The 72,089-nt window shown below is 37.6% G+C and overlaps 1 protein-coding gene across 2 annotated transcripts; it reads left to right on the forward strand.

Annotated features, from left to right (window-relative positions):
• The first annotated feature begins 6,587 nt into the window (after positions 1–6,587).
• Positions 6,588–44,283, forward strand: LOC149554892 (rab GTPase-activating protein 22-like). 2 transcript variants are annotated; one of them, XM_089828903.1, is made up of 5 exons: positions 6,588–7,006; positions 36,266–36,401; positions 42,039–42,088; positions 42,368–42,421; positions 42,710–44,283. In XM_089828903.1, the coding sequence occupies exons 1-5, from the start codon at positions 6,789–6,791 to the stop codon at positions 44,004–44,006; spliced, it is 1,755 nt and encodes a 584-aa protein (XP_089685029.1). In that variant the 5' UTR covers positions 6,588–6,788; the 3' UTR covers positions 44,007–44,283. The 2 variants fall into 2 exon arrangements, with proteins under 2 accessions (XP_089685029.1, XP_089685030.1); XM_089828904.1 differs by lacking the exon at positions 6,588–7,006 and adding an exon at positions 35,996–36,186.
• Positions 44,284–72,089: the final 27,806 nt, after the last annotated feature.

Genomic DNA, 72,089 nt, shown 5'->3' on the forward strand with positions numbered 1-72,089 from the left:
AGTTGAAAATGAAAGCTTAGTAAACTGAAAATCACCTCTAAAAGATGCCCTTGTTTGAACCTTGGGCATGAATTGCAACAATTTTGGTTTGAAAACCAAGATGTAGAGATGGAGTTGCCAAGTACTTGAATATGAGCCTCTTGAAGGCTAAAATGCTAAGAGAAGCACTATCCTCTTAGCATAGAAGTTGAAGTCCTTAAATTGAGACTAACAAACTAGTAGACTTCTTAATAAGCTTGAATGTGCTCCCACTAAGCGTGCCAAAACTATGGTATGATTGATGGAGGTTCTAGAAACTAATTTGAGGCTTTGAATGTTAGTCCCATCGGGTGTGCCAAAACTATTGACACAAAATTTTGCACCCCTACAAATGACTTTGTGTAACATGGAAACAATCTTAAAAGTGTGAGAATTTTTAATTAGAGATTGAATCTCTAGAGAAGGCTAACTTCCTCACAATCTAGGGTGCACCTAACTAAGGCTTAGAAAGAAAAGGGAGAGGGATTACATAAAGTAAATTGCTAAAGGGAAAGGGGGGATGATGCACCAAGATTGATTGTGGTTATAACTCTGCCCACATTTGCACAAAACATGAATGCAAAGCCCAAATACACAAATCTCATCTCTTTCTATCTCTCAAAACTCACACACAAGTTGGGACTAATGAATTGATACAAGGAAAATGACTTTCACAATGTAGCATTCATGAGAAAATTGACACAACATGTAAACTAGGAAGATAAAGGGAGATCATTCAACATAAGGAAAAATATTTGCACACACGAATGAATATGAGAAGAGGTAAGCTAAAATTCTTATTCATGAAAAGGAAAAAGAGATTACGAATAATAGAGCAAAAGGCTTCTATGATGAACCAACAAAGACAGAGAGGAACCTCCAAAACATATTTACAATTGTCTTTTTAAAGAGTTTATGCATGACTCAAAATTAACCATGGAGTTCAAACCTCGACCAGGTGGAATTAAGTTGTAGAGGAAAGCAATAACTAAAAATCAAAAGAAAATCTTATCATGAAGTGCAATCACTGCTAGGAGTGATAGGAAGAGAAAAATGATGCATCCAGTGATAAGAGGTCAAATCCCCAAGGACTTGATCATTTCATGCATTAAAGAAGCATGGAGTGCATTGCCAGCATGGAAACAAGGCCCAAGAAGTTGTTGGGCATTAAAGAATTGGCCTTGATGGCATGCTATGGACAAACAAAATCACGAGGAAGGATATTATGATGTGTTATCTGCCCACAAAATTGAAGAGTTGACTGTAGGGGGAATTTGATCTCCCCAAAATTGAATGCTGGTCGTCGATATAGATCCTCCATTGAAATGAATGGCCCAAATATGGCGAGAATCTCTCCTAATGACAGATTATGTCACCATTGTCGATTTAGATCTTCCCCTAGAGATGGACAACCGAGATGTGAGAGAAACTCCCTTAACGAGAGATTACAACACAGTTGTTGATGTAAATCCTCTTTATTTCTAGCGAACAAATGAGATGTAGCTAGAATAATCCTCCCAATGAAGGAAGCAAAATGCATGAAAGGTGGGGACCTTGCCACGTGGCTTAATTTTGGGTCTTGGAGCCTCACAAAAGTACTACAAAATGAGGAAATGCTAGAAAGGCGACGTGTGGTAGCATGACACAATTTTGAGGTTAAGAGATTTAAAGAAAAAATGTAGCATGAGGAGGTGCTACAATGGAGACATCTGGAAACATCTTACATAATTTATGGTTTCAGAGTCTCGTAGAGACACTGTGGAGCAAGGGAACAACATAATGGCGACGCGTGGCAACATCTTATGTTTAGCCATTTGATAGAAAGAACAATGATCTTTTAATCTTTCATTGAATCTTCATCGTTGATCTGCATATGTGCATATTGAGTTGACTTAAACACTAGAGGTGGGACCCTTCACCATGTGGCACAATTCCAAGTTCTAGAGCCTTGAGGAAGCACTATAGCGCGGGGAAATGCTAGAATGGTGACACGTGGAAGCATCTCAAGCTTTCAGGGAGATGGGCAGATAGCTCACAAAAATATGAGAGCCATCAGATCTCGTAGCATGAGTCAACTCGAGCAAGAGAAAACCAAGCCAACTCAGTCAATGAAGGGACTGAGTTAACATGAAATATTAGCTACCAATTTTAGCATGATGTTAACCCTCTACAAGGAATCCAACCCATTGAAGATCTCTTAGGTTGGTTATCAATGAAGGGCTGAGTGGGAGGCAAAAATGGCCAACACTTCTCTCATAGGAGACTAGCACTTATCTATATAAGAAAAAATAACTACTAAATTATCAAACAAAGAGAATAGGTGGATTACATTATTAAATGCTAATAAGTTGGAGTAAAAACATCCATAAAGTGAGGAACATGAATTGATTCAATGAACATGAATAACACATCTAACTCCCACTGCTTCCTATATTTTCTCAGTTTTAAGGACATTCCCTTTGACTTAGCTTCAACTTAGTTGTCACCAACTTTCACTCTCAAACTGGTTCTATGACTATTCTTTTAGCCGCAAAATTGGGTCTTCATGAATAACTACTTGGGCACTTGCTTGGTCATTCCTTCTTTAATGAATTTATCTACAGCATGAATGTTTAAGAAGAACAAAGAACAACACGTATATTCATTCTCCACATGATTAAATATCTATTGAACACAATTATAGATTATCACATGTAAGCAAATTGCATAATATTATAAAAGATATTAATGTTCAACCATAAGTATTCAAACATGAAATTCTAACACATAAGACCAATAGCCCATCAAACTAGAGTATATGTAGGTTCATGCCACCAACCCAACTAAGCAATAAGAAAAGTCTTTGGAACATACAACAGGTAACAATGAAACAAGGTTACAAAGCATATCAAGAACTGAGCTAAACACAAAAAATACTATAAAATAACATGGGCATATAATTATCCAATTAGGATGAACTTGGTATTCCTACTTCCTTCCTTAAACCATTGAATTCAAGAATTATATTTCTAAAATACATTCTCATGTTTCAAAAGTCTCTACCTCTCAATTCTTAATCATTTTTTTTTTGTGGAAACTTCCAAGTCAAAATTTTCCTCCATTCTCTCTTAGATATCTTTGAGATCTTTAAGCACAATTTTTTTAAAAAATGTTTGAATGACATTACTAGTTACATTCATTTCCATCCTTTCACATTCTTCCTAACCAACTTTAATTGCTTAAAAATAAAAGATATAAGGTTGTCTTGTAAGTATTTTCACCATCTAGCCATAATCTCCTTGAAATTAGAGTGAGATCTCACATGATTTCATACATAAAGGGAAAATGGCCTATACTCTCATCATCTAACCAATTTAGTATAATAGGCTTCCATATATAGCTTAGACAGGATATTCCAATCATTATAAAGGATAAATTATCTTACTTTACAGAGATGAGATCACTTACTTGCCTTCTATTAGACAAGATGATCCTTGAAGTCAATATATCAAGCCAACATAAAGAGGAAGTCAATAGAGTTAACTATGCTTTTGGAATAATCCTCCGATACCCAAAATTTGTTTAGGGAAAGAAAAGATTGTTGAAGGCAACCCCAACATCCATTCCTCCTTATTTGTACCTTATTTCATTACTAAAATGATAATCCTCAATAATACTCTTTAATCCCTATATCTTCCATGGTTCTAAGAGTAGCAATGCCCCTCAAAGAACCATCAATGAGACTAAAACAACATTCAACATAAGGCAACACATTTTTGGCATTTGAGCAGAACGAGATTGCACCATTTTTTATTTCTTGAATCAAAAGCATATTTTCCTTATTTTTCATAATATAACTTTTCATAGGATATTGATTATAGGGACTTTTAAGCTGATATAGGAGCATCTTGGGTTTGCTTGCAATCCTACATGTTTGGAGGGATTTTTGTTAAGTGTTATGGAGCATTAGGCTTGGATTTTGGTGGAGTTATGCTTTTCATGGTTAGGGATGTGTTGGAGACACATTGGAGAACCTTTTCTCATGATTGCATAGAGATGGGATGGATTGAGTTGAAGTTTGAGCTATTTGTACCTTGCTGCTGGAACTACGTTTTTTTGGTTTCTGGGTGCTTGTTTTTCACTATTGTAGCTATTGGGGATGGTAGGGGTTTGGTACCAAAATCACACAAAGTTAAGGATACTTCAATACCTCTAATAACCTCTTCTATTTCCTAGGAATGTTTAGAATTCAAATCCCTCAAACTATTTTCAAGGTTTTTCTTACTTGAATGAGAAGTACAACCTTCTTATACTCCTTGAATATCACTTTTTGCCACCCCTTCCTTGAGACCCTAATAAATGGGATCTATTTAAAATCTCTCATCTCCTCCATTATGGTATGTTTCTTCTCAAGAACGTATCCAATCCTTGATCCTTCTAAAGTGCATTTACTAACTTCTCAATCCTTCCTAGAGTATTTATTTAGTTGTTCCTTATTATCTACCAATTATTTTCTATTTACCATATCTTCCAAATGCTCAATAAAAATAGATCTTGTTTAGTTGCCAAAGGAGATTCCTTCTCCTCCAACCTTTCTACTAGATTGATCTCTTCCATTGGCAACACAATAGCGAGCTAATGTGAGGCTGTGACTTATTAACATTCTTATATTTCAAACTATCCTCTTTCCTACATTCATCACTTGAATTTCCATATCTATCGTAATTTGGATTAACAAAAGCATTTTCATACTCTATAGATTGCAACTAGTTCAATAAATTAAGACTTTAGTGTTATGTGAGTAGGAAAGGCTATGTTCATAACTACATTAATAGTCATACTAACAAATAGAAGGATAGATCTACATTTGGTAAATGTATCCATAATAATCAAACAAATAAAGGATTCAACAATACCTTAAAAAATCCTATAGTTTGAGAATTCCATTGAAAGATTTGATAACATAATCCATGTTGGGACCATTGAATGAAGATTCGTAGATGGATCAAAGTTAGGTTTCTAACTATAAAAGAAGAGAACATTTGTTCTAAATATCTATCAAAAACATAAGGGCCACTAATTAAAACTTTAATGCTATATTTTTTATTATCAAAATAAAACAAAAATAATAGAGTCATAATAACACTAATAGTAATAATACCTTTCAAGATCCATACAACAATCACCTATTACAAGAGCTAATCTACTTTCATTCTAAAGGCAATGAACTTGCCAACAAAAGAGATCCATTCCATCAATCACGTTTTCCAACAACTCATTAGCAACAAATACTGTAACATAGTTGATCGATCGAGTACAAAAAGGGATATATCACATACTAAGCTTTGGAGATCTAGATTGATGAAATGTTTTAATATAAGAGAGAATGCCCTCCTTCACAAAAAAAGAATCAACCCCATCATAAAAAGAAACGACCACCTTATTTTTGCCCAAGCATTAACGCGACTCCTAATGCTAGAATATATAGAGCCACATGTTTGCTTGTAATATTGAAACAATTTTTAAATCTGCCAAGTAGAACCCCCTTGAAAGGTCCATTAACCACAAAACACCAAGAAGATTTTAAAAAACTTAAATTATAGATCAAATTCAAGAGAAATGTTTTTGGTAGACAAAATAGATAAAAACAATTTATTATAGAAGAATCCATGACATTTCATAAAATAAACACAAAGAAAATACGAATTTGACTCATTAACTTCTTTCCAGATAGTATTGCCTTCTTCTTGGAGTTCTAAAACTTTTGTATTTTTTTTAATATCCCCCCAAAGATTGGATTTAAGTCTAATCATCACCTTACACGTCTAAAGTTTGTTTGATGTTTTCTTGTATTTGACACCTCCAATATTTTCTACATCTTTGTCCTTTTATTTCTTAATTTTTCTTGGACCATATACCAACTTTTGCCAAATCAAACCTTTGAATATTTTTTATATTGGTTTGGTATCCAATCATCCACACTATAAAAATGAACCATGCCTTTTAAATTTCTTATCCAAAAATCATGTTTGCTACGTTTTACATATATTCAATATCTAAAAAGCACAACTCATGATTAAAAATGATATTTCGGTCAAACATTTTAAGATTTATATTTGAACACATAAATTTAAAATAAAAAATTAAGTTTTAATAGTAATAAACAAATAGTCATTACATACATTAAATAAAAGTGAACACAATTATTATTTTTATTATGCTATTGTTCAAATATTAGTTTTAGAAAATAGAATTCTAGTGTTTTTAAAAAGAAACAAACACATTACCTTAAACTCTCTACTATAATGTAGACTGATTAAATTGATTTGAATATCAGAATTTGTTATAGATAAAAGACTTTGTATGACCCACAAAAGATGGATATACAAATTTTAATATTGCACAATTATTATATTTGTGAGGTGTATGTCACCCTTGACATCAAACCCTAGTGGGTCACCTGCGAAGTCAAATGTTCTAAACCCTCTCGGTGAAGAAAGCATTATGAAAGGTCCCTCGTAGTCTACCGATTTTCATTCTAAAAATATAAAAAATATATAAACAAATTTGGAAGATACGTAAGATCTGACCTTTTATGATAAAAATACAAAAAAGAAAAAGAAGAGCAAACGCTCGCAGGTGCATGAAAGTGGCAGAACTCGCAACAATAAATAACCTCACAGAAACCTAAACGTTCCCCTTCCATTAAAAGTCAAGAAGTTACGTGTTCGACTCCAATCACCGCACAACAATCCCCGATTGTGCGGATACATTTTCCAACGTATTCTGTGATGGTGGAACCCAAATTCGTTCAGAATTTGGCACTCCGCGGGTTAGAGTTGATGCAGACGGTCATGGCTGCGTCCTCAAATCCTTCATTTAATGGCATCAAGAATATCATGTACGGCAGGAGCGGTAGCACCGCAAATGGCTTCAACGTTGTGATTACGGCTGTGGTAGGAGTTGCGCTGGCCGCTGCCCTCGGCGGAGCTGTCATTTACTCCAAAAGGTGAGTGCTTTTTCGCTCAATCCCGAAGATCAGATCGTTATGCATAATCATGTGAGAATTGCACACTAGATCATGTATAATGTAGATAATTGCAGTCATTACCTAGTACATTGAAATCTGAGGTCGAGCATATTGATTAGAGGGGGAAGATTTTGTAGGCAACATCATATGCGTTTTTGGATTCATAACCTAGCAAGTGGAATTCTAAGACAGTAGAACAAAGATTGGGGAATTTCTGGAGCTCACTTTCGTCATTTCAGAATCAATTGCTCAGATATTTGTGGTGATAAGCAAGTACACAGATTGCAAAATGAGGCGTGAAGCAAAGCTTGGAGAACTTGTTGGCATTAATAGTTACAATTATCAATATGGAGCTGTATCCTAGTAATGAAATCTTAATTCAAGACATTTGAATAAATTTTGGAGAAATTCGTATAACTATGGTTGTGGCGCACCTTACTTCTGGGTTGAAAGAGCGCTGATTTACTGAATCAGCGTGAAAAATGAAATCTTCAAATTACAGGATCATGATGTATGGTTTGATTACATGTATATTGGCAGTTAGAGTCTAGTGCATGAAACTTGAATTCAAGATAGTTGAACCAAAAATTGAAGAATTTATTGTGATTAAACTAAGATATTGGGCACAATCACACACGTCTATAAAGTCATAACCTAACACATGAAATCTTTAGTTAAGATAGTTGAATAAAATTGTCACAATGTATTTTATCTACTTTTGTGGCGGGCCTTGTGATTCTTTGCATTGTCATAGTAGGAGCTGGGTTAGTATATTTGTAAATGGTGAGACTTTTATATCAGATAAATTACAGAGGCATATTCAGGGATGGTCTACTGCTTGTAATATTATGTCAGCACTATTGACCAGTGTTTGGAGAGTTCATCATAACTGCAATTATGTAGTGTCTTGTACTTGTCATTGACATATGTAGAGTTCCAATCTACTATGTTTTGAAGAAACAAAACTTTCTAGGAAATAGGATCATAACAGTAGTCATAATTGCACAGTATTTCTATGATAAGGTAGTATATTTGCAGTATGAGGCACCATAATAGCAGAAACCAGCAATAATTTCTGCGTGGACCTGCCGGTTGTTCAATCTGAATTGGATTACCGGTTTCTATTCCCTTGCCAGCTCAATTCCCGGTTATTCAATCTGAATTGGATTACTGGTTTCTATTTCCTTGCCAGCTCAAGTCGAGAGGGCGATGTTTTTGAGAATGAATTGTTTTTTTTTGTATATTCACAGAAAAATCAATTTATACCGGTTGGTTGTAGAATACTTGATTTTTTGATAGAAGCCTCATCTTTACATTGCAGATCTCAACTTTTTTGGAGCAGGTTTATTATCCCCTCAGTAATGCTTCGATGAGTGATTGCACAAGTGTTTCCAGTCTTAACCTTGTACAATTAAACAAGAATTTGGAGAATATTTTACAACATCTGTTTTATTAGTTGTAATCATACACATAGACATGCACATGCACATGTACATACTCATGGACATGGACATGCACACAAACACCCATGCCCACACTCACACACACACCCACATGCACACACACCCACCCACACATACACACATGCACAGACAGGCGCGCACACACACACCCACACGCACACACCCACCCACACATACACACATGCACGGACAGGCGCGCACACAAGTACAGGTGTGCACATACACATGTACAAGCGCACACACAAACATGTACTGGTGCACACGCACACACACGTATAGGTGCGCACAAATGTGTACACAGACATTAGTCAATCTTAGAGATGTGTATGTGTGTGCGTGCGCACGCGCCTGTACATGTCTTTGTGCATGTCCATGTCCATGTGTATGTCATAATTATTCAAAATGAGATGTCTTGCAGTATGTATAAATATAAAAAGGTCATCAGTCTGCAAACATCTCTATGCTTGAAGGGTTTCACATACACATACACATACACATGCACATGCACATACATGTGCATAGACATGTACAAGAACACACGCGATAGAGAAATCTGTTGGTAAATAAATAAGTTTCTTAGTAAATTGGATCATGATATTAGGCTTATTTGCACAGTATCTGCGATCATAACCTGATACATGAAGTCCCCAATCAAGGGAATTATCCTAGCTTGGAAATTTCATTGCGCTTATGGTTGAACTTGTGGTGGTCCTTGCTCTGGGTGATGCCATAGTTAGAGTTCTGATTGCCTACATTTTTGAAGAAGCAAAGCCCTTTTAAATGATGACCTTTTTATATTTAGATATTTGCAGCTGTAAACTAGTATTTGAAACCTTAAAGTAAATACCGAAATATGATGTACATTCTTGAAAATTAGATGATTTTACTTAGTTGCCTTTTCCTAGCACATAATATAATTCAAGCTTTTCTTCCCCAGTACACCTCAAATAGAGGCAAGACATCCCTCAAATATTTTTAGTAACTGAGCAGTTAACTAACAAATAAATCTCTCAAATTAAAGCAGTAATCTGGTAGGTTAGAGGTAAGCACATCTGCATACTTGATCTAATTAGGTATTTGCAGTCGTAAATCAGTACTTGATGTAATACTGCTTAAACATTCCCTCATGCAGAACTGGGCACTACTGATGTTCAAAATGTCAGCCTGAATGCCATTCTGTTGGTCAAGGGTTTTCATTCTTAAGAAGACCATCTCTATGCTTGAAGGGTTTCATTTACAATACCGAAACACAATGTATATCCTAGGAAAAGATGATCTTTTCTTGTTACCTTTTTCTAGCACATTATTGAACTCAAGCTTTTCTTTCCCAGTACATCTTACTTAGGGACAAGACATCCCTTAAATGCTGATAATAACTGGGCAGTTAACTGACTAATCAATCTCTCAAATTAAGGTGGTAATCTGGTAGGTTAGAGTTTAATAGAACTGCGTACTTGATTTAACCAGATGTTTGCAGTCGTAAGTTAGTCCTTGAAACACTAAAACAAGATAATGGATTTATTTTAAACAATTAACTGCAAATTACACTTATGTTTGACTTACATTGGGAAGTTCAATAGATGATGCTCATTTACACAGATATATGCTAATAAACCGTAACCTAATGCTTGGTTTAAGTTCAATGCCATAGGCGGAGCTTTGATTAATTCTAGAAGATAACTGCATTTGTAAACTAATGAAATCCACATAAGGCATGATTACAGGGGTTTATTGGTATGATTGCATGGGTATATGTATTCATAAGAATATTGGATGAAGGAAACTAAAGGAGAAATACAATAATATTTCAAGGGGTTATAATTTGCAAAGGAAAAATATTCAGATTGTAATGCTCCTTTCTGCAATCTTAACTTAAATAGACCACTATCTTTACAACACATGTACTTCAAGAAGAATATCGTTCATCTAGATCATTATCATTTTTGAAAAAATACGAAAAGGAGAACTGTCAAACAAATAAATCTGTTCTAGACTTACTGGAGCAATTCAAGTTTTGAGGTGAGCAATTCCCACGTGATGAGGATAAACAATCTTCAGGATAAATTGCTACAGCATTCTGAGTATCTGATTTCCAACTCCCCAAAATGGTCATTCTGAATCCTTTATAATGGGAGAGGGTTTAAGAGAGAAAACGAGTCTGCTTGTATATATATCTTTTCTTATAATCCAATCACATTCCTGTATTACGAATATCTGAAGCTCCAACTGCATGCTATCTATTTGCTATTTTAACCAAGTTTCCAACTAAACTTCTAACCAAGGTTACCAGGAGACTGGGGTACTTGGAGACCTTGGAGACTGGTACTGGTACTGGTAAGACTAATTGTAAAAAGTAGGAGACGAGGGTACTTGGAGACGTTAATTGTTGTTTAATATAATTTAATAATTTCTAGAAAATATCATGACATAGAACTTTGAAAACAAGAATAGTGGTATTATAACGTTAAGTTTAGATAAACAAAAGTCAAAAAGTCATTGTGTTGAAGGGTGAAAGAATTCAAAACTCAATATATATTTTATATTAGATGCCAAAGGATATGGGATGTGTGACTATGAGAAATTTTGTATTGTTCTTCTGAAAATGGAGAAGGTTGGCATGGATTTGTCCCTGTAAGATACTTGAGAAGTTTGGAGATAGCCAATGGCTTCCATTATTTCCAACTATTGAGTTGATGTTATGCAAATATCTCTTATTACCATTTATGTGATCTCTTTAAATGAAGAGTTGTTAGTAGATCATAACACTACAAGAAAAGGAAATAATTATACATCATTGACAATTCTTTCTAGAGGCAATTAAGCAAATTGTTTGGAAAACTATAGTGGCTATCATTATCATTACTAACATACAAGTAGTAACGATTTTTAAGGGGTGATGATAGAGGATACAATTTAGGAGTTTTTATGATGCCTTATGCTCAATATTTTTGGTGGGAGGCATAAATTGTTGGTTGGGGGACTTTGGAGATGGCAACCAAAACCTCGTGCATCCAAACATGTTTGGGGACATCTCTAGTACCTAGAGACGTGTCTCCGGTACTGGGGGTCTCCGAGATGCGTCACAAGGTGTAGGAGACGGTTCTCCCGGTAACTATGCTTCTAACATATAGTTTCTTGTCAATTCTTTTGTCTGAAGTAGACTTATTTCCCTGCCATCTATTCACTTTCTATTTGTATCCTATGAGAAAATCCTAATCCTTTAATATATTTATTTTTCTATTTTACTTCCCTAATTTTGAGCTTATTAGTTATTACAAATGCATGTTAGCTTACATGTCCACCCTTAATTTTGCCCCCAATTGAGAAAATAGGGGTGGATCTGAAGTATATCGCGCTCCTCCCGTTATGTGTTTTTTGTAGGTAGCTCCTTATACTATGTTTGATATTCTATTAGAACTCTATTCCTTAATGTGTGTTATCTTGTGGCCCGGATAAGCTTTGGTAGCAACATCAATTTTTTTCCTACATTAAGGGGGAGGCAATAAGGTAAAATTATCAAATCTTGGCAATTGCATACTTTTGATAAATTAGATACTTGGGGAAGGGTTTGTATAGCAATGCACTCATAGTTGATTCCAAGAAATAAGCTATTTGCCTAACATGTTTGTTGATGCCCATATAATGCTAAATGTTTGTATTAATTGATGCTTTTTTTTTTCATGATTACATTATCATTTGCATGTCAAGTCAAGGGGAGTGAATGCATGTTTATAATTTCATAAAGTAAATTGACATTATATCACATTTACTCAATCTTTGTATTGGCAAAACCTGTCTTTCTAAAGGATAGCTTTATAAGCAATTTAGTTCTTTATTTCATGAAATTGTGTGTTCATTCATTTGAGCTCCTTCCTGTTAGTATTAATTTATTGGTCTTTGATTTAGCTTGTAGTAAGCATTCATTCATTTTCTTTCAATCTTTGTCTCCAGTTGAATATTTGTCTTTGTTTTATTAGTGGAAAGTTGAATTTATTCATCTATGCTTGATAGTTTATCCTTTCTAATATCTAAAACTTGCATTGCAGATATTGACTGTTAATAGGCAAGGCAAAAACATAGGCAATAAGGAACAGGCATATATGTGAAACCCTTTGTATAGCTTGAATTTTAGTCTAGGGTTTAGTTTCTACCATGTGTATTGTTTTGTTTTGTGTTGTCTCATGAGTGATGAATTTAAATATTAACAACATTGAAGAATCTTGAATGGTTTGTAGTACTTTGAAGATAGTTTTTGAAATGTATTCCTCCTAAATGTAGTCTGTTTATAAGGTTTAATCTAAGGAAAATGTGATCTCAAACTGCAAGTTTCCATTCTTAGTATCCCTGATTGGCTTGTGATCTCATTCTATTTTAACATCCTAAGATTGTCTCAGAGAGCTGACAAAAGGTGTTGGCTCTCAGAAATGAAATGCTGTACCGAAGGCACCTTAATACCTTGGATACTCTAATCTATTAATGGGGGTGGACTATATCCGGACAAAGTTGGAAATGTGGGGATGCCAACTGATACATGATGGGTTGTGTTATACTAATTATCAGCCAAATGTAGCTACTGAAGCCATGCAACATGTAGGTCGGTCAAATAATTTCACAGGTAGCTCTCCAAGCTCATGTTCACGTTCTTCCTCTGCCTGCTTGTTTTAAAATGAAATTTACTAGTAAAGGACAGAGTTGTATCAGTCAACAAGAAGAATCCTCATAAAAATTTGCTTGAGAATTTGGATCCCTCTCACTCACATTGGTCTGTGGTAGTCAGTTGACCCATAACTATTTTCCATGAAACCAGAGCAAGTCGATGTGCTGTATAATTAATTTTACTAGCCATAAAGCAAACATATTTAGTTAATTGGTCAACAGCCACTAATATGCAGTCCTTACCATTGACTTTAGGAAAACTTGCGATGAAATCCAAGTAAACAGATAGCACTTTTTACTGGGGATGGGAGATGGCTGAATCGATTGGGTACCCCTAACAACTCACAACTTATTGCTTTCGCATTGTTTAAAAGCTGCCACAAAATTTTGGACATTATTCTTTAAGACATTTCCATTTGTAGGATTTTCTAGTTGTTATGTAAGTTTGAAATAACCCGCCATGGTCATCTGATGGAGAAGAGTGATTTTCAATCACTACTTTAATCTGCTTTAATCTGTTCTTACCACTTTGAAGGTAGGAAGTCTAGACAAGGCATTGGCTAACATATTTTTGTCTCCCTTGCAATGGCGAATTTCAAAGTCGACTGTAATTTGTCTGTATGTAAAAATATTATGTTTTATCCTAATTGTAGATTGCCACAAACTCTATATTGTTTGAAGTTGGACAATGTTCACATGATTGCTACCATCTCTTTATCATAGACAGGTGCACCTGATTGTTATCATCTCTTTATGATAGACAGATAAGAACCTTTTTTTCTTATCTAACTTGTGGATTTCAATGTAATAACCTCTGCTAATAACATACAGAAAATAATTCAGAAAAATAATTGTAACCAAAATACAAACCCATAACTATTCTATTGAATATACATTTTTATATTATTTGTATATGTATTGAATTTGAAAGCCACCAGCCTGTCTGTCTTGCAATAGTGAATCTCAAAGCCACCTGTAATTTACTCAACTGATTTGATGGCCTGTATCTAAAAATGTTATGTTTTATCCTAATTGTAGATTGCCACAAACTCTATATTGTTTGAAGTTGGACATTGTTCACATGATTGTTACCATCTCTTTATCATAGACATGTTCACATGATTGTTACCCTTAGTTACTGGATATGTGCCCTAGAGGACGGATCTGGATTCGGATCTGATCCGGATCCGGATTCGTGCACGGATTTGGTCCGATCCGGATCCAGATTCGTGCCCGGATTAGGTCCAATCCAGATCTGGATTTGTGTCTGGATTCTTCCAGAAATTTCTTTTTCTGGTTATTTTCTTATAACCATAATGGCTTTGATTCATAGATTCATACCAAAATCATAGATTCATACAATGAAATGATTTAATTTTAGAATAGTATATTTCTCTTTTTTTTTTGTATATATAACGCTATATATATATAGATACATACATACATATATATACACACATGCATACACGAATCCTCCACGAATCATAATTTAGAAAAAGATATCATGAATCCACGGATCTGATTCACATGCCTGAATCGGATTCGTTTCACGAATAAGTAGCTAAGTTGTTACCAGATAGTTAAGAACCTTTTTTTCTCATCTAACTTGTGGCTTTCAATGTATAAACCTCTACTAATAACATACAGAAAATAATTCAGAAAAATAATTGTAACCAAAATACAAACCCGTAACTATTCTAATGAACATATATTCTTTTATATTATTTATATATGTATTGAAAAGTATACAAATTGTACTTTATCAAACTAATACAACTTTCTAAACATTCCCTTATGCAGAACTGGGCATCACTAGTATTTGAAATGTAAGTCTGGATGCCAGTTGGCTGCTTAAGGATTTTCATCCTCAAGAAGATTGGTCTTTATGCTTGAAGGGTTTCATTTGCAAGCTACAGCTACTGAAACATGTTGTCCATACTAGAAATAGGAATCATTTATTCTAGTTGCCTTTTCCTAGTGTATTATATAACTCAAGCTTCTTCCCAGTACACCTCAATTAGAGGCAAGAAAAATCCCTCAAATGTTAATGGTAACTGGGCAGTTAATTGACAAATCAATCTTCAAAGTAATCTGGTTGACTTGGTCTAACACCTAGTAAGTATCAGAAGAAGCTTTTTACTGACAGTTATGGACAGGTGTGATATCAACTCAAAAACAGCTTCTTTAATTGAAAGATTAAATCCTAATAAATTACCAACTAAGTTTCAGTGCTGTGGATTAAAAAGGCAATTCCAGAAGTTTTTCTTGCTTGAATTTGCTTTCCCTCAAGCAAGACAAGGCTGGGTTATCTAGGATACCAGTTAACTACCAAGCCCTCTTCACTGCACTAAGAACTCAATCCATCATATTTTCATAATTGCTTCTCTATCTGTTCATGCATTGACAGTAACCGTCCCACTTTCTTTTATTAGGGGGAACTTACAGCTCATACATCTAACTATTCTATAATGGCCATAAAGGTAGATTTGAATTTTCAGGTACACTTTTTTCCTTGTAAGATTGTAACTGAGGGAAACAATGTCTCCTACCTCAAAATGCCTCTGTGTTTGATGCTCATCAACATAAATCATTTGCTGATTTATTGCATGTTGAAGCTGAATGCATAAATGTATCTTTATCAAAGCTTGTCTACACTGCTCAATGAAGTCTTGTATTCTGGCTACTCGTGTCTCTGGAAGCATTGTTTCAGTGAAGGTTGGAGCCTCATATCCATAGAATGCTATAAAAGAGGACTTTTGGATTGACATGGTAGTAGAATTGTAGCAATACTCCCCTAGGTTCAACCCTGTACCCAAATAGGCAGATGATCAGTCACACAAATCCTCGCATATCTCTTGATCCATTCGTTCTCAACCTCTATTTGTCCGTCTGTTTGGGGTTGATACCTAATGCTAGGGTTCAGCTCTGTTCCCATGAGTTTGAATAACTCTTGCCAAAGAACAACCCAAAGAAAATATTTACTTCTTGATTCTTGAACTCATTGGGAATGGAGATGAAGTGTGCAAATGATCAACAACCACAAAGATACAGTTCTTTTCCCTTCTCAAGGCAAGCTTGTAATGAAGTCTAATAACATAGGTTCCTATATTTGCTTGACATTCTTAAAACTAAATAATTGTATTAACCAAATAAACAAATATCGAGAGTTTACTTAAGTTTTTAACAAATAAGCAAAGTCATCTAAATATAGATGAATAAAGATAAACTAGTTAAGACATTTGAAAAATAGAACCTAAATGACCATTAACTAAGACTCTAAAATAATGAGCTAAAAATAGCAAGAACCTCCTTTAATGGACGTTCTATCAACTACACCAAGCTACCTCTTTAACTTGACAAACGTTTCAATGTCACAGATCCATCTTTGACAAGTGGGCGGATTTAGTGACAATGAAGGTCAACATGCTTTGTTAATTCATGGAAGACTAGATTTTTGGCTAACCCTGGGACTCCCTGATTATCACAGATCAGGGGAGTAGGTTGTGCTTGAGGCATGTGCATGTCTACAAGCATTCGTCTCAGCTAAATTGCCTTACAAGCTGCTTTAACAGGACCCTGATATTTAGCTTTGTTAGAGGAGATTGATACCACCTGCTGCTTCTTACTTGTCCATATGACTCCACTTGTGCCCAAACTGAAAACATACCTAGAGGTAGAGTTTTTGTTGTCAATAGAACCTGCCCAATATGAGTTTGTAAAACCAATGAACCGTGGATATGTGCTTTTGCCCTAGAAAATCACAATATTAGGAGTGCCCTTTACATATCTCAGCAAATGCTTCGCTATAACCCAATTTTCAACTTTTGGGGCTATCATGAGGCGAGAAATGTAGCTCATGACATAGCTGGTGTCTGTAATGTTCCCGTCATAAAATAAGTGTATTTAATTAAACTTTGTAATAGGCCAATTGATTTAATTTATCTCGGTCCCATTTTTTTTTTTGTGTCGAAGTTTGTGTTGTCGTTGGCTATCTTTGTACACCTTCGGAATGGTTTTTCGATGGGTATTTAAGCATGGCTTGTAGGAAGTCTTGGGTATGCTTTGGATTATATTTCTTTGTACTGCGGATTCCTGTTGGAGTTCGGAATTGTTTGCCATTTTGTAAGTGAAAGATCTTCCCTATTTGGTCTGTGCGGTTTCGGTGGGATTCAACCCTCACCCTATTCCGTTTGTATACTTCTCAATTTAGTCTGGCAAATCGAAGCTCTATCATTTGCAAATTGATTCTCTTGTGATTGAATGAATAAGGTATTTCACCAAAATGTTGTGTTTTCCTTGCACTTCACTTTTCATTCTATTGTCTGCAAATTCCATCTTCATTCCACATTCTCTCTTTGCCTGTGCAACTTTCATTAATCGTACTGCTCTCCTTGTTCCACCGTACGGTCTTCTTGTATGGCTTCCCATTTTCACTGTAACACCATACGGCCATACGGCCCTTAAGGCATCACCTCCGTACACTCCTCTTCCAAACATACTCGTACGGCATCTCCTGATAGTCTACTGTATGTCCTAGCCATTGCCATCGTACGAACTCCAGTAGTCACTGTACGGGCTACCAGTTGCCACCGTACGGATTTCTGTGCAACGTTGTGAAACACCTCATCTTCCACCATACAAAGATATCCATATACCGTACTGTCTCTTCCCATTCCTGTACGGACTTTGCTGTTGGATTGTATCGTATAGCTAGCCCTTCATACGGACAGTAAATCTCACACCGTACGCCATCTCCCTGTCTATTGTGCAATAAGCCATATGGCCGGTCTTCTGGCCCTCCTGTGCACTGTACATCCTTATTCAAGCAATCTCCTGGGGAATTCCATGTTTTGAAACTAGAGAGACATTGGATCATTATAGTGGTATCAGAGCGCTTCGATCTTGCCAGCCTATGGACAGTGAATGAGAGTTTATAGCCGGAAAAGGACACATTCCGTTGATAGAATGGCGGACGAACGGGAACCGACCACTGTCAAACTTGTGGCTCTTCTGAGGGAACTTGCCAGGAATCAGGGATAGATCACTGATACCCAACGACTCATGGAAGAAACTCTCAAGAAGTTGGCGGAGACCAAAATAGCTAGAGAACAAAATGGTCATAGCGCGGACTTGGTGACGGGTAAATCAAACCCTCAGCCAGCGCGCTCTTGGCCTTCCATGCCGGCTTTTCCACCACAGACGGAGACACAACACGAAGGGAGACAACCAAACTTCGAAGAGATGAGAGAAGAGTGGAAGAATGCAAACCTTGAAGAAGATATATCATACAAAGACTACGCAGATATGAGAATGAGATATTCGGGAGGCGAAAACAGAGGATACTTTAACGATGATCTTAGGAGAAAGTTGAGTAAGGTGAATTTGTCTCCATTTGACGAATTGGGTTCTATATCAGCACAAGCGTGGGTGATGAAAGTCGATACCTACTTCCAGCTGAATTCTATGCTAGAAGAAGCAATCAAATTTGCCACGTTGCACTTGGAGGGAGTTGCGCACGAATGGTGGCCCCATGACACCATCACATTAGGACATGATCAAATGAAGACATGCGGAATTTATGGAGAGATTGATAGAACGATTTGATGGGAAAGATCCCGAGCTCAATCTCAAAGATTTGGCGCAACTGACGCAAACTGGATCGGTAGATCAGTTCATTGCAGAGTTTCAAAAACTTTCTGTTTTGGTCACAGACATTTCCAAAAGGTGGTGGGTCAAGCTCTTCATGGACGGACTGGCAGAACCGCTGAAAGGTTGGGTGAAGGGATTCATCTGTCTACCCTGTCGAAAGCAATCAAGGCACAAAGTATAGCATCGTCGTTGGCATCATCCTGATCCTCCCGAAGTCACACACATTCGAAACCGCTGACGTTTTCGAGGGACAAACCTCCGCCCTAGAAGCCGTTGTTGGATGAAGCTACCCGACAGGAACTCCAAAGGAAGAAATTGTGTTTCAATTGCAAGGGACCATGGGAGCTTGGTCACCGATGCCTCGGGAAAGGGAAGATTCACCACATTGAGGTCGTATCCGATGATGAGGACGAACATGAACAAGAAGAAATGTCGGCTGAAGATAACCAACCCTACCATGACACCAACATCAATCTGAACCGTACGAAGAGAATTGCCTCTCTGGTACAGCACAGAGGAGCCATTACATTGGTTGACAGCCCGAGGTGCATAGTTTTTCGTGTACGGGGTACCCTGTAGGGACAAAGGGTTAGTGGTGATGTTGGATAGTGACGCAACTCTAAATTTCATCAACTCATCCTTGGTAAGACAAAGAAGTCTCCCTACAGAGGTGCACGCAGGCTTTTAGGTCAAGGTAGTCGAAGGGACTTTCCTGCCCTGCATGCATCTTGTTCCTCAACTAAGCATCACAATGGCAAATCACATAGTAACTGAGGACTTCTTCATAGTGGACTTGGCAGACATGGAAGTTATTCTTGGCATACAGTAGATGGAGACCTTTGATGAATACACCCAGAGTTTCAAAAGAATGGACTTCACTTTTGTGGTTGACGGAAAGAAGGTCGTCCTCTGAGGAATGGCGAATGAAGGTCCGAAGGAAGTTTTTGCACATTGGATGGAGGCAATCTTTTGGCACGATGATGCTGTGTGGGTTGCGCATTGTTTCATCCCGGCGAAACCTATAAAAGGGCAAAGAACGCCTCCATAGGATGATGAGGTCCAAGATATTTTGAGTAGACATGAAAAGGTTTTCATGGATATTCCTCCTGGCATACCACCGCACCGAGGGTTTGAACACACTATCGAGTTGGAATCAGGGGCAAAGCCAGTCATAACCACACTGTACTGCCACCCCAAGAAATTCAAAAATGAGATCAAAAGGACAATTTAGGAATTGCTAGAGAAAGGATGGATCCGTCCTAGTTCCAGCGCATTCGCATCATTTGTAGTGTTGGTCAAAAAGGAGGACGGGATGATGCGCATGTGTGTGAACTACTGCGCATTGAACAAGAAAACAATAAAGAATAGGTATCCCATTCCAAGGATAGATGAGCTGCTAGATGAACTGCATGGAGCGGTCTATTTTTCAAAAATAGATCTCTGTTCCGGATACTATCAGATCCAAATGAGAGAAGAAGATGTGGAGAAAACGACTTTCCGCTGCCACTACAAACATTATGAGTTCCTGGTCAAGCCGTTTGGATTGACCAACAAACCTGCTACATTTCAATCATGCATGAACCGCATCTTCAACAAACAACTGCGTAAGTATCTATTGGTATTCTTTGATGACCTTATTTATAGCTAGACATGGGAGGAGCATCTAAAGCAACTGAATGAAGTTCTGGGTATCATGGAGGAACAGTCCCTATTTGCCAAGTAGTCCAAATGTGAGTTTGGGATGACAGAGATATTGTACTTGGGGCATGTTGTCAGTAAATACGAGGTTCAAGTGCATCAGGAGAAGATTCAGGCTATTCTTGACTGGCCTCTCCCAAAATCACTTATGGACCTACGAGGATTCTTTGAACTGTGCAGTTACTACAGGAGGTTTGTTAAAGGATTCTCTCAGCTTAGCACACTTTTAACAGATTTGACGAAGAAGGGGTCATTCTAGTGGAACGAAGAGACATAACTCATCTTTGAAAAGCTATAAAGGGCCATGAGCACTTGTCTCGTACTTGCACTACCTAACTTCACTCGGCCGTTCATTCTGGAGTGCGACGCATCTGGGGAAGGCATTGGAGTAGTACAGATGCAAGACAGACACCCCATTGCTTATGAGAGCAAAAAGCTTACACCAACAGAACGCTTGTATTCCATCTACGACAAAGAAATGTTGGCCATCGTGCATGCACTAACCAAGTTCCGACAGTATCTGGTAGGCGCCAAGTTTGTTGTTTGTATGGATCACAACAGTCTGAGATATTTCCTAGAGCAATGAGACTTGAATGAAAAACAACAAAAATGGGTAAGAAAAGTTCAGTCTTTTGATTTTGACATTGAATATGTAAAAGGAAAGAACAATGTTGTTGCAAATGTCTTGTCCAAAAAATCCACCATCTGCTCGTTAGTCCAGATTTCAGTTGACTGGAAGGCACAACTGTTAGTGAAATATTCCAAGAATACAACTGCTTGTGAAATAATGGATGATCGGTACTGAGTGGTGGATGATATCATATACTATAAAGATTGGATATACTTGGTGTTAGAGTCCAAACTAAAGCAAAAGATCTTGAAGGAAGTACACGACTCACCTCTGGCTGGACACCTCGGTTTCCTTAAAACTTATAGAAGTCTTCAGGAGAGGTTTTCATGGAAGGGACTAAAAGGGGATGTGTTGCAGCATGTAAGAGAATGTACGGTCTGCCAACAGAATAAGTCTGAACACACTTTGCTTGCCGGGCTGCCACAACCTTTGCCGATTCCTGAACATAAGTGGGAAAGTATATCAATGGACTTCATAATAGGTCTTCCCAAGGTGAACAGAAAGGACTATATCTTTGTGGTGGTTGACAAGTTGACAAAGTATGCACATTTCTTCGCCATCCCCTCAGACCTTCAGGTTGTTCAAGTTGCCGATTTGTTTTTTAGAGAAGTCTTTCGCCTGCACGGGTTGCCGCGAAACATCGTCAGCAATCGGGATGAACGATTCGTTAGTATCTTCTGGACATAATTGTTTCGGATGGCAACGATAGAATTATCACCAAGCACGAGTTACCACCCGTAGACGGACGGAGAAATTGAGATTGTGGAAAAATGGCTTGAAGGCTACCTTCGGAACTACGTCTCGGCACAACGAGTGTGGGTAAAATGGATCCATTTGGGGGAATATTGCTACAATACCATGTATCACATGTCTATTGGGATGGTACCATTCAAGGCTCTGTACGGGTACGAACCCCTCTCCTTCATCAACACAGTTCTGGGTGACAATCGTGCTCCAAGGTAGAGGGACTAGCTTCAAGAGGGGCAGGACATACTGAGGAGTTTGAAAGAAAACCTACAGCAGGCACAAAATCAACAGAAGATGTATGCTGACAGACGCCGGAGAGAGAGGAGTTTTGAAGTAGGGGATCTGGTATATCTCCGGCTCCAGCCATATCGACAGTTTTCATTAAAAGGAACAGGGAGCGAGAAATTGAAGCCACGATTTTATGGTCCCTATTGCGTGGTCCGTTGCATTGGTGAGGTAGCGTATGAACTGGAACTTCCAGAGGGAAGCTGCATTCATAATGTCTTCCATGTTTCTTGTTTGAAGAAAGCCATAAGGCAAAACATCACAGTTGCTACCAACCTTCTGCCACTCAACGAAGAAGGAAAACTCATTCTGGAACTTGCTGAGATCCTCGAAGTATGCGAAAAGACCCTACGGAACTCCATTGTGAAGGAATACTTGGTACGCTGGTGACACCTACCGTTGGATGATGCAACGTGGGAAGGCGAGCACATTATCTAGCACCTAACACTGCAATTGCTTGAGGACAAGCAAATTTTGGGACGGGAGGACTGTAATGTTCCCATAATAAAATAAGTGTATTTAATTAAACTTTGTAATGGGCCGGTTGATTTAATTTATCTTGGTCCCATTTTTATTTTTTTTGTCAAAGTTTGTGTCGCTGTTGGCTTTCTTTGTACACCCTCGGAATGGTTTCTCGACGAGTATTTAAGCACGGCTTGTAGGAAGTCTTAGGTATGCTTTGGATTATATTTCTCTATATCGCAGATTCCTGTTGGAGTTCGGAATTGTTCGCCATTTCGGAAGTGAAAGATCTTCCCTATTTGGCCCGTGCAGTTTCGGTGGGATTCAACCCTCACCCAATTCTGTCCGTATACTTCTCGGTTCAGTTTGGCAAATCGAAGCTTTATCATTTGCAAATTGATTCTCTTGTGATTGAATGAATAAGGTATTTCACCAAAATGTTTTGTCTTTTCCTTGCACTTCACTTTCCATTCTATTGTCTACAAATTCCATCTTCATTCCACATTCTCTCTCTGCTTGTGCAACTTTCATTAACTGTATTGCTCTCCTTGTTCCACCGTATGGTCTCCTTGTACGGCTTCCCATTTTCACTGTATCACCACACAGCCGTACAGCCCTTAAGGCATCACCTCCGTACATTCCTTTTCCAAACATACCCATATGACATCTCTAGACAGTCTACCGTATGTCTTGACCATTGCTACCGTATGGACTCTAGTCATACAGCTAGCCCTTCGTACGGACAGTAAATCTCACACCATACGCCATCTCCATGTCTGCTGTGTAATAAGCCGTACGGCTAGTCTTCTGGCCTTCCTGTGCACCGTACATCCTTATTCAGGCAATCTCCTATGGAAACCCACGTTTTGAAACCAGAGAGACATTGGATCATTACAATGTCAGGTCTAGTGGCAGTGAGATAGATGAGGTTTTCCACTAGTTGCTCGAATGCTGACTCATCCACCATCAGTGGATCTCATTTGGCTGAAAGTTTCAGCCCTTTCTCCATAGGTGTAGATGCTGGTTTGGAATCATGCATCCCATAACATCAAAGATTGGTATCGTAAGAGATTGGGGGTGTGTTATTTAACCTTTTATGCACATTAGGAAAGTGAAAGAGGGACCTTCAAGCATAACCTTCAAGAGAACTCAAATTAGATTAGCACAACCCAAAGTGGATTTAGGTGCCAATGCTAAACCCAAGTTCTTTCAAATGTGTATACTAAAGGATTTCCTTCAATGGTTGTTCTTTGTCCTTAATGTTATGGACTGATTGAATATGTTTTATTAACACAAGTTGATTGACTAAATGTAATGTAAGTAAAGTAGAAGCATATTTGACAATGAAGCACATAAAGAGATCTAATTTTGATATACCAAAATAAATGCCATGAAATGACACAGAGGAAATCAAACTGACTTTGAGGGCTGGTAGAGGAAACAAATCAGATATGAAAACGGACTGTCAAACTGCAACAAATATAGAAATCGAGCCGAATCTGGAACCTACAAGCTAGAATCTGTTGACTTTGAAAATTCGGAAGCCTCAGGAACAGGTTGACTTCTGGGATTTAGGTTGTCTTGGGTACAAGTCACAGTTTACCTATACCTGTATTGCACAAAAAATTGAGAATTCAAAGTTCTGACAGAGATTGTAATCCTAAATCTGCAATTACGGATTCGGTAGATTTGAAAGTCCGCAAATCTGCTCCTACATGCAAGAAAAATGGAAATTGTTGGGGGGAAGAGGGGTTTGCCTTGTCCAAGTCCCCATTTAGGAATTAACCTTGAAATGTAAAAGCAAGACAAATGCAAATATTCACCTCCCTTGTCAAACCTCTATTGATGGATTCAAATCTGCTATCCACAAAGATGTATGAATGCTTGTATGTATGATGTAGGATGTCTTCAACAAATGCAATAGATCCCTTCCCATACCTCTATGGATGGATTCAAATCTGCTATCCACAAAGATGTACGAATGCTTGTATGTATGATGCAGGATGTCTTCACAAATGCAATAGATTTTCAAGTGCCAAATCAAAAATCCTTGGATGTAAGTATGCTTGAATGGTTGAATGCTTGAGTGCTTGTACAATGTTTATGAATGCAGATCTCCTTCCTTGATGGCCAACTCCACTATTCTTAATGAAGAAAGAAGCTAGATCTATGGAAGGAAATGTATGCTTGATTGAATGGAATGAGGGCCTTTGATGAATACTTGCTTGAACCTTTGAATGCACCTTGATAACTTGCTTGCAATTGATGGAATGTATCCTTTCTTTCAAGTTGATTGAATGAAAAAATGGATTATGAAATGAAGTGAATAAGCCTCAAAATTGAAAGGGCTAACTGCACTGGGCAGGAAAGAAATAAAAAACCCTGAAATGGGCCCGAAATCCCACAAACAAAACCCTCTGGTTATAGGTTGACCTCAGTGTATACCAGGGAGAGTTTTTGCATGGGAATCATCTTGAGGATCTCGAGAGTAGAAAAGAAATGGTCAAAAAATGAATAAAAAATTGAAGGAAAATGCAGCAAATCAAGCACAAGCACAAATGCATCCGTGCCTAAGAAGTCTTTGAGCTTTCAAATTAATGGGTGCTAATTTTTAAGACAGTATACATACAAAATTTATCCAGCAAACTTTTGGCATACTATGACAGAAATGAGGATGGAGGTTTTTGTTTGCTAAACCTTGACACCTAGTCAATAATGGAGATGTCCCAAATTGGTGCTGTCAAAAATTTGACAGAAATTTTGTTTAACGTGCTTGACCAAATGTGCTGCATTGCTAGTAATGATGAGATCATCAGTATATATGACAAGAATAAGAATCTCACCACTAGCATGCTTGACAAATAATTTAGAATCAGAAGGACTTCGCTGAAACTCTTGAAATCAAATACTTATCAATCTTGATGTACCATACTTGGGGGCCTTGTTTGAGGCCTTAAAGAACTTTTACCAATTTGCGAACCTGGTGTTCTTTACCTGCAGCCTTAAAACTTGGAGGTTGAGTCTTATAAACCTCTTCCTGCAAATCACCATTGAGAAAAACACTCTTAACATCCATTTGATGAATATGCCATCAAAACTGAGCTGAAAGGCTGAGGACAACACAAATGGTACTCATTTTGGCGATGTGAGTGAATGTCTCCTCAATGTCAATGTCCTCCTTTTATGAAAATCCTTTGGCTAATAACTGTTCTTTAAACTAATCTAGTGTGCCATCAACCTTATACACCCATTTTTGGCCAGTGGGCTTCTTCCCTAGTGGATGATTTGACAACACCCAACTGTTGTTTTTCATGAGACTTTGATGTTCATCTTTCATACTTTGTTCCAATTCTGGCATGCCCTTAGCCTTTCATTGTAAAAATTGCTAATGCAATTTTGCATAAATTGCAAAGTTGTCAATGAGCAACTTTTTGACAACTTTTGCAATTTTGCAATTCAAGCCTCCAACCTCGACCAGTTTGTTTTCAAACCTCATAAAATGAACCTAAAACACCTGAGGACCTCTTTTGAACACTTCTTGCTTCTTTTTAGGCATTTTTCCATGTTTTGCCTTATAGAGCAATTTTGAGCAATTTTTGCCTATCAGGACCTAATTGACAAAAATTGACTCACACTCCAAATCCTACCTATCCACACCTCCTAAGATTAACTTGGGACTTTATATGTAGTCCTTATTCTCTAAATGGTTGGTTAGACCATTTACAAACCAAGAATGAGTTAGGGTTTCACCTTTACCCTTAGGTGCTCTGCACCACTTTATGGGTCAATGAGTTTTTTTTTTTGAAATACATATCCACTTGAAAATGCATCCCATATGTCCACTTGGAATAATTTAACTGGATTGCATTGAATGGATGCGCCTTAGCATGCTTGTCTTATAATCCTTGTTTCAATTCCACTTTACAACCCTCTCATCATTGGAAACTTCCTCCTTGAGATGTTCTGACATTGTAGTAGTTGAATCCTTTGTATCTTCACCTTCATTTTTTAAGATTCTTTGTCATCTTTATTGTCATAGTGACCATTGACATCTTTGAATCATTTGTCTTCTGATTTTTGAGGGCAAATGCTGAATCATGCTTACCAGGATAACTTTTCTCTCAAATTGATTCATTTTCTTTGCAAAAAAGGTTTATCCTTGTGCCTTAGGTTGCGACTTGAGTAAAAGAAAAAACTGAAATTTGGCAATTCTCTCTGAAAATCACAGATTTTGGGTGAGTTTGTAGACCTGGAACTGAAACTTACTAATTTGTAGCCTCCTCCATCATTTATATTTAAACAATCTGGATCATGTACTGCATTTTTTCAGGTTGTTTGAACTTTCTTTTCTCTATCTCTGAGATCACTGCCATAGGTAGCAGACATTTTCAGACCCTTCGTTTGAAGCAATATGGTTCACTATCACTTGGTCTGCAGACAACTGTTTGTGATTTTATTTCTTTAAATTTGTAATATCATCTAACAAGGATCTGATCTTGAATCCTCAGCACTATTTGGACTCCCTGAAGCACTTGATACTTCTATTTTCCTATGTTCTCTGATTCCTGGGAAGGTATTTTCAAATTTTAGTTTGATACCCCTGCGACAATCAGAATCAGACTTAAAAGAGATTTGATTCTCGGGCCTTGAATGCCTGTGAAAATCAGAATCAGGCTTTAGGAGATTCAGTTCTCAGACTTTGAACGTTTGACCCTTCCTTCAGTATTGCTGGTGAGAACTTGCCTTCAGCCCTTGGTTGATTAATGGCCTTGCCTTAATCAACCAACTTTCTTTGCCACCTCTTGTCTTTCAGTCTTAAATCGACTTCTTGCATTGTATTTCCTTTTTTTTTGTTCAATAGCTTTCTAAAGGGTTTTGGGCTTTTTGATTTATAGGTCCACAATAAAAGATTTTTGCCTCTTTAAAGTATTTGCCACTTAGAACATTGGAGCTTGTGCAAACTGACTTTTATTTAATTCCTCTTTTAAATCTATCCTCAAACTCGCATAAGTATTCATGGTGGAGATTTCTATTCATCAAGAGTAATCTTTGTTATCATTTCTCTTGTTCCTCAGTGGAGATTCGATCTCTATAGGGACAAACTAATCCCTTAAAAATCCATTTCATTTTCTTATTTATCCATCATAGGGGAAATTCGACCCCAACAAGGGCAAAACTTTACCCTCTCTTTTGCTGGCCAAGGGGAAAACCAATCCCTATAGGGACAATCTTGATCCAAACACTTCATCTCTTCATTCACTCATCTCAATCCTCAAATGGAAAATCACTTTCTATAAGGGCAAGTGGAAATTCTATGGGTATATGGACAAGTGGAAAATCCTTGTCCGTAAGGACAGCTTGGGTCCCTTTACTGTTCAAGTGAAAATTTTGGCTTTATGGGGACAAAGAAGAAATTCTATTGTCATAGGGATTGGTGCAAATTTCATGTCTATAAGGAGTTTCCTGTTCCCCTTTGAAACTTTTCTAAGTGTCATCCCAGTGAAGAAATGACCCTTCTAGGGACAGTGAAAATTTCATGTCCATAGAGATTTTTTATGTTTATTTTTCTTTAACTTTTTGGAAGTGTTAGGCCTATGGAAAAATGACTGTCATGGGGTCTATTGCATTTTGACTTTGTTGCTCATGCCCTAGAGTAAAAAATGGGTTTTCATAGGGACAAGTGGGATTTATCAACATGATTTTCACTTGTTTCTATAGTGGAAAATTCATCCTTATATGGACTTTTGGCCTTTTGAACTTTGTTTTTACTTGTTTTTGTCCTCTAGGACTGTAAAATCGACCCCTATAGGGACTTTACACCAAGACTTGGAAAATCAATTTCTATGATGACTGTTGCTGTTGGTCCAAATGTGGTGGAAAAATGACTTCCATAACGACTTTGCACTCTTCTTGAATGATTTCATCATTTAGTACAAAATAACAATTAAAACATGGAATTTAGACACCTTGAAGACCAATTGACTAGCCAAAATTTCCCAATACTTTTTTTCACACAAAACTAGACGGTTGCATAACTTGACCCTAGGGATCGGGACCACACAATTTTTATGACTTGTCCACACCTTGCAACTCTAGAGACCTGAAAAGGTTTAAGCATTTCTCGATGTAAATTTGAAGAGTTTGGAGCTCAAATTGATGCTCTTACTGCCCAAAACTCTAAAACTAACAACCAACAAACAAAGATGTGAGTTTTGTGACCACTTCAACATGTTGGATAAAACACTTAATATTCCAAGATGAAACAACAAATAGCAAATCCTCTCTTGAATAAGGAAAGCATAGATGCTAAAGCAGCTAAACATATGATAATGTGTGATTAACTAAAACAACCTCAAGGCTCCTTCTAATCATGGACTTAAGTCAGTTTTGTGCTGTGACATGCTGGCAATCACTTAGGGACTTATGCTGTTTATTCAATGAATATCAACTTTGCAAATGCAAATGATGGCTCTTCAACTACTTCTAATGAAATATATTGCAAATGGGAATGGGATCAGAGAAATCTAACAATGTATGAGACTATTGACGGTGAGGTGAGACTCTAACTAGTCCTTGCTTTGCCAAACCAAGTATGCAAAGTAGAGTGCTTGCTTCTAGGACGTGTTGATGATTTTCATATTGTCGATACTCATTCGAATACCTAGTGAAGGCACAATTAAAAACCCAATGCACCATGCATATGGGACTAGATGCCCCTCAATTTACAAGAAACATGGCCTACCTTTTCTTTGATGCACACACAAACTCTAACGTGAGGTGCGAATGAAATATTTTCTATGAACTTTAGAATTTCTGATTTTTTTGACTAATGAGAAGCCTCTCTCTCCACAGCAATGAGATGTGATTACTGCTAGAAAAGTATAAATCGCTGCCTTGGGATGTCTGCAAAAGCTATCACTGGGAACAAAAGAGGAAATCACTCCAAAGAATATTGTAAGTGCAAGTGGTTGATTTGTTCTTTAGAGAAATTTTGGATTTCATGGGCTGCATAGGAATAATTTGATTGTCAAGTACAAGATTTATCAGCTTGTTTTGGCAAGAGATCTTCCAATTAACAAGCAGTGTCAATCTCAAGCACTATCATCCTCAAACCAATGGGCAATTGAAAATTTTGATCAAATAGATAGAAGGTTACTTTTGAGGAACTATGTTATAGGACAACAAACATCATGGTTCAAGTAGCTACACTTCGGGAAATATTGCTACAACTTTAATGTTTCCAGTTATCACAATTTTCCTAATCTGATCAAATTTTCAAAACTTCAGCTAATAGGAGTGAATGTAATCAACTGCTTTCTTCAGGGTCTGCAGTTTGGAAAGTTGGACAATAGAGTAAAACCTGTATTCTGGTTCAGGGTTTATTCATGTGCTGAAGCTCCACTCACCATAGCAGCTTTCCCATCTAAAAATCCCCGTTTATTAGAATCACGATAACCAACCATACTGAAGGCACTGTGGGTCGCATGCCAAAGCACCCAGAAATTGTATTCATCCAATAGACAGTTCTTGTGTAAAAAGATATCTGCGAGACACCTACAGATTATGAGTTTGGAGACATAAGTAGCCGATTTGCTTTAAAATTGTCCATTAAGTCTGATTTTTTTGGGTTGCATGTTTTCTGCATGATGATATGATATTATAGATTTTAATGACGTCCACGAGACTAAAGTAGTCTATGGGACCCATGCAATCACCCTCCCGAGTCAGGAGCAGAACTAGTCAGTTGTAAAGTTTTGGTTAACTTGTCTCTCCTGCTCTGAAGTTTGGTAATCAAATCTGCTGCTCTCTTTACTTGATCTTCCTCGAATAAATAGTCGAAGTCCTTGTTTTGCAGTATTTTTGTATAACCAGATCTGATGTCATTGTAAGCCAGACACTCCTTGACAAAGTGCTGCTCTTTCTCAGCAGTTCCCATATTACAAAATAAACATGTTCTGTCTGCCCACTCTTCCTTTGGAACTTGCCACCGACCAGTTTCACATCGCAGCTGATGTGAACTAGTTCTAAGTTGTGCCATCAACATTTTTGCTTTCCAGTTAATAGGTGCTCTTATATAGGCCTTTTCATCATGACTAGAAGTGGGATTAAATTCTTTAATGTAATAAGATTTTTTCCGCCCTATGTGTCTTGTCCACAGAATATTGTGGAATTTTTCATTGACAAACTTCTTTATTTCTGTAATGTTATCCGGGCAAGTTTGGATGTTGATATCCCATTTTCGCATCCATTTGTCATTTTGCTTCATCCATGTGCTTTTCCGCCTCACAAGTTTTTCCTCTATGATCAATTTGGGCCAACAATGTGTTTCCAGACCTTGGGTTTTCTTTAAATAGCTTATCATCCGGACCAAAGCAATGGCTTCTAATGGAAAGGAACCCACCTCCGCCAAAAGGATCTCATACGGAACTGTGGTTTTGACTTTAATATTGCATGTGATGAAGTGTTTTTGAATTCTTTCTACTTGCCGCCATTTTTGTTCGGACATACTACCTCCCCACACTTCACATCCGTATAGAATAACCAGAGTGACCAGCAAACCAAAAAGAGTTTTCATGGTCATCCAATCCCATAATTCTGCGTTTCTGCACTTGTTTTGTAAAGAGTATAACGCCTTCCAGCCCCCTTGGATCCTTTTTGATCTGCAAGTATCCCAATTGAGTTTGTTATGAAAATCGATTCCCAAGTATTTGTACTCTTCCACAATCTCAAGTGGGCTATTTTCAAACAGAAACTCGTCTTGTATGCCCTTATTCTTCTTCAGTGAGAAGATCATAATTTTGGTTTTGCTAGTGTTAACTTGCATTCCTACTTCATGACAAAATTTTTCTAGTGTTGTCAAGTGCTCTTTCAAACCTTTAGCTGTTCTAGCAAGAATTATGAGATCATCTGCATATAAGAGCAATCTTATCACAAAGTGGGCCAGCTGCACCCCCTCACCATTGGTCTTGTTTATCCACTCTTCTAACTTGTCAATATAGAGCCCGAATAATGTTGGAGATTGCGGACACCCTTGCTTAACCTCGATGTTGCTGTCAAAATCTTCTGATAGCCCTTCTGTCGTTCTGATTTTAGCTTTGATCTGCTCATATAATCTGTAAACCACCGACCTAAGTTCTTTAGGAACTTCCAACTCTTCCATTCTATCCCATAATTTATTACGTGGCACAGTGTCGAATGCTTTTTTAAAGTCCACGAAACAACAAAAAACCTCGTTCCCCGGAGTGTCCCAAACTTTCTCAATCAAGTGTCTAAGAGTGATGCCGTGATCTATAGTAGAGTGTTTCGGTTTAAAGCCTGCTTGCCCTTTTGCACGTCTGCCTTCTGTTTCGGCCTAGTTGCTGATTTTTTGTTCTACCAAGCTGCCAAATAACTTGCCAAATAGTGGATTGATCATGATGGTTCGGTAATTAGAGGGATTGTTTATATCTCCACTTTTGTGGAGTGGGATCACCACACTTGTCCATTTTACAGGGAATTCTTCTCTATTGACACTATTGAAAATTTTAGTGATGTGTGGTGTGAGGGTTTCAGCACGCCATTTTAAGTATTCAGCTTGAAGCCCATTTATATCTTGCGCTTTACCAATAGCTAACCTCCTTATGCCTTGAATAATATCCTTTTCACTGAATAACTCCCCTGTAGTCTCTGTTTCCATGATTCTACATTCTCCTAGATCACACTCGTAGAGAATCTTGGCATATTCCAGCCATTTGGTTCCTGTTATGTTGTTCTCTATTTGAGTTTTTCTCTGCTGAAGCTCTTTCCAAAACTTTCTGGGGCTGTTTTTACCAAGATTAATCAACTCGATTCTTCTCTTGTTTACATACTCTTCTTTCTTCTTTTTAATCAGCTGATCATACTCCTTTCTACTTTCTCTATTTATGTTCTTTTTCCAATTTCTTTTTGCTGTTTTGCATGCCTCATCAAACCACGGATTGGCCGGAAAAGTGTTCTTGGCTTCTCTTGTGGCCCTAGATCTTTTACACTCCTTGAGTGCTTTAATGATAGTAAGAACAAGATTATCCTTGTCCATGAAATGTTGTTTATTAGACTCAGGATGGTTTCTCGGAACCCTAGACAGCCGCAAAAGAGAGTTTTGGAAAGTAGCATGGTTTTCTTGTGTCATTAAAACTTTGCCAATCGGAATCATCTTCCTCTTTTGTAAAGGTTTTGGGACAATATGTTGATCTTTAAAGTGAGTGGACACCCTTATCAAGATGGGGTTATGATCAGATTTTAGCTCCATGGGGCAATCCTCTATCTCAAAGTTAATTATCTTTGCGACATATTCTTGCGAGCATATTACATAATCAACAACACTTTGTCCATTGTATCTTTTGCATGTGATTCCACCTGATTTAGGCCACTTTTCCAAACCATTACATATGACCATGTTATATAGGCAGCATAAGCCTAGTAATTCAGCACCAAAATGATTAATCTTTCCCATGCTATCCTGTGAATATCTTTCCCATTTTTGTGTCCCTTCTTCAAGCCAAACTGGGTCTTTGCTTTCATTGTAACTCTCCTTAAGATTAAGAGTTTGGTTGTTTGCTATTCTAGCATTGAAATCCCCTATTATCATTATTTCCTCTAAAGAGCTAAAGGCTGCTATGTCTTTTTTGAGTGCAGCGAATGGGTCTTCTCGATCCAATCTATGCTTTTTATACATTTTTGAGCCTTTTGGGGCGAAGTAACAGACAACCATCCTTGTAGAAATTTGATTCTCTGTTATATATACTTGCATGCACTTACATGTTCGTTTCATATACTTGAATGCACTTGTATGTTTTGTTTCAGCATGTGAAGTCTTGTGTTTTGCCGCATGAAGATTTTTCTAATGGGTTTTCATAATTTTATCCCTTCAATTTTTTTAATGGGTTTTCATAAATTTTCCCTTAAAAAATTTCTATTAGGTTTTCATAATTTTTTACCTTTAAAAATTCATGTTGAGTTTATAATTTTTCCTCGAAAATTCTTTATTGGGTTTTACCCTTTTTTCTTCGAAGATGATGCTTTGTATGTTGATTCATGTCCTGGATTCTGTTGTTTGGTTTGTTTGATTTGTCACCTCAAAAATTGCGTCTGGTTATTCCGATTGTTCTCCTAAAAAAACATTGCTTCTTGTAGTCTGTTTTGGGGCATCATGCTCATCTACAAATTTTGAGGGTTTGCCAATTTTTCGTAAAAAATCATGCTAGCTGTTCTTAGTTTTTCTCTGTCTTTAGGAAACAACAGCTCCTTTATCCAACATCAAGTTGGATATTTTTGTGATGATTTTTGGTCAGACATTTTGCTGTTTCTGGAGGGTTAGTGGTAGAGTCATCTTAGTGCTAGAGTCAACGGCAAGCTCGTCTCTTGTTGCACAGCATTCTGAAGCAGGGGACACCCTTCTTTGTTCTTTTTTGAATATATTTTGGCTACTCTTGGCCATTAACATTCGACAAATCTAGGGAGGGTCTCAACAACAATATAATGTTTTGAAGAATTTGTGACCAAAAGACTACAATTAGACAATGACCATTAAGGGAGGGTATTAGAATATGATAATGTTTCTTTAATGGTCATCTTAGTTAGTCTTTAGTTTATTAAGTAGTTTCTATAATTGCCTTTAGTTCACAATTGTTTCTTTTATAAATGTTGTCTTTGTAAATCTATATAAGGAGTTTTCTTCTCTTGTGTTTAACACAACTACAACAACATCAATTTACCATAACAGAGCATTGCACATTCCATTCTCCTCACCGTTTGTGCAGATTGTACTTGTGCATGGCCCCAGCTCCTTGAGTCAATGTTAATGAAGAAGGGAAGGCCAGTCATCTTCTTCTGAAATAACTAAGTTAGAGCACCATGGGCATCACTTGTGTTAGTGAGCAAGTACACCAGTTTATTAGTTTCCCAATAAGAGGGGGACAAACTAATATGTTGAAAATGCAGTGATAGGTTATGAAACTTGAGAAGGATACAGTTTAGCTTCCAACATGGCATGCAAACTTTTTTCATTGTTAGGATCGTGATCTGAGAGGAGTTGGAAGTTGTATTCGGTTTGCCAAATTCATTGTCTTCATTGTGCTGTTAATGGGAACAAATCTAAAAGAGGTCACAATTCGTCAATCTAAGTTTGATTTTTGAGCCCTCATCAAAGTTGAGTTTACAACTTGAGGGGTTAGGAGGGGACATAGTTGACAAAGGGAACATTAACTCCAGTTCAAAGGAAAATTTAACTCCAATTCTTGTTTTTCAATTCATTGGTAAAGTATGTACATTCTAAGATAAATTCTTGAATTCTGCTTATATTGGGGCATGAAGAATTATGGCAATAATAACTTTTTCATTTAAATATTGCTCTGTAATGGACCCCATTGTAGAAGAAACAAATTTTTAATATTTTTTTTTTGTTTTATGTTGAAATAAACTAAATACAAGCTATATTCTTCCTTTAGTGTTTAGCCAGATTAAATGTTCTCTCACACTGATGGTCTTATTCTAGTTATGTGAATGTTAGGTTAATCTTATAGCAGTATGGTACTGTAAGCTTATTAAAACCTGACCTTAATAAGTTAAAGCTGGTAAGTCATTGCTCCAAAACCAGCTTCATTCCTTCGTAAAAATTGCAAGACAGTGTCACGAGATGCTAAACACTAAGAATGTATAAATAAATTTTTGCCAATCTTTCAAATTGAAGAGGTGCTTTCAAATCTCAGATTATTTTCCTGTATTATCTCTAGGAAGGTAGTATGGTCTAATAGCTGGCTTCTCTGTGATGAAATCATAGGAGCCACAGTATTATACCTTATAGGCTTTACCCTTGGGTTGTGCTCTACTTAAGGTGAAATGTCGTCGTTTTCTCAGTAATTGATTAATAAGCTGTTTTTAGTCCTGGATGGATAAAAGGCTTGAACATTTCCCTTCCTAGAAATTGCATGTGATTGACAGATTGTCTTTAACAGAAAACATTCACACACTGCAATTACATGCTATAGTTAAACATAGTTGAATATCTACCTATAATTGTCTGGTACGGAGCTAATTCAATTTCTCTGATGTTGTTATCGACCACCTCCCTTATGATTGGTATCGCTCCTTCATCCAATAAATTTTCATTGAATATTTTATTTAATCTTTCTCATATTATATCATGAACTCTTTTAAAGGAAATACAATCATAAATAATTTTTTTGTAATTTAATTTTGGTCTTCTAGTTATCTTTTGGATGATTTTTTACGCTGATTATCTCGGACAATGTTTTGAGATGTGGGTTCTCTATTTGCCATTGAAACCAAAGAATATTTTTATTTCTGCAGGCCATTTACTTCATAAATGATGTGACAGGAGACTGAAATGTTTATATTTCAGTGTGGCTGCAAAGCTGGCCATGCTATATCTCTAGTCATGCCTAACAGGTTGCCACAATTCTACAGTCTAAAACACTTGTGTTTTTGTGACTATTCCCTCTGCTGATCAGAATTGTGGCTAAAATGCTTCACAGGATATAGAAGAGGAATATATTTGTCAGAACGTTGCCAGTCATGCACTATTATTCATTGTATGCTCATTTTACCTTGGGGATTTTATGCATGCTTTTTGGCAAGGTGCTCTTAGCTGATACCGAATCTTCTGCACAGGGGATCTTTCAGATCACGTTGGGCTCATAAAAGAAAGCGACACCCTCTTTCATGTCAGCAGTGGTCAACTGCCTTTCTACCGGATGGTCGTCTTGCTGATGGGGGACTCAAGGTCTTGAAACAAGTACGCAGTGGGGTATGTATCTTGTTTGCATGGGCTCTTTAGGTTTCCTTTTACCAAATAGTTAAGTGTTTACGCTTGAACCATGAATGACTTTTTAAGTTTATAGGGATATTTCTAAGTTTCACATAGGCTCTTTAGTATTCCTATTGCCAAATAGTTCACTGTTTACATTTGAATTATGAATGACATTCCAGAAGCATTCCTAAATCTCCTGACATTAAATATATGTATTTTCTTAATTTTCCTCCCAATATACATTTGTCATTAGTATAATTGTTTGGTCTACTCACTTTGACACCCATTTTAATTTTTTTACATTTACTAGCTCGATGAGATTTTTAAATTTTGTGCCGCTCTAATTTGTATTATACTTCATAGTATATGTCAAATGAACTTTCTACCATGTTCGTTTTTAATGATCCTTACATATGGTGTTTCTTCTTTACTGGTTGGTCAATTTGCTGGAAATAAATTTATGTGCTCAATTTTCAGTCCTGAATATCTCCTGGCCGATCTTACTTCTTTCAACTTTAAGTTTGTAGGATTAAGTTGTCTAGAGATCTTAGAGAAACAGGATACATATTTTAAACATCTTGCTTCTGCTCTCACAGTTTAGTATCAAGCTATCAAATATTTTTACATGGGGTGGTCAATATGTGGGAAATATACTAATGTGCTCAATTTCTAGTCTTGAACATAGCCTATCATATTTCTCCCTCAACTTATATATGTAGGATTAAAGTCACTATCTCTCTTTGAGAGAATACCATCATCCATTGTATGCATATTTAAACATCCTCTGTTCATGTAGCTTAATATCAGGTTATCAAATTCATTGAATTTTCAACAATAATTTATGCATTGAAGTTTTTCAGGTTTTACTGTCCAGTTATTTGGTATGGAATCTTTCCATTTGTTTCTTCTTCTTTTGATTTTCCAGAAGAGTTTGAAAGGATTTATGCATAGTTACACCGCCCTAGGAGACGGGGGGGCAAGTTTCCGAGATGGGGGGACAGAGGGACCTTGATTTGGGGACAGCGGGGGGATGGCAGCAGGGGATGGGGGGGTGGCGGAGGGAGCAGGGGTGTATACACTATACATATGATACTTAAAATGCTAGTTATGAAAAGATGTACTAAAATTATACAATATAAGATACATAGATGTAAAAAACTTAAACATTGAACATTGCACTGAAGTTTTCAACTAGAACGTCATGATTCATGATCAAATAAGTTATAACAAACAAACAATGAACATTTAACATTGAACATCAGAAAATATTCAAAATAATAAATATTAGTCTATAAGACTATATATCCGTCTTCAGATCAATAGTATGAGTATCTAGATTCTACTATCTAATAGTAATCAATGACCATATGAGTCATGACTCATGACATAAAGATGATTACAATTAAGTATCATGTACCATGAACCATGATATCAAAATAAGTATATAATGCAAACAAGAACTACAAGTCTCCAAGAGTCCAAATCAAAATGCCAAATCAATGATCAATGATCAATGATCATCCCTTGGAGGTTGAAACTCATCGCCACTGGAACTATCAGTCTGTCCAAGATCAAGAGCTGAAAAAGGAACACCAACTAGCCCTGTGGTTGGATCTAAAGCATCCTCCTCATCAATCTGCGATGGCTCCTCAGGCTCTACATCCCATCGTGATGCTAGGCTTTCCTTGTACACACTTGTGGTGCGGTCATTGATATGCAACACACTGTGTACAGCCACTAGCTTCTCTGCTCTTTGAGAGGTAAGTCTATTCCTCTTAAGAGAGTGGATGAAGCGATATGTAGACCAATTCCTCTCAGAAGCCGAGGAACTAGAAACTTGAGATGAAAAATAATTGGCTAATGTAAGACTCGGGAATTAGAAGTTGAACAATGATCATTGAACAATAAACAATGAAAAGTTAAAAGTTGGGGAACTAAGTACTTGGGACAACAAACGAATAGCTAGTGTGGTGGTTGTAGATTTCGGTCCATAAGTTGACCACCACAAAATGGGATCCTCTTGTGCCATAGTCTTGATATTCGCCTTTGCTGCTTGTCTGTAACCCCTAAGAGTAGCAAATTTGGTCCACTCAATGCGAACCTTGGCTGCTGTCTCAGGGTCATACATCCTGTCTATGCACTTGAAGAACCCTTCCTTCACCTGAAAAAATTTAAAAAGTACAAATTATTAGCAAATAGAAGAATCAAGATACTAGTAATGTAAATGATTTTAATTTATAAAATGATAAGAATCTAAGTCTTAAAGTGTTATATAATAATAATATAAATCACCTCATCATCGTGAAGTGGTGTAACTCTACCAGGCCTAGTCATGTACCACCTCGGATTCAATGCATATGCAGCCATGTGTAAGGGTGTGTTAAGTTTGTCCCATCTACGCTGAATAATAGGCCGAATGTGATCATTGTAGAAGGCTAATGTGGGGTCCTCCTCTCGCACAACGGCCCTCATTTGCCCAAGCATAGAATCAATGCACTCATACACCTCTCCAAGTGTGGGCGCATCCCCATCTCCATACCTGATCACCTCGAAGACTGGCCTAATAATAGAGACAATGTATTTTGCATCGCTCCAAAATACATCGCTCTTAACTATATCCTTCACCCTCATCCCCTGCTCTGACCTGGAACCATCCCACCTATTCCATTCATTTGTCATAACCATTAGTTGCAGTGGCTCCTGCAAATCAAGCATTCTTTCCAAGAGAATGAAATAGGATGCATATTGTGTCTCAACTAGCTTCAAGAACTCCTTGTTGGCGAAGCTCCTAAATAGTGCATGTGAGGTGTGGTGGTTGCAGATATACATCTGCACATCTCTAGCATCACTCACCACTCTCTTTATCCAACTAATCTTCCCCATGTCTTTAGAGCATTGTTCATAGCATGCACACAACAAGGAGTCCACCAAATATGCCGATATGTGGCCTCAATAAGCCTTCTTGCAGCTCTGCACACATGAGCTGCATCTGTCACTACTTGGACCACATTTTGTGGCCCAATCTCCTCAATGGCTTCCCTAAGAATCTGAAATTGAAAATCAGCATCTTTTTGATGCCCCGAACAATCAACCGCCCTAAGAAAGAATGGGCCCTCTGTACATGTGACTATGACATTGATGAGTGGACGGTGTCTAATGTATGTCTACCCATGGATGACAATGCTACACCCCGATTCCTCCCAAATAGCCCTCATGATCTCCATGGACTCACCAATCTTGGCATACTCATCATCCAAGATTTTATTCCTCAATTTGTGCTCACCTGGTGGCACATATGATGGTAATCCCGCCTTCGCTACTTTCTGAAATGCCTCCTTAAAATAAGGAGACCGAGCAATTTGAAGTGGAACGCCATTGGCAAATAACATTCTTCCAATGTATGCATCTAACTTCTCTCTCGTTTGGGCTGCAAACAATTCTGCTATAGGGTTGTTGTCACTAGACTGTGCCCTGCGTTTCCCCTTGCTCGTCTCAGCTGCTGCTACACTTATAGAGCTATAAGTAGAGGAAGGTACGGAGGCTGCCCCTAACAATGAACTAGATGAAACTCTATGTTGTGGTCTAGAAGAAGACATGCGTCGGTGTTGTTGCCCCTGTATTTGTTGCTCATGCACCTCCTGTATAGTCTGAATCTGTTGCCTACTAGCCAAAGTAGCAGGCACTGGAAGGCCCAAGTCCTCTGGAACTCCCCAAAGCTTGTTGAATTCAATTCTAATCTTCAAGTTTGTGGATTCACCCAAAAACTTACATGGTTGGACACCTTTACTTGTCCAAAAGAGGAAGTGTACATTCGCTCTAGTGATGCTACCATACCAATCTTCACCACAAATATTGCATCTCCACTTTCTTGTGCCACCTGTTCCTTGTCCGCTTGTTATTCTAGTGGAAAATTGTTTTAAAAGAGATTTTGGATCAAACTTACCCCTGGCCCACTGTGCCAAAGCTGGGGAGGGGCAATCAGTAGATGGAGTACCAGATAGTATAAAACCAGTACCCATGGAAGTGGAACTAGTTTGGGCCCCTTGCTGATTTGGCCCAACTGGAATTGCAATGTCACTCTCATGGTCACCCCTCTCAACAGTGTCTTCATCATCCTCAGCGCCAACCTCAGGCTCAGGTTCATATTCTGATTCACTGCCACTATCTGAATGAAATTCCATCTCATCATCACTATGAGTATTCATTGTGACATTGCATTTCACAAAATGAAAAAACAAAAATTAATAAAGCTAAATTATTGAAATTTATAATTTATAAATGATAATCATAATCGACGACTTCCACTCTCTTCGAACTATATTTGGGAACATTAAAAAAAAAAAAAATAAAAAAAAAATAAAAAAAAAAGTATAAAACGAAAATTGACTTCCAATGGTTCCGTAGGATTTGGGCTTTTTTGAGCCAATTTTAGTATGTACGAATTAACAAAAAAATTTAAATTTTTTTAAAACTTTTTTTGTTAATTCTTACATACTGAAATCGGCTCAGAAAATTTTTAACTTTTTTTGTTAATTCTTACATACTGAAATCGGCTCAGAAAAGCCCAAATCCTATAGAACCATTGGAAGTCAATTTTCGTTTTTTTTTTTTTTCCCAAATATAGTTCAAAGAGAGTGGAAGTCGTCGGTTTAAACAATCAAAAATAGACATTTCAAAGAGTCCAGAGATAACAGAGGTCGTCTAAACAACAAAAACATTCATAAACATGCATTTCAAAATCATACAAATACGTTAGAAACCCTATCTTTTGCTTTTTTTTCTTCCCAAATATAGTTCGAAGAGAGTGGAAGTCGTCGGTTTAAACAATCGAAAATAGACATTTCAAAGAGTCCAGAGATAACATAGGTCATCTAAACAAACAAAAACATTCATAAACATGCATTTCAAAATCATACAAATACGTTAGAAACCCTACCTTTTGCTTTAAAAACTTCAACAAGATTCGGTAAACCGGAACCCAGAACCACCCTCCTCTTCTTCTTCTTGCTCCTAAGCTCTCCTTTTTCACTTGCAAACACTCTTTTCACTCTTGGACAAACCCTTATCTCAGCTCTTCACTCTTCTTCTTCTTGCTGTTGCAAACAATGAGAAATGCAAATGTGAATCAAAATGAAGAATAGAAGGGTTTTAAACAAAGGAGGAGGAATGGATGGACCCCACAATCCAATACAATAAATAAGAAATATTAAAACATTTTAAAAATGAGTTCAACTTTTTGTTTTTTAATGTCTTTTTTGCTTGCCACGGGAGACGTCCAGGCATCCCCCCACAACGAAGGAGACTCCTTGGCATCCCCCCGCACCCGTCTTGGAGACGTCTCCCCGTCTCCGGCGGCGGTGGCACTTTGAGTGGTGCCGCCCAAAAAGCCGAGATGCTGTCCCCCCGTCCTGGGGACGTCCCCGTCTCCGAGACGGCCCAGATTTTGGGGGGGGACGTGTCCCCGTGTTACACTGGATTTATGATTCTCTATTGCTTGTAAATCACTGTGAAAATGGAATTTGTTTTCTTGCAATTGAAACAATATTACATTTTGAGTTTTTCATATCTAGCTGTGTGATTAATGTCTTGATCCTTACACAGCATTTGCAGTCTTATTTGCTTTGTTAATTTCAGGGCATTGACTCAAGTATAAGAGCGGAAGTTTGGCCATTCCTTCTTGGAGTGTAAGCATCTCTTTTCACTGTTGTTGATATATTTGACATTACACTGTTAATTATTTTGTTGATCTTATTATTTCATTCTGTTTGTTATCTGGCAACAAATTTTCTAGGCATCAAGGTAATGCTTGTCATGCTAAGAAGTTGTGTTAAATATTAGATGCAAAGGAATTGTGTCTATCAATGTATTTGCACTTTCACATGTTGCAATTATGAAGGCTTATTTCTGTACTTAAGGTGACAAGTTTACATGATGCCATTTGTGTTGTGATGCACTTTTTACAGGTATAGCTTGAACAGTTCAAAAGAAGAAAGAGATCTTGAAAGAATTCGCAAAAGGTAAGTGTAAGAATTTGGATAATATCTCAGGCAGGACAGTTGCTAAATAGGATTTTATCTAGCTGTACAGCTGATGGATTCAAGGAAGAGTAGTGCCAAAATGTATCAATGCTCGTAAGGTGGAAATATCTAATTAGACGAATTTAGTATTTATGCTTGAATCAGCATATAGGATTTCATTCTGTGTGGTATGTATTTTTTGTGTATAAGCAATTGTGAAGCATTTCCTTTTCAGTAATTGGAAGGCTGTTTTTTGAGCATGTGAGACGTATGTGTGTTCTTATTCAGAGAGGAGTATGAACAGCTGAGATTACAGTGCCAGGATTTGCCAAATGAAGAAATGAGTGAGATGATCAGCGAGGTAATCAATTGCAGAGAAGAAGAACAGGAATTTGGATCACAAGAAGATGATGCATTTTCTCATTCAGTTAAAGATACGGGCTTGATAAGTGAGCCTATTTTTAGAGAAATGGAGAGTCAAGATGAAGACTCAAAGTTGTTAGAGTCCTCTCCTGTTAATAGCCTGCAAGTGAGGTATGACACCTCATCAGACAACGAATCCATCACTGAAAATGATCCCAACTCAAGCAGAATTTCTGATAGTCACAAGAATGGAAATGGGAAAACTGAAGATTTCTCAGATAATGAATCCTCCGTTGAAGATAATTCCAATCTGGACAAATTTTCTGCTATCATAAAGGATAGGCACCAAGAGGAGAACACATCAACAGACATTGAACACAAGGTTGACAGGATAAAGAGGCTGAAGGAAACCCGTCCTCAGGCATTGGAAGATTTCAGGACATGGCAGAGGATAATTCGTCTTGATGCTGTACGTATGAATGCAGATTGGGTACCATACTCTCCTTCTCAGGCAAATGTTACAGAAGAAGAAGCATCCAGGTTAGCTTCCCTTGTGGGATTAATAAATGATGAGCACCTAGAACCATGTCAGAAGCATCACGCAGCAAGATTAGTTGGAATCCTTGAAACTTATGCTCTATATGACCCAGAGATTGGATATTGTCAAGGAATGAGTGATCTTCTCTCTCCTTTTGTGGCATTGATGGATGAAGACTATGAAGCCTTCTGGTGTTTTGTCCATTTTATGCATGTTGCCCGTGACAATTTTAGACTAGATGAAATGGGTATTCGCAAGCAACTGAACCTGGTAGCAAGAATTATCAAAACTAAAGATCCACACTTGTATAACCATTTAGAGAAACTTGAAGCTGAAGACTGTTTCTTTGTGTACAGGATGGTGGTAGTGCTTTTTAGAAGAGAGCTGTCATTTGAGCAGACTCTCTGTTTGTGGGAAGTCATCTGGGCAAATCAAGCAGCTGTTAGAGAAGGAATAAAGAAATCAGCTTGGAGGAAGGGTAAGCGAAGGGCTCCTCCCAGTAATGATTTGTTATTGTATGCAATAGCAGCATCTGTGTTGCAAAAAAGGAATCTCATTATTGAAAAGCATACTGGAATGGATGACATTCTTAGAGAGTGCAACAGCATGGCAGGTCATTTGGATGTTTGGAAACTCCTGGATGAGGCCCATGACTTAGTGGCTGCCCTTCATGATAAAATATAATTCAACAATTATTTTGGGTCATTTTTTTCCTTTATGAAATATCATCTTGTTTGAGTTGTTCCCCCGAACTCCACATACAGATGGTGCTTTCCTTCAATAGTATCAGTTTTCCCTTGGGTCTCGAATTAATGACTATCAATCACCATTTGACTGGAAAGCTTAAATCATTCTTTGACAAATTGTTGAAGACATTTAGCTTCTGGTATAGAAAATATCATGTACTATCTTCTAGCTTAACCTCTCTATGTGATAAAGTGCAGGAATCTCCAATTTGAAAGGTTGTTATGGTAAGTTTTGTTATGTATGGTATTAATCGACTTTGTAATGAATATTATAAAAACCATTGATATTGAAATAATTGTGTTCCTATGAGATTCAACATATTAAGCACAATTCAATCAATGATTTTAGCACCAGTGAGCCCTAATTGAAGTTTCTTCTTTATAGCAACAGTGATGCGAAGCACCACTCATTGCACAAAAGAATAACCAATGAAACAATCCAACCAAATGATTAGGGTGGCATCCTCATTCTTTTTAATTCTGTAAAATGTAGAATTGCCTAGATCTCTTAGTTTTCCAGCTTTGTAATTTCAGGGAAGAAGTGTCAAATAGTGTTTCTTATAGAATCCCTTTTAAAATTTGTCAAGTATTTTTGGGACTAAAGCTTTAAGGATTCTTCTGAACTTATAATTTCAACCTAGACAAATATCAATAATAAATACAAAATCAGAGCTGGGAAGCAATAGTCAATAGCTTTGGAAGTTGGAAAGCAATGATCAATAGCTTTTGAAGTTTACTGTTTATAATGGATTGCCACAGTGTAAAGGAAATCTCAAGCTGATATGTTCTCTCGAATTTTTCTTAATCCAAATTTTATTTCAGTCCAAGTTTTTAGAGGAAAACTTGGCAAGCTTGTTTTGGAAGATTTATTGGAGACCCTATGGGCCATGATATGAGATTTTGTTTTTTAATACATTGATTGCCCAACATGTTGAAGGCTATGTCAATTAAAGAGTACCTTTGGTGTACTTATCATAGAAGCGGGTTCAAATGAGGAAACCTATAAATGTTGCTAAGGTCATTGGAATTAATACAGGTTATAACCTATCTTCTCGCTTTAGTTGTCTCTTATTGCAAGCAGCAGTTGCCTATTGATCGTTTGGTTGCTTCCTGTGGTGATGAGCATTTTGTGTCACAAGTTATTAAAAACCTTTTAAATGTGTCTTTATTTATGGCATTTTCATCTCCATATCGAGGATCATGTTGGTTATACTCAAGGATGTCTAAGGGGATTTTGAGTCAATATAAGGGCCATTTTGGATAATAACCCCTAGGGCGATACTGGGGTTGACATTGCCTTTTAATGGCCCCTTACTGTCCTAAAGACTATTGATGGCATTCTCATCTCCATATCAAGAATCATGTTGGTTATACTCAAAGGATGTCTAAGGGGATTTTGAGTCAATATAAGGTCCACTGTGGATAATAACCCATAAGGAGGTACTTTGAAATATCCCCAATAGATATTGACCCAAGTTTTTCCCAAAATAATATTTAGAACATAAACATGAGGTTGCATTATAAACCAACAATATAAACCAATAAGCTTCTCATAAAATACCTTGAAATATATCACAACATCATACATCAACAATACAATAATCAACATTCGAAAGTCCAATCTTAAACACAGTTTTACAGTCATATGGAAGATTAAGAAAGAACTTGTAAACACACACGAGACACCTGATGTGACGTCTTCGGAAGTCCAATCTTAAACACAATTTTATAGTCATATTGGAAGATTAAAAAAGAACTTGTAAACACACACAAGACACCTAATGTGACATCTCCACAAACAGTGGATTTGCGTCCATAGTCTACTGGCACGAGGGTTGACGTCCTCATGCTAGATGAAAGATGAAGCTTTCCAAATAACTCTCGCAAGAGAGACTAAAATATGAAAAATAAACCAAGCATAATCCAAATGAATGAGTCCCTCTCCTTTTAATCCTCAAAGCTGTGACTCTTCAACACCCTTCTTGTCCTTTCATCTTGTCTCTCCTTGTCACTTTAGCCCACTTTATAATATTAAATTGATCTTTTATAATTTTAATTCACGCTTTCATAGTCCATTTTAATATTATATAAATATGTTTTTAAATCTTCTAATGTCCCAAAAAGGGGATGTTACAAATCTTCTGTTGAGATTGCTTGTCCTCAAGCAATCAATACCAGTGTTAGGATAAAACTACGGACAAAAATAAAAAAACTACATGCAAATATAACCAATAACAGAAAATAATAGATCACACAAAAATGAACACAAGGCATCAAGATTTAACGTGGTTCACCCAATCCTTGGGCTACGTCCACCAAACTGCAAGTCTAATATTATTACAATTCAGTGATTATAACCTGATTACAATCCGTAATCCCTTACAGCTCAATACTGCTGCAAGAACTAATTTTGTATCACAACATAATGAAAATACCTAACCCTAAACCCTTTTATACAAGTATTTTGCGCCGTTTTAGGGTTAGAACATGTCAGCCATATGTCGGCTACAACGTCGGCCACAACCCAATTTTTTTTTACAAAGAATTTATGAAGTATGTATAGTACTTTTCTGATCAGTCACCACAATCTAACAATCTCCCACTTGGGGACTGATTGAGCTCCACACTAAACAACAATCTCCTACTTGGAGTTGATTTTGTAGCAATACCACTACCACATGGGGCTCCCACTGGATCAAACCACCCTGGACTCTGCTGTTCTTTTATTCATGTTCAGTCTAGAAGACCAACCAAAGCTGAAGAGGAGTTTAACTTCTCCCTTGTTATAACCTTTGTCAACATATCTGCTGGATTGTCATTTGTATGTATCTTCTCCAACTTTAACTGTCCATCCTCCAAAACTGACCGAATGAAATGATGCCACAACTGTATGTGTTTGGTCTTAGAACGCAGAGTTGAATTCTTTGCAAGTGTAATATCCTCCCCTGATTTGAACTTTGACTGGTAGAAATTTAAGGAATATTGTCAAACACTTTGTACGCAAACTCATAAAGCTGATTTCCTCAATAAATTGCTTTCCAATGAGTATCAAAATTTGACAGAAGAAACCTGGAATTAGTTGCCGTAGTATTTTGCAGATGTAGTCGGCAACACTCCAAATTTCTAATCAGCCGGAAAAACAAGTAAACTTGATACCAACACTGTTCACGCCGTACTGTAGCAAAATATTGTTCATGCCGACTGTAGCAAAATACTGTTCATGCGGCACTATAGCAATAACTAACTTTAGATCTGCACCTCAAACCTTTGTAAATTTCTTTATGCGAATGCCCCAAATGAAACCCAGTGTATTTCCTGAAGTGAAAACACCCTTGATCCTCTTGACTGTGTCTTCCAACAGCGAAGAGAATGCTAGCAAAGAGGGATTCCGTCCTCCAAGCCCGATAATCAGATATCCAGCAACATAACATTAATCTTCATCCAAGCATACAAAAAAAAGCTCTTCCATTTCTTTTATAGTGTTCTCACAAGAGCTCAATTCGTCGTTTTCTCAATGTGGGATAAAACATAACTCCCTTTATGTACATTATGTCTCCAATGTGTTATAAAAATAAAGGGAACTCTTTTAATTTAAATATTTCCCACAAACTATAGTCTATGCATTAATAAAGTTAAATATTTAAATTTAACTTTATAAAATGGCTTTATCAATGTATAACAAATCTTATCAATGATAAATAAGTTTTCCTGTCGATTTTAAACAATTACCATGGACATACCACTGTGACTGAATGTCCGGCCATGTCCAAGATGACTTACTATAAATAGTAAGTATGCCCAAAGTTGCCCCAGAACCCCTTAGAAAGATCTGCAACTGAAACTGTCTAGGCCAAATGGCCTCTAAGCCCCTTTAATGTCCTAGTTAGCCTACAGGATTGTGGGGAAATAGGCTAACGACAACATCATGCTATGAATGCTAGAAAGGGGACATTACAGTCCGCCCTTCCCAAAATTGCTTGTCCTCAAGCAATTTCAGCTCTGGATGCTGCAATATCTGCTCATTTTCCCAAGTAGCATCCTCGACAGGTAGGTTCCTCCACTTCACTAGATACTCCCTGATAGTCCTCCTGCGAAGCACCCTCTCCCTAGAGTCATGTATGGCCTCGGGAACCAAGATAAGCTTTCCCTCATCATCAAGAGGTGGCAATAGTACTGAAGGCACCACATTGTGACCCAATGCCTTCTTAAGGCGTGACACATGGAACATATTATGCACTTTATTGTCTGCAGGCAACTCCAACTCATAAGCTACTTCGCCCACTCTTCTGATTACTTTGAACGGTCCATAGTAGCGTGGTTTCAATTTCTCTGCTCCACTCTTCTTGAGAGAGGTCTGTCTATACGGCTGTAACATGAGGTACACCATATCTCCCACCTCAAAAGACCTCTCAACCCTGTGCTGATCAACATATTGCTTCTGTTGATTTTGTGCTTTTTGCAAATTTTCCTTCAAGGATCGCATAATGTCCTGGCACTCCTGCAAAGTATCCTTGGCCTTAGGCACCCTGCTGTCCCCAAATAACAAATCCAAAAAATTAGGAGTATCATACCTGTACAGTGCCATAAAAGGGGACATTTGAATAGACATATGGAAAGAGGTATTATAGCAGTACTCCCCTAGATGTAGCCACTTCACCCAAGCCTTCTGCTCTCCTACAATGTAGTTTCGAAGATACCCCTCAACCCATTTGTTCACTATCTCTGTCTGCCCATCAGTTTGGGGGTGGTAGCTGGTACTTGGAGTGAGCTCTGTTCCACATAACCTGAACAACTCCTGCCAAACGTGGCTCATAAATCTGCTCTCTCTGTCACTGACTATGCTCCGTGGTATCCCATGTAGTCTGAATACCTCTCGAAAAAATAGTTCTGCTGTTTGTGCTGCTGAATATGTAGACAAAATTGCAAAGAAATGTGTAAATTTCGTCAATTTGTCTACTACAACAAAGATACAATCCCGACCCTGTGCCTTGGGGAGGCCTGTGATAAAATCCATGGAAATGCTATCCCACTTCTTCTCTGGTATGGGTAGGGGCTGTAGTAAACCACCCGGAAAAGAATGTTCTTGTTTGTTCTGCTGACACACAGGGCATTCCCTCACAAACTAAAGCACCTCTGATTTGAGTCATTTCCAAGTGAAGCGCTCTCTCACCTGCCGATATGTCTTAAAGAATCCGGGATGTCTTGCTATTGGTGAATCATGAAATGCCCTCAAAATCTTCTGCTTCATAGCAGACCCGGGTACTAAATAAATCCTTTCCTTGTAGATGATCAGATCATTTACGACAGTGTATCGACTATCTTGAATAGCTCCCTCAATAATGCTAGATGCCCAACTATCCTTAGCATATTCTGCCAAGATCATCTCTCTCCAATCATCCATGACTATCCCAACAGCAAGCAAATGAGGCCTTCTAGATAAAGCATTTGCAACAATATTTTTCTTCCCTTTGACATAGGCTATGTCGAAATCATAGGCCTGTAATTTACTCACCCATTTCTGTTGCCTGTCATTAAGGTCCTTCTATCCAAGGAAATGTTTCAAGCTATTATGATCTATTTTTACTGTGAACCGGCTTCCCACTAAGTACTGCCTGAACTTAGCTAGCGCGTGCATGATTGCTAGCATCTCTTTGTCGTAGATGCTGTAGGTTCTCTCCACACCTCGTAATTTTCTACTCTCATATGTGATGGGATGTTTGTCTTGCATGAGAACAACTCCTATGCCCTCTCCCGAGGCATCACACTGCAGCTCAAAGGGCCTGGTGAAATCTGGAATGGCTAAAACAGGACATGTACTCATCAGCTCCTTAAACTTGTCAAAACAATCCTGAGCCCTCTCTGACCACTTGAAACTATCTTTCCGTGTCAAATCTGTAAGTGGTGCTGCTATCTGTGAAAATCCCTTCACAAATCTGCGGTAGAACCCACGAAGCCCGAGAAATTCTTTGAGTTGTGAAGTGTTCCTCGGTGGTGGCCAATCCAGAATGGCCTTGATCTTGTCTGGGTCAACCCGAACACTTCCTGCACTAATAATATGCCCTAGATAGAGCAACTCTGTCATCCCAAACTCACATTTACTCATCTTGGCATATAATGACTCCCTCTCTAGAATACTGAGCACTGTATCAATATGCTTCAAATGTTCCTCCCAAGTACAACTGTATATCAGTATATCATAAAAAAATATCAACACAAACTTCCTCAACTGATCTCTGAACACTCTATTCATACAGGATTGGAAAGTGGCAGGGGCATTTGTCAACCCAAAGGGCATGACTAAGAACTCAAAATGTCCATAGTGCCATCTAAAAGCTGTCTTCTCCACATCCACCTCTCTAACCCGTATCTGATGGTAGCCGGATCTCAAATCAATCTTGGAGAAGTAGCATGCACCATGCAATTCATCAATAAGCTCATCGATGCGCGGGATAGGGTATCGGTTCTTGATTGTCTTCTTGTTTAGCTCCCTATAATCAATGCACATCCTCATTGTACCATCCTTCTTCTTCACCAATACTACTCAAGAAGCGAAAGGACTTTTGCTTGGCCGTATGTGCCCCATGTCAATCAACTCCTTAATTGCCTTTTCTATTTCATCCTTACATCTCTTCGGATGGTGGTAAGGTGTGATGATAACTGGCTTAGCCCCTTCCTCTAATTCAATAACATGCTCGATTCCCCTATCCGGGGGTCTCCCTGGAGGTATCTCACCAAACACCTTAGTATGTTTGGTTATTATTTTTTGTACATTAGGTGGATACTCTTGTTTATGCTGCTCTGTCATCTCAAGCATTACTCTAAACTCTGCTGCCCACTGCACCTGATCATGTCTAAAGAAACTCTGCATCCGCTTGAGTGACACCACTCGAAGTCTCCCATCTGACAAACCTCTTAGCACTATCTTCTTACCGTTTGCCTCAAACCTCATTTCCATTTTCTCAAGGTTAAATGTAAACTCTACCAGAGACTTCATCCAGTTCATCCCAAGCACCATATCCTGATCACCAATGTTGACCACAAAGAAATCTCCTGTCATGTCATAATCTCCCAAACGAAGTTGCAAGTTGGAGATTTTCTTGGTACATTCAATTTTGAAGCCATCGGCAACCATCACCTTAAATCCCCTATGCTCCTCTGTATGTAGCCCTCTGCGTGTCACAAACTTCTCATCAATGAAGTTATGTGTCGCTCCTGTATCAATGAGTGCCACAACTCTCTGTCCATCCAAGGTTCCCCTAACTCTGAAAGTGACGGCCTCCTGTATACTTGACAACTGAGCTATCATGCTATCACCGCGTACTTCCTCCTGTGAAGAACTATCATCATCTCCATCTGATTCGGATGACTGCTCTGAATCTCCATCTACTGACTCTTCGGCTGAAGAGTACTCCATCTGCTTAGCTTTTGCTTTCAATGGACACTTATGTGACAAATCTCAAGGCTCCCTGCAATGAAAACAAATCTTCTTCTTCCTGAGATCATTAAGTGTTTCATTGTCCAACCTCTTACTTTCCTCCTTAGCTGGCTGAACCTCTTTATGAAAAGGCTTCCTGTCCTTATCTTTCCTTGAAGGGAAACTCTTTGCCTGGAATTTATTTTTTGAAGATGAAGAGGAATCCATGTCACGAGCTTTCTTAATGGCTTCCTGCAAAGTGGGAGGGTTGAGAGCTTTAATCCACCCTCTCAACGGATCAGCTAACCCATCCATAAATAGAACTAGTATCCTCCGTTCAGATACATCTGTTACTAACACTGCAAGTTTCTGAAACTCTGAAATGTATGTTTCCAATGATCCCCACTGTTTAAGCTGAGCTAACTCCTTGAAATGGAGTTCTGGATCCTTCCTATCAAAACGTTCAATCAGCCTCTCTGTAAACTCCACATATGAGGTAATGTGTGCATGTCCCATAGTGACCATACCATGATGCCACCACTCATGTGCTAACCCATCTAGATGAATTGCTGCGTACTTAATAGCTTCTTCCTTGGGCATAGGGTTCAATTGAAAGTATGTGTCAAGCTTTTGAACCCAAGCTCTTGCTGTAGACTTTCCTGAGCCATCATAATATGGTAACTCAAGTCTCCCTACTTTCTTCCGTAGCTCATAGCTTTGGTTCCTGTCATGTCCACGTGGCATATGTTTCATCCGCACATCCATATACTCCCTAAAGGTAATTGCAGCAGTAAAATCTGGCCCTCCGGCTTCCCAATCTCTCCTCAACTGGTCCTGTATATCAGTAATCTGGGGCTCTGGTATGAGCTGCTCTGGAGCTCTAGGAGGAAATGTAGGAATCATGGGCCTTGAACTCACTGTCCTAGCTTGCTGGGGTGCATGACCGAAATTGTTCCCAACTTGTTCATCTCCATTATGTGTCCCATCTTGATCATTTCCATTCTGATTGTTACATTCTGATTATTTCCTCCACCCATGTTAGTATTCAACCCCATTTGACGAGCCATCATCTGCATCATAAGATCCAATCTCTGATTCTGTTCCTGTGCCCTTTGTTCTGCTACTCGCTGACCCTGTACTAAGGTCTCTAATAACTGTAAGAATCTTTCCTCTCCAGACTCTGGACCGACATTCCCGCCTCCACCTAATCTTGTATTCCTGTTATCTCGGTCACCCATATTGCTGTCTTGATCAAAGAATACCCCCGCTGTGTCTGTATGACTGGATTCTATACCCCCCTGTACGGATGAACTAGACTGTTTGCTTTGCAGGTCTGAACTCCTACTTTGTCTTGCTCTGGTATTGCAGAAATTATAAGGCCCCTGTCGCATGCTCAAACATAAATGCTCTGATTTTAGTGTTTTGACATTTCATCAAACACTTTCCCCTCTATCCGCCAGTTCCAAATTTCCTATAAGACCTCCACAGGATGGCAGGACTTATAGCTCTGATACCACTGTAATATCCTCCCCTGATTTGAACTTTGACTGGTAGAAATTTAACTTAAGGAATATTGTCAAACACTTTGTACGCAAACTCATAAAGCTGATTTCCTCAATAAATTGCTTTCCAATGAGTATCAAAATTTGACAGAAGAAACCTGGAATTAGTTGTCGTAGTATTTTGCAGATGTAGTCGGCAACACTCCAAACTTCTAATCAGCCGGAAAAAAAGTAAACTTGATATCAACACGGTTCACGCCGTACTGTAGCAAAATATTGTTCATGCCGACTGTAGCAAAATACTGTTCATGCGGCACTATAGCAATAACTAACTTTAGATCTGCACCTCAAACCCTTGTAAATTTCTTTATGCAAATGCCCCAAATGAAACCCAGTGTGTTTCCTGAAGTGAAAACACCCTTGATCCTCTTGACTGTGTCTTCCAACAGCGAAGAGAATGCTAGCAAAGAGGGATTCCGTCCTCCAAGCCCGATAATCAGATATCCAGCAACATAACATTAATCTTCATCCAAGCATACAAAAAAAAGCTCTTCCATTTCTTTTATAGTGTTCTTACAAGAGCTCAATTCTTCGTTTTCTCAATGTGGGATAAAACATAACTCCCTTTATGTACCTTATGTCTCCAATGTGTTATAAAAATAAAGGGAACTCTTTTAATTTAAATATTTCCCACAAACTATAGTCTATGCATTAATAAAGTTAAATATTTAAATTTAACTTTATAAAATGGCTTTATCAATGCATAACAAATGTTATCAATGATAAATAAGTTTTTCTGTCGATTTTAAACAATTACCATGGACATACCACTGTGACTGAATGTCCGGCCATGTCCAAGATGACTTACTATAAATAGTAAGTATGCCCAAAGTTGCCCCAGAACCCCTCAGAAAGACCTGTAACTGAAACTGTTTAGGCCAAATGGCCTCTAAGCCCCTTTAATGTCCTAGTTAGCCTACGAGACTGTGGGGAAATAGGCTAACGACAACATCATGCTATGAATGCTAGAAAGGGGACATTACAGCAAGATGAATGACACTCTGACTATCTGTGAACAAATAACTATCCTTCTGAGGATGTCCCAATTCTTTCAAGAAGAACTGAATCCATATCATCTCCTTGGCTGCCTCTGTAGCAGCAACATACTTTGCTTCTGTAGTGGATAAAACATTAACCTTTTGTAACCTAGAAACTCAGCTCACAGCTGTACCACCAATAATAAAGATGTAACCTATAGTACTCCGCCTGGTATCAATATCCTTTGCCAAATCTGAGTCAACATAGCCCTGTAAATCACTAGTAGAGCCTCCAAAGTGTAAACACTTATTATACGTTCCTCTCAAATATCTAAGAATCCATTTGACAGCATTCCAATGCTCAATTCTTGGATGACTCATATACCTATTAACGACTCCCATTGCATGTGCAATATCTAGCCTAGTGCATACCATAACATACATCAAACTTCTTATAGCTGAAGCATAGGGTACTTTGGACATCTTATCCTCCTCTTCCTGTGTCTCAGGACACATCTCCTTAGTCAATTTCAAATAACCAGGTAAAGGTGTGCTGACAGCTTTAACATTTTTCATAGAGAAACATTGCAACACCTTCTCAACATAATCAGCTTGAGATAGTGTTAATGTTCTGTTCTTTCTATCTCTGCAAATCTTCATACCAAGGATTTGTTTTGCTGCCCCCAAATCTTTCATAGCAAATGCATGTGCTAATTGGCGTTTCAGCCCTTTAATATGATCCATGTTAGACCCAGCTACAAGCATATCATCAACATATAAACATAAAATAATGTAGCTATCATCATCCAACCTCTTAAAATAAACACAATAATATGAATGACACCTGTTATAGCCATGCTCATGCATAAACCTGTCAAATTTTAGATACCATTGCCGAGGTGCTTGCTTCAAGCCATATAAACTTTTCTTCAATTTGCACACTAAGTTCTCCTTACCTTTGACCTCAAATCCCCGTGGCTGAGCCATATATATTTCTTCATCCAAATCACCATGAAGGAAGGCTGTTTTAACATCCAGTTGCTCTAAATGCAAATCTTCAGTAGTCACTAGACTAAAAACAATACATATAGAAGTCATTTTAACAACAGGAGAAAATATCTTATCAAAATCAATTCCCTTTTTCTGTGCAAATCTTTTCACAACTAACCTGACTTTAAATCTTTTCTTACCTCCATCATCTTCTTTTAACTTGTAAACCCACTTATTCTGTAAAATATTTTTACCTGCGGGCAACTTGCATAAATCCCATATCTTATTCTTTAACAAAGAGTCAATTTCATCTTTCATTGCAGACTCCCACTGAATCTTAGTATCCACTTGCATAACTTCATCATAACTTTCAGGTTCACCAACATTAGTAAGTAAAATATAATACAAAGAGAGAGAAAATCTTTGTGGAGGTCTAATTTGCCTTGTTGAGCATCTAATATTCACTGGTGTGTGTGGTATTTGTTGTTGCAGTTGTTGCACATCATGAGGAATGGCTGGAACATCAACTTTTGGAGTATCATCTAGCATTACATAATCATCTTCTTTCTTTTCATGTTGTTGCAACATATCTTTCTACAACACTTTCTCATTGAATATGACATCCCTGCTTCTTATAATTTTATGATTTTCAAAATCCCAAAGCCTATAACCAAACTCATTAATGCCATATCCAACAAATATACATTTCTTTGACTTAGCTTCTAGCTTGGTTCTATTTTCAGAATCTATGTGAGCAAATGCTTGACATCTGAAGGTTTTGAGAAAAGAATAACTCACCTTCTTACTAGTCCATGCCTCCTCTGGAATACCACAACCCAAAGGAGTAGAGAGACCTCTATTAATCAAATATACAATAGTATTGACAGCCTCCGCCCACATGTGTAAGGACAATCCAACATGCAACTTTATGCTCCTTGCGCGCTCCATTATAGTCCTGTTCATGTGTTCAGCCACTCCATTTTCTTGTGGAGTCCTTGGAATAGTTTTCTGTCTACGAATACCATTAGTGGAGCAATAATTTTCAAATTCATGACTACAATACTCACCACCATTATCAGATCTGAGACATTTTAATTTCTTACCAGTCTCATTTTCAACCAAGCATTTCCATTTCTTAAAAGTTTGAAATACATCAGATTTTTGTCTAAGGAAATAAACCCATACTTTTCGAGTTGCGTCATCAATAAATATAACATAGTAATGAGAGCCACCAAGGGAAGATACTTGAGCCGGTCCCCATACATTGGTATGCACAAGTTCTAATTTCTTCTTTTTATTTTCCTTCCTAGTCTTTGCAAAACTCACTCTCTTTTGTTTTCCATACCCACAACTTTCACAGAAATCCATATTAACACATTTTAGACCTGGTAAAACTTTTTTTGAATGAAGCACTTTCATACCTTTCTCACTCATGTGCCCAAGTCTATTGTGCCACAACACTGTATCGAAATCTACAACAGCTATTTGTTCTCCCTGCTCAACTGCAACAATTGTTCTTAAACATTCATTTTTCTTTCAAACAATTAAAGTAGAAGAAACAATATGACATGTACAAAGATATAAGGTGCCTACTTTCACATCTTTTGCTACTACAAGAGAACCTTTTGAAACCTTCCAATTTTTATCATTAAAAGTAACTACACAACCCTCATCATCGAGTTGCCCTGCTGAAATTAAATTCCAACTCAGCCTTGGAACATGTCTTACCTCATGTAGTAGCCAATGATTCCTATTCTGCAACTTAATCTTAATTTTTTCCTTTCCAACAATCTGACAGGGTTCATTATCCCCCAAATAAATAAGCCCAAAATCCCCTTGGACATAATCAATGAAATAACCTCTATGAGGTGTAGTATGAAATGAAGCACCAGAATCTAAAACCCATGAATCATCAACACTTTATAAAGACAAAAACAAAGCATCCTCTTCGGATTTGTTACTTACCACATTTGCCTCCTTGTCTCCATTTGATTTATCTTTTTCATTTTTCTTTTGATTCCAACAATCTTTCTTTTTATGACCTGGTTTCCCACAGTACTAGCAGTTGTTCGGTTCTCTCGATTGAGACCTCTTTCCTTTTGACTTTCCTCTTGATTTCCCACGATTTTCAAGGTTACTCTTTCAGTCGTTCTGCCCCTGCTTTGTGCATTCAAAACACTTCTTGATGTAGATCCACCTGAAGATTTTCTACAAGTTTCCTCACTCAAAACAACACCGATCACATCATTTTTTTAGGGTACTAGATCCAGGAACATAATTACTCACTGCCATTACCAAGCCATTCCAGCTTTCAAGCAAAGAACAAAAAATCAAGAGAGCCCTAATTTCTTCATCAAAATTGATACCCACAGAAGATAACTGATTAGTAATAGTATTAAACTCATTTAAATGATCTGCAACATATCCACCTTCTGCCATTTTCATATTAAATAAACACTTCATGAGAAATACCTTGTTTGAAGCGGAGGGCTTTTCATACAATGTCGCTAGGGTTTTCATCAACTCTTTTGTCATCTTCGTTTTTGTAATATTAAATGCCATTGATGGTGCCAGGCATAACCAAATGCTTCCAAGTGCCGTTCTATCCAAAATATCGCGTTCATTATTTGACATAGATCCCTGATTCTTTGCTTTGCCTTCTAACAATTTCCATAAATCTGTCTGATACAGATAGTCTTCCATTTACATCTTCCATAACTGGAAGTTCTGCCTATTAAACCTATCAACCCTCAGTTTACCCTCATCTACCATCGTTCCCACTCAATCGTGAGACTTCCACTTAACCATGAGACTTTCCTACAGAGGATAACTGAAAGACAACCTCACTCTAATACCACTTGTTAGGATAAAACCACAGACAGAAATAAAAACTACATGCAAATATAATCAATAATAGAAAATAATAGATCACACAGAAATGAACACAAGGCACCAAGATTTGACATGTTTCACCCAATCCTTGGGCTATGTTCACCAAACTGCAAGTCTGATATTATTACAATCCAATGATTACAACCTGGTTACAATTTGTAATCCCTTACAGCTCAATATTGCTGAAAGAACTAATTTTGTATCACGACATAATGAAAATACCTAACCCTAAACCCTTTTATACAAGTATTTTATGCCGTTTTAGGGTTACAACATGTCAGCCATATGTCGGCTACAACGTCGGCCACGGCCCAAATTTTTTTTACAAAAAATTTATGAAGTATGTACAATACTTTCTTCATCAGTCACCACAATCTAACAACCAGGATCCCATATAAAACCGAGGTAGCTCTATAGCTCAATTTGAAAACAAATCCTATTACATTGCGAAGCAAGTTGTTAAAATGCAACCCTTCCATCAACCAGATCCTTGGATCCCATGTTAATCTATGAAGTATTGCTGCATCTATAGGCCATACAACTCTAATCATCATTGCATCCCGTCTCAAATTGTGTAAAACTAGAACAAAATCCTCAAAATGCCATAAATACATATGGTCAACACTTGGATCCCAAACCATTCCATGTGCATGCTCAACCAGAACAACCTAACGTGTGCTACCATCATATCCAAGAATATCTCCAATCCAATTGAGAATCTTACTCCAATTATAATCTAACAACCAAGATCCCATATAAAATCGAGGTAGCTTTATAGCTCAATTTGAAAACAAATCCTGTTACACTGCGAAGCAAGTTGTTAAAATGTAACCCTTCCATCAACCAGATCCTTGGATCCCATGTTAATCTATGAAGTATTGCTGCATCTATAGGCCGTACAACTCTAATCATTATTGCATCCCATCTCAAATTCTGTAAAACTACAACAAAATCTTCAAAATGCCATAAATACATATGGTCAGCACTTGGATCCCAAACCATTCCATGTGCATGCTCAACCAGAACAACCTAACGTGTGCTACCATCATATCCAAGAATATCTCCAATCTGATTGAGAATCTTACTCCAATTGAGATCACAAGCACCACTATGGTCAAATAATCGTGGGAACTCAACTGTGTGCCAATCAACTCTTGGAAACATTACAAACCATGGGAATGTTCCTCCTGGATCCCACAAACAAAAGGGCCATTCATCTTCCCAACTATCTGTACTATATTGTTCCTTTGTGCCCATAGTGGGTGGAGTACTCCAGTTGCTCAACTACCACAACACTGCCCCTCTGATTGTTTGCATTTTAGCTATACTGCTCACCACATTGCTGTCCCAAGCTAATTTGTAATCAATGTTATGTCCTTTTGTCAAGGCAGTAACCTTTTGGTTGCGACAATTTTCAATCCAAAACTCTTGACCAAAATTGATGAGTGTACCATCATCAGACTTGAATAGTGAGTTCTCCATTATCCAATCAACATCTTTACTTCAAACAACGGGTTGTCTAGAAGCTAAATGAGATCTAAAGTTTTTGTACTTGGTCTTTTGGGACAAGTGTCCAAATCATAAGTTTGTTGAATGCTATTAAGTTCATTAATTACTTCTTGAAAAAACTCCTACCTCTCTTTACTCTCATTCTCTCGAGAATGATTTGTGAACCTAACCTAGCAATTTGCATATCAGTCAATGCCTTTTGAGCATACTTAAAGCTCCTTGTTGAACTCCATAATCTTATTAATTCCTTTACTTAACTAATCAACATATATTCCAACAACATGAAGAATATAATCCCTATCAGAAAGAAAGCATAAATAATTTGATTTCATAGATTCAAGGGTTGTTTTGACTACTTGCAAATCAACAACAAGCCAATCTCCTTCCACTTCTTTTCGAGCCTTCCTATAGAGATCCTCAACCATCCCGTCAATGTTGTCATAATGTACTAAAGATGCCACAACTATATATTTACTAATCTTCAGCTGATTCTTTGAGGCATGCATCTCATTATTGTCATGTTGAAGCGGCTCATCGTCTTGCATTGTCATCCTAAATTGTTCCTCTAAATTTATATCATGTATAAGAAACATATGGTTCATCACACAAAGACTCCAACATGCTATTACTTCGAGTACAATCAGCCTCATCAACATGTTTGTCAAAGCTAACCTCCAAATCACCTACGTAGAAACTTGTATGTTCCTTATCCATAGTTGAAATCATCTTATCTACATTTTTCCTTGTGCTGGTCTAAATTTCTTTTGCCTCCTCTTTATTATTACAATTCTCACAAACATGATCGGGTGTACTAGTGTCCTCACATGTCAAAAAAATTTGTTCCTGCCTCATAGAAATTCTTTTAACTTGTAAGCCCTTCAAGTTCTTCACTATCAATTGCAAAACTTTCTTCAACACCAAATCATTGTAGGTTGTTGTAGGAGATGTTATTTGTACAATCTCATTGAGACAAGAAGCAATTATAAGGCTAACCCATTTATTTGGATGCTTCATAAACTTGGGCTGAACCAAGGTTACCATTGAAGGTTGTAAATCTCAATTTAAGAGCCTGCTGTTAGGATAAAACCACGGACATAAATAAAAAACTACATACAAATATAAGCAATAACAAAAAAAAAAATAGATCACACAAAAATGAACACAAGGCACCAAGATTTAACCTGGTTTACCCAGTCCTTAGGCTATGTCCATCAAACAATAAGTTTGATTTTATTACAATCTAGTAATTACAACCTGATTGCAATCCGTAATCCCTTACAACTCAATACTGCCACAAGAAGCAATTTCACATCACAACATAATGAAAATACCCAACCCTAAACCCTTTTATACAAGTATTAAACCGCTTTAGGGTTATAACATGTCGGCCATAAATTAGCCATAACTTTAGTGGTGAATCTACGAATGGCGAATCTACGAATGGCGAATCTACGAATAGTACCAAATTTTTTTTTTCGGGGCGATGCCCCAAAACTCACAAAATTATGGAGTATGTACAGTACTTTCCTGATCAGTCACCACAATCTAACAATCTCCCACTTGGAGACTGATCAGGCTCCACACTAAACAACAATCTCCCACTTGGAGACTGATCCTATAGCAATACCACTACCACATGGGGCTCCCACTGGATCAAACCACCCTAGACTCTGCTGTTCGTTTATTCATGTTCAGTCTAAAAGACCAACCGAAGTTGAAGAGGAGTTCAACTTCTCCCTTGTTACATCCTTTGCCAACATATCTGCTGGATTGTCATTTGTATGTATCTTCTCTAGCTTTAAATGTCCATCCTCCAAAACTGATCGAATGAAATGGTACCACAACTATATGTGTTTGGTTTTAGAATGCAGAGCTGAATTCTTGGCAAGATGAATGGCGCTCTGACTATCTGTGAAGAAATAATTATCCTTTTGAGGATGTCCAAATTCTTCCAAGAAGAACTGAAGCCATATCATCTCCTTGGTTGCCTCTGTAGTAGCAACATACTCTGCCTCTGTAGTGGATAGAGCATTAATCTTCTGTAACCTAAAAACCCAGCTCACGGCTGCCCTACCAATAGTAATTCGCTTGGTATCAATATCCCTTGCCAAATCTGAGTCAACATAACCCTGTAAATTAGTAGTGGAGCCCCCAAAGTGTAAACACTTATTGGATGTTCCTCTCAAATATCTAAGAATCCACTTGACAACATTCCAATACTTAAATCCTGGATGACTCATATTCCTGCTAACGACTCCCACTGCATGTGCAATATTTGGCCTAGTGCATACCATAGCATACATAAAGCTTTCTACAGCTGAAGCATAGGGTACCTTAGACATCTTATCCTCCTCTTCCTATGTTTTAGGACACATCTCTTTAGTCAACTTTAAATGACCAGGTAAAGGTGTGCTGACAGCTTTAGCATTCTCCATAGAGAAACGTTGCAACACTTTCTCAACATAATCAGCCTGAGATAGCGTTAATGTTCTGTTCTTCCTATCTCTACAAATCTTCATACCAAGGATTTGTTTTGCTGCCCCCAAATCCTTCATAGAAAATGCATGTGCTAACTAGCGTTTCAACCCCTTAATATGATCCATGTTAGACCCAGCTACAAGCATATCATCAACATATAAACATAAAATAATGTAGCTATCATCATTCAACCTTTTAAAATAAACACAATAATCTAAATGACACCTATTATAGCCATGCTCATGCATAAATCTGTCAAATTTTAGATACCATTGCTGAGGTGCTCGCTTCAAGCCATATAAACTTTTCTTCAATTTGTACACTAAGTTTTCCTTACCTTTGACCTCAAATCCCCGAGGCTGAGCCATACATATATCTTCATCCAAATCACCATGAAGGAAGGCTGTTTTAACATCCAACTGCTCTAAATGCAAATCTTCAGTAGCCACAAGACTTAAAACGGTATGGATAGAAGTCATTTTAACAACAGGAGAAAATATCTCATCAAAATCAATTATCTTTTTCTGTGCAAATCCTTTTACAACTAACTTAGCCTTAAATCTTTTCTTACCTCTTTCCTCTTCTTTCAACCTATAAACCCACTTATTCTGTAAAGCCTTTTTACCTGTAGGCAACTTGCACAAATCCCATGTCTTATTCTTTAGCAAATAGTCCATTTCATCTTTCATTGTAGACTCCCACTGAATCTTAGTATCCACCTGCACAACTTCATCATAACTTTCAGGTTCACCAGCATCAGTAAGTAAAATAGAATACAAAGAGGGAGAAAATATTTGTGGAGGTCTAATTTGCCTCGTTGACTGTCTAACATTCACTAGTGTGTGTGGTATTTGTTGTTGCGGTTGTTGCACATTATGAGGAATGACTGGAACATCAGCTTTTAGAGTATCATCCAACACTACATAATCATCTTCTTTCTTCTCATATTGCTGCAACAGATCTTTGTACAACACTTTCTCATTGAATATGACATCCTTACTTCTAACAATTTTATGATTTTCAAAATCCCAAAGCCTATAACCAAATTCATTAATGCCATATCCAACAAAGACACATTTCTTTGATTTAGCTTCTAGCTTGGTTATATTTTCAGAGTCTATATGAGCAAAAGCTTCACAATCGAAGGTTTTGAGAAAAGAATAACTCACCTTCTTACCAGTCCATGCCTCATCTGGAATACCATAGCCCAAAGGAGTAGAGGGACCTCTATTAATCAAATATACTGCAGTATTGACAGCCTCCACCCACATGTGTAAGGGCAACCCAACATGCAACCTCATGCTCCTTGCGCGCTCCATTATAGTCCTGTTCATGCGTCCAGCCACTCCATTTTCTTGTGGAGTTCTTGGAACAGTTTTCTGTCTACCAATACCATTAGTGGAGCAATAATCTTCAAATTCATGACTGAAATACTCACCACTGTTATTAGATCTGAGACATTTTAATTTCTTAATAGTCTCATTTTCAACCAAGCATTTCCATTTCTTAAAAGTTTGAAATAGATTAGATTTCTGTCTAAGGAAATAAACCCATACTTTTCTAGTTGCATCATCAATAAATGTAACATAATAATGAGAGCCACCAAAGGAAGATACCTGAGCTGGTCCCCATACATCTATATGCACAGACTCTAATTTCTCCTTTTGTTTTCTTTCCTAGTCTTTACAAAACTCACTCTCTTTTGTTTTTCATACACACAACTTTCACTAAAATCCATATTAACACACTTTAGACATGGTAATTTTTTTTTTGAATGAAGTACTTTCATACCTTTCTCACTCATGTGCCCAAGTTTGTTGTGCCACAGTGCTATATCAGAATCTACAACAGCTATTTGTTCTCCCTGCTCAACTGCAACAATTGTTTTGAACTTTCATTTTTCTCTGAAACAATCAAAGTAGAAGGAACAATATGACTTGTACAAAGATATAAGGTGCCTACTTTCACACCTTTTGCTACTACAAGCGAACCTTTTGAAACCTTCCAATTTTTATCATTAGAAGTAACTACACAACCCTCATCACTGAGTTGCCCCGCTGAAATTAAATTCCTACTTAGCCTTGGAACATGTCTTACCTCGTGTAGTAGCCAATGATTCCCATTATGCAACTTAATCTTAATTTTTCCCTTTCCAACAATCTGACAGGGTTTAGTATCCCCCAAATAAACAAGCTCAAAATCCCCTTGGACATAATCAATGAAATAACCTCTATGAGGTGTAGCATGAAATGAAGCACCAGAATCTAAAACCCATGAGTCATCAACACTTTCTAAAGATAGAAGCAAAGCTTCCTCTTCGAATTTGTTACTTACCACATTTGCCTCCTTGTCTCTATCTGATTTATCTCCTTCATTTTTCTTGTGATTCCAACAATCTTTCTTTTTATGACCTGGTTTCCCACAATACCAACAGTCGTTTGGTCCTCTTGATTGAGACCTCTTCCCCTTTGACTTTCCTCTTTATTTCTCACGATTTTCAGAGTTATTTCCTCTCAGTTGTTCTGCCCCTGCTTTGTGCATTCAAAGCACTTCCTGATGTAGATCCACCTGAGGATTTCTTACGAGTTTCTTCACTCAAAACAACACCGATCACATCATCATATTTTAGGGTACTAGATCTAGGAACAAAATTACTCACCGCCATTACCAAGCCATTCCAACTTTCAGGCAAAGAACACAAAATCAAGAGAGCCCTAATTTCTTCATCAAAATTTATACCCACAGAAGATAACTGACTAGTAATAGTATTAAACTCATTTAAACGATTTGCAATAGATCCACCTTCTGCCATTTTCATATTAAATAAACGCTTCATGAGAAATACCTTGTTTGAAGCGGAGGGCTTTTCATATAGTGTCGCTAGGATTTTCATCAACTCTTTTGTCGTCTTTGCTTTTGTAATATTAAATGCCATTGATGGTGCCAAGCAGAACCAAATGCTTCTAAGTGCCTTTCTATCCAAAAGATCCCATTCATCATCTGACATAGATCCCTGATTCTTGGCTTTGTCTTCCAACGGCTTCCATAAATCCTTCTGATACAGATAGTCTTCCATTTGCATCTTCCATAATTGGAAGTTCTACCCATTAAACCTATCAACCCTCAGCTTACCCTCATCTGCCATTGCTCCCACTCAACCATGAGACTCCCACTCAACTGTGAAACTTTCCTACAGAGGATAACTGAAAAAACAACTAGGCTTTGATACCACTTGTTATGATAAAATCATAGACAAAAATAAAAAACTACATGCAAATATAACCAATAACAGAAAAAATAATAGATCACACTGAAATGAACACAAGGCACCAAGATTTAACGTGGTTCACCCAATCCCTGGGCTACGTCCACCAAACAACAAGTTCGATCTTATTACAATCCAGTAATTACAACCTGATTACAATTCGTAATCCCTTACAGCTCAATACTACCGCAAGAAGCAATTTCGCATCACAACATAATAAAAATACTCAACCCTAAACTCATTTATACAAGTATTAAACCACTTTAGGGTTATAACATGTCGGCCATAAATTAGCCATAACTTTAGTGGCAGATCTACGAATGGCGAATCTACGAATAGTACCAATTTTTTTTTTTTTAGGGCGATGCTTCGAACCCCACAAAATTATGGAGTATGTACAGTACTTTCCTGAGTAGTCACCACAATCTAACAATCTCTCACTTGGGGACTGATCAGGCTCCACACTAAACAACACCTGCACTCTATCAGCTCTATTCTAGTCAAATATGATTCTATCTTTTCCAATTTGGAAAGAACATCATTTGAGGATTCCATATGTTCTAACTGTGATCCAGACACATACAACCAAGAAAAATCTTTCTCTTTCTGCAAGTCCCCTGGCTGAGGGCCATTTAATGTGTTGCTAAATTCCTCATGGTAATTAATGCATTTGGTTATTTGCTCGTGCTGCCGTGATGATGCCCTAGCCACTGGTTCCTACTCGTGCTCGTGCTCAGCTTTGGTGCTGGGAGCCGTGTGTTGTCCCGTGCCATGTCGTGCTTGTGTCTATTGTGTCATGGCATATCTATGTTGTGCCTATTGTGGATCCAACCTCCTCTAGAGCCATCAATTGTGTGTAGGGCCATGGATTGTTGTGTTGTCGTGTTTGAAGGAGATAGTTGTGAGTTCTTCTGCAGAAAGAATAACACCCACATTTACAGAACTCTGAAGCATGGATTAACACCATTGCTAAAGAGGTCAGAAGCTGTGATACCATAATGCCATGAGTAGAGATAGGGAAACTTGATCTTAGCCTCTGAATGGATCTGGATCATTTGTTTCTCTCGTCCTATGTGTTTTCTCAGGTGTTCCTTCGACTGTTTCTATTCGTGTGAGAGATGTGTTGTGGATGTCGTGACCTATCGAGTGCTGTGGGTTTTCTGTCAGGATTTTCTCTAGTTCTCTTTACTATTTCTTGGTGACTATGGATTGCATGCCAACTGTTCGACATATTTCCAAACCTGTTTTGAAAGTTGCAAAGTTGTCTTACTGGTGTCTACGGGTTGTTTGCAAATTGTTTGATAGATTGCTAGTTGAAATTTGTGTAACAACCTCCAACAGAGGGCACATTTCCTGGATGAGTGCAAGTTTATCCATCTGCTATGGATCCCCAATCTGACCCAGTCACATTCCAACAAATAGTTGCTCGCTTGACAAAAGTGGAAACCAATCACAAGGCCTTGCAAGACGTAGCTCTTTGTCATCCTTGCTCTCTCTTAGTCTCGGTGATAGGTTGATTAGGGTTGAAGTGGAGAATCAATCTCTCTAGGGTATTATGCAGTCCCTACGTGAGACACTTTTAGAAACACTAACAAATTTAAAGAGTCAATTGTCATATGCAAAAGAAATTGGATGTATCGACAAAGCTAAGTACAACTAATATGGATATTGCTCAACTCAAACTTCAAATGATCAATTTGCAATTTTCTGATATCGACCAAGGAAATTTTTTTTGAACTCAACAACAAACAATCCTCCTTGAAAACCAAAATAGAACAATAGTTGAAATCATGGGCATCTATTTGTAACAACCCCATCTGCACTTCCACTTCTCTCCCTGGAGTGGATAAGCTAGTCCAAACTAAGATAGGAGATGAAAGGGTCAGGCGCACTTGTGAGCTCAACTTGCGAGTTCATGGTCTCCCTCTTCCTTCTTCTTCTTCTTCTTTAGAGCCTCTTTTTGCTGGTTACTCTTTTCTCAAGGACCAATTGGATATCACTGACATCACACTAGACTATGCCTAGGTTGGGCATGATAGCATCCTCTTTATCCGGTTCCTCTCACTTGCTGATTGACTTCAGTTTCTTAGGGAAAAGAGGAAGCTTTTCCCTCTCTCTACCAAGATTTATCTTGTGGAGGATCTTACTAGATCACAAGTGATAGAAATTAAGCAGGGCCAGGTTCTTGTTATGGTTGCCCGACAGAAGGGTAAGTGGGCAATGATCAAAAACCTCAAGGTGGTGATTCAAGACACTTTTCCTGTAGATTGGGAGTTGAGGTCGGCCTCTAAGGCTATTTGATGTGTACAGTTTGTACAGCTTCACCACACACATATCCTCTGTCTCTCTCTCTCTCTCCCTCCTTCGCCCGTTGCTTGACTTTGTTCTTGTTCTTTTGCAAATACTGTTTGGTGTTCTTTTATCTGCATCGTTTGGTGTTCCGTCTAGTGCTATTGTATTGGTTGTAAATTTTCAGTCCCATAGACCCACGTTGTGGTCTCTTGTCGGACATTAATATATTTATCTTATCTTATCTAAAAAGATGTTTTTCAGATCTTTCATTGTGCTATTTCCCAATCTGATACACACTTCCCTTGTAGATTGCTACTGTAATAACCTGTCTGAACTTCTGAACTAAGTTTGCTTGCTGCCTTGAAATATTGTTAACCCATATTCCTAAGCTGATTTTCCTGCAAAAATCCCTTACTCAGATTGTGATAATACTTCACAAAGAAGGCTTATATACCACAACTCTTATGAATTGAAGACTTCGCTTATAAATGTTAATCCTATAATGAATTCCAAAAACTTAAACGTCCATCTCTGAAGCTAATTTGAAGTTGTGATATCATAGTTACTCCACATTAATTCCAACGCTCGATACTTGTTTCGATTTTTAATGAATGTCTTGTTTTGTGATTCTCATTAAAGTACAATGGTGAGCACTAATGTGTGAACATTCATCAAGAATTCCATACAGTTCCATAAACATTCTCATCAGATTGTAACCACAGGGAATTAGATTTAATCAATCTATTGTTAGCAAGTACAATAATGTCTTGAAGTGCATCCACCTATGTTAGTGAGTTCATATGTGCCAACCAAATGCCTCACAAATCATTATAATATTGTTAGCTTCTATGTATCACTAGAACCTCTATGTTCAGATTTCACCACAATGTTGTGAAAGCCATTGCTCCTTAGATAATTAGATCTGATTTCCCTTTAAGAACTTCTAAATAGTATGGGACTGCCTTCTCGTGCCCAACTTATATAGAAATACCATAACTGCAGGTCCCAATATAATTTAATTCATACACTTGTTCAGATCTAGCGGTGGCAAATCATTCCCTAAAATAATGTCATTGTCAATTGGAGATGCTATTTCCTCCACCGTGGATGCTAGCTAAACAGTGTCTGAACTTTCAAACTTGGATATATATATATATACGCTCTAAAATACAATCAATATATATTTATTGCCACTCACAAATGATATTAATCCAAACTTTAGCATCCTTATACATTATTTGTCAACTCCAAAAATCCTCTGCCTCGCTGATACTATCTATCCCTTAAATAAGTTGTACTCAGAACCCATTCCAAGCATTGCTCAGGAGAACTTGAGAACAAGTGTCGTCAAAATCTAAGAAAAATTAAACTAAATATAAGAAAGAAGGACACAATTTGCTTTGCCCAAGCTATATCCGTTGATATTGAAATGAAGAACAATGTATTGCTTGCTCAACATTATAGAATACAATATTCTGGTTGTGTGTATTGCAACAGGAACTTTAGGAGCACAAAAAGTATGTCGGTGAAGATGAAGATTCATTCTGGATAAAGAACTCCCAGTTAAATGAACCTCCACACTGTGATACCTCGCTTGAAAGCACACTCCTTGCATTAGGTGGCTCGATGCATGTCTAGAATGGAAATGAGCTCTATGTTTAGAGAATATAAATCTGCAACTCGTTGAATACTAATGATGACGTTCTTCTGCACACAATAACAGTTACCAATCATTCAGCTACCAAATATTCTTACCATCTCCACACCTCTACTCCACGTTGCTTAGTACGGGAGATGTCTCTTAAGATTTCCATTCCCAAAATCCTAGCAATCGACATGTTTGCTCTGCCCTGTATCCTCCACCCAACTGATATAGTTTCCCACGATAATATTAAAGTGAGTCACTTCTTGTAACGATTTTGCCAGCAGCAATCTTTGTCACTCTTGTGGATTTGTCTTTAGTTGAATGCAAGGGTCATCATCGATAGTAATAACTCTCAAGGACAGATTGTGTTGTAATAATGTAATTCTCCAATGTTGGAATTTTGGTTCCTTTACAGTTCCCTACTTTGTGCTCTCTTGCTACATCAATTCCCTTAGCCAACAAACTCCCTATAACTAACGCATCAATAATTGCGAGTATCACTGACCTGGTATGATAAATGTTTTGCCTGATATATTCATATGCATTCGAAGATACTTGTCTTCAATCCCATTGGAAACTTATAGCTCCAATAACAAATATGATACTGCCTAAATGAAGATGCTAGAGACGTAATGATCTTCACACAGTATCACTCAACTTAATGCGCACAATATGCTCGAACAACTACTCCTACAGGCAAAACAACACACTCCCAGATGACTTCCTCAAACACGAATTTTCTATTTGTCATAATTTTGAGACGGGCAATTGGTTATTAATTTTCCCATTGCCAAAATAGCCAATGAAAAATATTTTTGTGAAAGAAAGTTTCAAAACGAGTTCCACCGTTAACACAAGTATCCCTAAAGTCCAACTTCAAGAATTTATCAGAAGCTCCACTGGTTTAATGCCTCTAAATGATTCTTCACTTAAACTTGTAATATTAATCTCGATGGACCTAAAGTTAACTTCTGGTGCATTGATATTTAAAAAAAAATCTATATATCAGTCCGTAGAACTTTGACTCACAAATTCCACATAATTAATATTTTAGCCAGATGATTATTTATGGTGCTAATTCAAAATGCCACTATTACCTCTAATTAATTCCCCACAACCAAAATCAATGTCTTCTACTGCTCAGACTTGGATAAAAGCTTCAATAGAAATAAACTGTGATTATCTACAAATTTATCCTCTGATTGTAGACAATTGAGCTTCCTTTATTGCTCATAAAAAGCTTCATAGGATGACAGGAAAAACAAGCTCTGATATTACTAATATCCCCAATAGATATTGATCCGAGTTTTTCCCAAAATAATATTCAAAACATAAACATATGAAGTTGCATTATAAACCAACAATATAAACTAGTAAACTTTTCATAAAATACCTTGAAATGTATCAGGACATCATAGATCATCAATACAATAACCAACATTCAAAAGTCCAATCTTAAACATAGTTTTACATTCAAATTGGAATGCTAAGAAGGAATCTATAAGCACACACAACAGACTTGATATGACATCTCCAAGGACAACGGTTTGCATCCACTATCTACCAGCACAAGGGTTGATGCCCTCATGCTAGATGAAAGTTGAAGCTTTCCAAATATCTCTCACAAGACAGAAATTGAAATTTGAATCATAAACCAAGCATAATCTAAATGAACGAGTCTCTCTCCTTTAATCCTCAAAGCTGTGACTCTTTGACTCCCTTCTTGTCTTTTCGTCTTATCTCTCATTGTCACTTTTAGTCCACTTTATAATATTAAATTGAACTTTTATAATTTTAACTTATGCTCTCATAGTCAGTTTTAATATTATATGAATATGTCTTCAAATCTTCTAATGTTCCAAAAGGGGGACATTACATACTTGGGTTGACATTGCCTTTACATGGCTAACCACTGTCCTGAAGACTTTTCTAATCTCAATGATAACTCGATCCCTTAACAATATGTTGTATATGGGTGTTACAACATGGGCATGATGACAAGTTGATGTGGTACACCATGAACTTGATGAAAGAGTCAAAAGGTTTTAGTTGGACACCAAACTTTAATTGTGACCCTCCATAGTTTTTTTGCAAGTTGAGCCCAATAACTTATGATGATGTTTTAAGAAATTTTGGATGTTTGCGTTGTTCTAGTCCAATAGAATTAGTAATACAACTATTTGGAAAATTTGGGAAAAACATTGTTTGAAAAAATAGTAGGTTCATAAATACTACTTTTACGGGGAGCGAACATATTTTGACTTTACCTTGTTGTTGTCAACATTTCTTACATGTGTTCTTGTTATCCCATAGTGTACCTAACTAGTGCATTTGACTATATTTTTTGTGGAAATTATTGATATGCAGAAACCTTATGGTACTCATTTCTAGACATTCTAGTTTTCTTGCTAACATTTGAAGAGTTACCATTGTTATCATAAAATGCACTTGAAAGGGCTGAAAACTTAGCTTGGAAATGAATGGGTTGTTGTAGGTTGATCAAATGGTTATATATATAGAAAAATATGATGTGAGTTGAAGGGGAAGGAGTTTGATGTTAGTTGGAAAAGAATGGAGGAATAAGGCATGTTGGATTATAATCAATGGGTCATTATGAGATGCAAAAATTTAGATTATGGACATAATCCTTCCCTTGATTCCGATCATTTGTTTGGGAAAAAAAAGTTTTATTATGAAGAGTTAGTGGGATCAAGCTTGCTTAAAGGTAATTCTTATATATAAATTGTAAGGATCTTTACTCTTTAGGGCATGTCTAAATATTTGTGCCATTCCTTACAAAGATGGTTTAAGAGGAGCTTCTTCATGGCTATACAAGCACAAAGAGTGCAAACGTTCTTACTGAGTCATGTCTTGTATTAGGTTACCCAAGTTTTCTCTCCATGCTCATTTTCTCATACAATGTGTCAGAGATCTCTCTCCTAGGCACATGGAACCTTCATTTAAATACAAAAGAGACCCATCTACACAGAAGCAATT

This window comes from Cupressus sempervirens, chromosome 5, assembly GCF_028749045.1.
Source record: "Cupressus sempervirens isolate cs-2001-9-10 chromosome 5, ASM2874904v1, whole genome shotgun sequence".
NCBI classification, from domain to species: Eukaryota; Viridiplantae; Streptophyta; class Pinopsida; order Cupressales; family Cupressaceae; genus Cupressus; species Cupressus sempervirens.

Excerpts from the sequence above, each read along its gene's own strand:
- LOC149554892 (XM_089828903.1), top strand. The coding sequence starts at position 6,789 with ATGGTGGAACCCAAATTCGTTCAGAATTTGGCACTCCGCGGGTTAGAG. Across the intron at positions 7,007-36,265 it reads GCTGTCATTTACTCCAAAAG|GGGATCTTTCAGATCACGTT; the intron begins GTGAGTGCTTTT and ends TCTTCTGCACAG. Across the intron at positions 42,089-42,367 it reads TGGCCATTCCTTCTTGGAGT|GTATAGCTTGAACAGTTCAA; the intron begins GTAAGCATCTCT and ends CACTTTTTACAG.